This window comes from Melospiza melodia, chromosome 7, assembly GCF_035770615.1.
Source record: "Melospiza melodia melodia isolate bMelMel2 chromosome 7, bMelMel2.pri, whole genome shotgun sequence".
NCBI classification, from domain to species: Eukaryota; Metazoa; Chordata; class Aves; order Passeriformes; family Passerellidae; genus Melospiza; species Melospiza melodia.
In genome coordinates this window covers 27,642,564-27,713,884 of record NC_086200.1, presented here as the reverse complement: position 1 = coordinate 27,713,884, position 71,321 = coordinate 27,642,564, and the positions used below count along the sequence as shown (strand labels likewise).

Here is a 71,321-nt window from a genome sequence, read left to right as displayed (position 1 = left end):
CAAACTGAATCATTGCTGAGGCACAAAACGTCAGCAATGACTTCTGGAAAGAGGTGCTGCCCTCACAGTGCTTACACACACTGGGGAATCCCTGGGAGGGCAATGCTAATTCTAAAATCCATTTTTAATTTAATTTGGGTTCTATTTCTAGCATTATAAAATAATCAGAAGGAAAAATTCCAAACCATACAGCACAAGCAGCATTAACCATCTGAAAATTAACTGCACCCTGCATTGCATCCTGGTCCCTCTCAGCCAGGAGAGCAGGCACTGTTCAGATCAAACTGAATTTCCCCATTCCCATCCCATGGAATCCTTTCAATTTAAAGCTTCACCACTCCTAGAAGCATTTCTTGAAAAGTGGGCTCATCTTTTTGTGGAAGAGGAAATAATCATCATGGCCTGGGTTGGTGTTTGCACCATCAAATCGCAGGGGAGCTGGGCAGGGTCAGGGGGAGGTTTTGGGGTCCCTGCAGGTCACAGGGTTGGGGTTCTTCCCAAATCCCAGCCTGGGGGGGTTGCACAGGTTGGGCAGGCATGGGGAGGAAATTCAGCATCACCTCTCTGAGTCGTTGGTGAACCTGCTCTGACCCTGGGGTGAGTCACAGCCTCTGGCCTGGGGTTTAGGCCGGGCTTTGCTATTTCCTACACATAGATGGTGTGGTTTGGCTGAGTGCTGACCACAGGCAGCTTTTCTGCCCCTTATCTCCTGCTGGCTTTATCAGCTGCTTCCTGCCTGCTGGGCCAGCTCTGTTGGACCTGTCCCTTTCCTGCTGAGCCTTGTCCCCCCATATCTCCCTTGTCTTGAAGGAATTTAATAAACTAAGTTGTTAACTAAGCAGACAATTCATACTATTTCTCTTATACTGAACAATTTGTTAACTAATGTTCAAAGTGTAAGACTCTTTATATAATATATAACATATAACATATAACATATAATATATAATATATAATATATAATATATAATATATAATATATAATATATAATATATAATATATAATATATAATATATAATATATAATATATAATATATAATATATAATATATAATATATAATATATAACATATGATATATAATATATAATATATAATATATAATATATAATATATAATATATAATATATAATATATAATATATAATATATAATATATAATATATTATATATTACATATTACATATTACATATTACATATTACATATTACATATTATATAGTATGTCATATATTATATAATATACATTATACTATATTATAATACAATATATATTATATAATAGTATATATTACATTATATTATATTACATTACATTACATTATATTATATTACATTATATTATATTACATATAACTCTACAAAACAAAACTATTAATTTTCTTTTGTTAATACACAGACATAAATATAAACACTTTGATAAAATGCATTGTATGAATCTCTCCAACCACTCAATATCTATATATAAGAAAATACAGCAATTACAAGGAAATATAACCAAACTCAAATTCAAAAAAATATCATAGCTAAATATTCTATTTGATTAACTAAACCTTACACCAATTAAAATAAAACTTTTAAAAACAAATATATATGTACTAATTATCATCATACTTATCATCATATTTATATATTTATACTTTATCTCCTTCAGTGTATCCAGCAGAAGTTCAACAAAGCAGTCAAAACAGTATTCATAATTCAAACAAGAGAGAGAGATGTGTTATATATATATATCTTTCAATCATAATTCAAATAAGAGGGGGAAATATTATGTATATTCTTCTTCATTTTAAAATCCCTTCCCTTGTGCAAACTGGTCCCAGTTCCCTGCCTGGCTCAGTCACCCCAGGGCTGGTGAGGCACTGTCTGGGAAAACTTGGAAAAGTGTTGGGAAAAGCTGCGGTTTGGAGGGTATTTTAAAGGTGTTTGGAGGGGGTTTTAAGGGTAATGGAGGATTTTTATGTGCCCACCCACATCCCTGTTGTTGGAAGGGACAGAACTTGAGGCTCAGCACCTCAGGAGCTGCTGGGTGCAGAGGAAATTGCACAGGACAATGTTTTGGTGCCTGTTGGACTTCCAGGGCTAGAGATGTAGATGGAATTCTCAGCCTGATTTATTCAATGGGGATTTTGTGATGATAAACCTCAAAATGTCTTTGAGGTCCATCAGTCCTTCCACAGCAGGGTCAGGCTGGGACAGAGCTGGGGAAATGGTCTGGAGACACCTCCTGACCATCCCCTGGGGTGATCTCAGCCTCCTGTGTCCCCTCAACTGCAGCTCCATCCTTTGCCTTGCAAAAAGGACAAAGCAGATTTTGCATTTTGGTGCAAAAAGCTGGGGAGTTGCTGCCTAAATGCCTCATTCTCCCCCAAATCCTTGTCCATGTGCAGTCATTCACAGCAAGATGTTGGGAATGAAGGCATTATTTGAGCTATTTTGGGTGCAGGACACTCAGATTTATGGAGCTGCTTTCCACCATCGATCTTTCTCTTATCACATCTTAAAAGTTCCTGCTGCAGAAAACAAAGAGAAACAGAGAGATCTCTCCAGGAACCTTCTGAAGGCTGCAACCAAGTTGCTCATCCCAGGCCAGGTTTGTGGTCTCAGTTCTCCTGAACACCACAAGCTCTCATTTCTCACAGCTTTACTCAAACCTGGCAAGTGTTAAAACATCAGAAGGAGCAGGGGAGGTCTGGCAACTCCCTGACCTCAAAACTGTTCAGAGAGCAGCACTCCAGGCTGAATTGAGCTGCCCTGGTTCCGATTTTGTTCTTTTCTTTTTGTTCTTTTCTTTATTTTGGGATTCACTCCTGCAACCAGCCTGGGACAATTTATAGGGAGCTGGGAGAGGAGCTCAAAGGAATCCCCAGTCAGCCAAAGGAATTCTCAACCACCAGGAATTACCCTGGGAACTCCACGTGGGAGAAAATTCCCATTCCTGGCTTCTCCCGTCCCGATCCTGGCTCCATCTGGGCTCCACATCCACTCCTGAGACATTTTTTTTCCCTGATTGAAGCATCAAAGGTATTAAAATATCATCACATCTGGGAGGTGTTTGGGCTGGGTGAGGCAAAGGAACAGCTAAAAACTGCTCCCAGTTCAGCCTTGGTGCCCAGACCTCTCACAAAGCTGCCCAAATGTCTCCATCCAATTTCTCCTCAGGCCTGGTGCAGCCTCAACTCACTGGAGCAGGCACAGCCCCAGTGCCCTGCTCAGGAGTGGTTTTGTCCTGATTTTCCCCTCTCAGTTTTGCAGGAGGCTGAGGTAGAACTGTGTGAACTCCTCAGGGTTGTGTTGTCTTTATTTCTCCTTTTTTTCTGCCCAAACTCCCTCGATTATCAATGGCTTGGCCTGAAACGTGAACCAAGTCTACCTACAACCCTAAATGTCACTTTTCTGGCTAAAAATCCCCCCAGTCTCCCCAGAATTCTTGGTTTTCTGTGTTTAAACCTGGGAATTGTCTGCTCTTCCTGCAGGTTTATCCCTCCCTTTGCACAGAGCCAGAGCTCCAGGGCTGGCTCAGCCCTGGTGCATGCAGAGATCAACACCCCCCAAACATCTGGAGCACAGCTGGAAGGGTCACAGAGGTCTGGGGGACAACATTGGATGCTTGAGGGTTGGATCTGGATGAACTTTAAGGTCCCTTCCAACTTTTTTCTATGTGCAAGTGCTCAAAAAAAGCCCAGATTTGGGAAGTCCAGCTTTATTCTCTGCACCCTGGGAGAGAGGAAAGTGCTGCCCAGGCAGAGGGGAAGGTTTTTCCTTACAGATAGAACAGTGGCAAGAGGTGTGAGGAGTTTGATGTGTCTCTAAAACCCCCCTAATGTTCCCCACAGCCTCCAAACCCTGCAGGAAGGCTCTGCTGGTCAGGAATTTGAGCTCCAGGATTGTCCCTTCCCATGGTTGGGATGCCCTGAGCCTCTCTCTGCTCTGCCATCTCTGTTTGATTCCCATATCAGAAATTCTGAATATTTTCTGCTGACACAAAATAGCTGCTTCAGCTGCCAGAAGTTCCTCTTCTGGAAGAGATCAGAGGAAAAAAAAAATTAAGGCTTTTATTGATCCCCCCAGATTTCCTCCGGAATGCAGGCACAGGATGTCAGAGCAGCCATCCAGATGTGGCCTCCTGGTCACCCCCAGCTCCAGATGTGCTGCTGCCTCTGCTCTCTTTGCTCCCCAGCTGAAGGGCAGGAAAATCCTTCCCAGGAAGTTTTCCTGCTCCTCAGCAATTACAGCTGCTCAGGGAATTCCTTTTTTCCTCCCCGGCATGTGAGAGAGGCAGGATCTGATCTTGCTTTTCTTATTGTCAGCATTTCCCTCCCTCCACCCCGTCAAAGGTTTAGATTTTAAGTTGCACTTTTGGTCTTATTTCTGTGACCAAACTGAAAGGAGAGGAATGTCTGCATTGGAATTTACTTGAAAAATTGGGGTTTTTTTTCAGGATAAAATAACCTCCCCAGCTGAAGGGCAGGAAAATCCTTCCCAGGAACTTTTCCTGCCCCTCAGCAATTACAGCTGCTTAAGGAATTCCTTTTTTCCTCCCTGGCAGGTGAGGGAGGCTTGATGTGATCCTGCTTTTCTTATTGTCAGCATTTCCCTCCCTCCACCCCCCTGAATGTCACAGGTTTAGATTTTAAGTTGCACTTTTGGTCTTATTTCTGTGACCAAAATGAAAGGAGAGGAATGTCTGCATTGAAATTTACTTGAAAAAAAATTGTTGTTGTTTTTTTGGTTTTTTTTTTTTTTTTTTTTTTTTCAGGATAAAATAACCTTTCTATGAAGTGTTTGGAGCTGGCTGACATGATTTTATTAATTCCTTAATGCTCTTGGAGCAACTGGAAATATGGGAGGCACAGCTGAGGTGCACCAGGACTCATCCCCAGTCTGACCTGGTCCCACAAATTAGACAAAATTAAAAAGTTTTAATAAAACCCAAGCAATTTTCCTACTTGTTTCTGCATTTCCCTGTGGCATAAACAACCTTCCTGAATTCCTCAGTGTTTGAGAGGGTAAAAAATACTTGAAAATGAGGAGAAAAAGAAAGAGCATAACACAAAATCCAGAAGGGAATGGAAGTGCTGTTGCATTATTTATGCCATGCCTTGAAGAAACAGCAGCAAAATAATCCTTTTTGGTGAGCACCACTGTGAAATGTAAAATTTCAGAGTGGAAGAGAAGTGGGGGAGTTGTGTTTGAGCCCCAAAATTCTGCACAACTTCACAGGAACAGGAAAAGAGCCCCGGTGGCCACAGTTTTGTCACGCAATGATTCATTGTGGGAGCAGCACAACCACAGGGTTGGAGCTCCTGAGCCCCTCACTGTGGGAACAAGGACTCTCCCTGCCAAACTGGGCAGAATTTGGGAGATTTCAGTTAAAAGGTGTTGTTTTGTCAGTGCTTGGAGGATGCTGGTGGTGCTCAGAGGATGTTGAGTGCGGCCGCCCCAGGGAGGGGCTGAGGTTGGACCTGTCACAGCACCTCAGTGACCACATCCCCACAGCTTGGATGTCACCTGGGAGATGGGATTCACCTCCTGTAAACACTCTGGGGTTGGGTTTAATTTAGTAACATTTATTATTTATTATTATTTCATTTCCGAATCTCAATCCAAGCCCAGGTGCCCCTTGCAGGGCGCTGCTCTTCAGCCTTTGCTGCCAAAGTTCAGAAGCTGAGCTGGATTTAGGGGGCAAATTTTGATGCTGAGCTGGATTTAGGGGGCAAATATTGATGCTCTGCCCTGGGGCTATGAAACTAAACACTCTAAGATTGAAATTGTTTGATTTTTAATAAGCTTTTTGACTCAAATCCTGAAGAGCTGGGGATTGCTCCATTGGGTGGGGACAGGGGAGTCTTTGGGGACATTTGGTGACAAGTGCTGAGGGCTGAGCCTCTCACAGCAGCTTCCTCTCTCATTTTCTGAGACACTTGGCCCTAAAGCAGCAGTTGAGAACTCTCACTGAGTCAGTCACTTTCATCAGAAAAAAACCCTATTTTTGTTCTTAATGCCTTTGAAGCAGAGGCTGAAACTTCAGCATTAAAAGGCAATTTGATCACTAAATCCTCTTATTCCAAGTACACAGGGAGCTGGATGCCCAGAGAGTGGCAGTGGGAGGATGAGGAGCAGCACAGAGATTTCTCCCACCCCTGGTCCTCCCTGGGGAAGCAGAGTTAGGATGTGAGAAGTTGCACAATTCCCTTTGGTATCCCTGGTGTGAGAAATGATACTCACTTCCAAAAATGTAAAGAGTTTATTAAAACCTTATAAAAATACAACAGGAGACTGAATAGAGAAAATATTATGGCGCCAGGAGCAGAGGATTTTTCCCATCATGTGCTCATCCACAGAATGGATGTTTCAACTTTTAACACTTTAGCCCCTCCCAAATTCTGTATATCTACTCCTTCTTTGCTGTCCAGTGGTGGAATTTACTTCCTGACATCTTGATTGGAGCTCAGGTGCTGCCATAGTGACAATCCCACCCTCCCAAATGTCCCCAATCCTGAGAACAGCACAAGGGAGGTAAAACACAACTATAAATCTATAAATTTCTCTTAATACATATACAGGATATTTGCCTGAGAGTCAAATATTGCATTACTCAACATTGCAAATATTTGCCTGAGAGTCAAATATTGCATTACTCATCTCTCACACAGGGATCCTCCACCTGGGGTTTTCTCCACCTTCCCCAAGTGCGGTGGTGTTCACAGGGGTCCCAGGAAGAGGGAAGAGATGAGGATCTGACTCCACGTTTCAGAAGGCTGATTAATTATTTTATGACATATATATTATATTAAAACTATACTAAAAGAATAGAAGAAAGGATTTTCATCAGAAGGCTCGCAAGCAAAGGAATAAGAATGGAATGATAACAAAAGTTTGTGACTCTGAGAGTCCGAGCCAGCTGACTGTGATTGGCCATTAATTAGAAACAACCACATGAGACCAATCCCAGATGCACCTGTTGCATTCCACAGCAGCAGATAATCAATGTTTACATTTTGTTCCTGAGGCCTCACAGCTTCTCAGAAGGAAAAATCCTAAGAAAAGGATTTTTCATAAGATGTGTTTGTGACACCCAAGCACCTCTTGTCCTTTGCCAGGCTCTGCCCTTTGAGCTGCTGCCTGCAGGAGGAGGCTCAGCCTCTCCTGAATTGCTGCAGATTGGGTACAGGATGTGCGCAGGAACTTTCATTTCCCCTGAACAGGGGAGAAAATTGGGGCAGGGGCTCCCAGTAGCCACCCCAGCTGGTGCTGGAGCCTGACAGGGAGAACTCTGTACCCAGAGATATTTAACCCTGCAGGTGCCCAAAGGTGATTTTTTTGTGCGGTGTTGAGAAGGCTGAAGAAAAGAGTAACTTTTCCTGGACAGGAGAGCCTGTGGATCACAGAGCCCTTGTTCTCCAGACCTGCCTCAGCACCTGAACTGGGAACACTGGGGAGGATGGGATGCCAGGAGAGTTAAAATAATCCACAGAATCCCAGAATATCCTGAGCTGTAAGGGACCCTCAGGGATCATCAGTTCAGCCCCTGTCCCTGCACAGCCACCCCAACACCCCCACCCTGAGCAGCCCTGGGAGCTCCTGCAGCTCTGGCAGCCTTGGCACCATTCCCTGGGCAACCTGGGCAGTGCCCAGCAGCCTCGGGGGGCAGAACCTTGCCCTGAGCTCCATGCCAAGGCCTGGCACAGCTGCAGCCCTTGCTGGGCTCCTGTCCCTGCTCCTGGCCAGCTCCCTTTGGTACCAGACCTGGGGAGCTCCACCTCCAGCCACATCTCTGGGAGAATTGGCCCAGGAAGGACAAGAAAAGAGGCTATGTCCAAGTCCTCAGTGCCACAGGGAGATTTTGCTGCTGGAAAAGCCCATGGCAGCACAGGGATGGGGTGTGGGGGCTGTGGATGGAGCAGCTCCTGGCACACAACAGCCACGGGCTCTCTATGAGGAAACTCAAGGGATTTTGGCAAGTGGGGAGCAGGGGGACGAAAAAAGCTTGAAAATGAGGAGAAAAAGGAAGAGCAAAACACAAATCCAGAAGGGAATGGAAATGCTGTTTCATTATTTATGCCATGCCTTGAAGGAACAGAGGAAATATAATCCTTTTTGGTGAGCACCACTGTGAAATCTAAAATTTCAGCATGGAAAAGAAGTGGAACACTTGTGTATGAGCCCCAAAATTCTGCACAACTTCACAGGAACAGAAAAAGAGCCCCAGAGCCCGTGAGTGAAAGGGAAAGGAGTGGAAAGGCTGCATTTAAAGGTTAACACTTGTCCTGGGAGACAGGAGGTGAGTGTCTGTGCTCTGAAATAGCATCTGCTGACGCTGGTGTCTCACAACTCTCTCTTAAAAGACCAATTATGTCCCTTTTTTTCCACTGCACTCACTCACAGCCCTGTTGAGGAGGGAGCCTGATGTGCATCATTGTGAGATCTCCGGTCGTCACCACCTTCCCAGTGTGGTAACATTAATTCACACCTCCCACACACGCTGCCTTTCTCTAATACAGCAGCAACAACAACCTGGCATGGAGAGCGAGATTACAGCAGAAAAAGACTTTCCATTGAATTACCTCAATGTCTTGAGTGACCTCAAAAATCACACCATGCCTTTCTCCCCACTCTCTCCCGTCCCTGTTGCATCAGGAGGTTTTGCATCCCACTAAAAACACACCCAGTGTTTCTGTGAGAGAGGAGTGAAGGGTTCTGAGAGTGCCCTGGGCCCTGCAGGCTCTGAGCCAGGATGTGTTTGGTGTGTGTTTGCTTTTTATCATCAAAAAGGACTCAGAGTAACCTGGGAGTTGCCATCAGCTCAAAGCTGGAGCAATCTCTGTGGCACAAAGGTGCTGCTGTCCCTGTTGGGAGCCTGAGCACCAGCCCCTGGCATCCTGCTGGGCTGTGCCTTTATCCCCAAATTCCCATCTGCACATTGATGTGGAGGGACACAGAGCACTGCTGGAACCCTGGTTACTGAGAATTTCAGAATTTCTGTGCTGACAGACTCTGACCCCCAAGAGAACACTGCATTTGACCTGAGGCTGTGGAGAAGCTTCCAAAATGGAATGACAGAACTGGGATTGTGGGTGTGGAGTTTGAGTAGAAGTGTGTGATATCACAGGGTGGGAAACTTAAGAGTTTTAGGGTTTAGAATATAGTATTATATATAAAGCAAGATGGAGGTTTTAGGGCGGAGGTTGGTCCTTCTTCTCCTTCTCCTTCTTCTCCTTCTTCTTCTTCTTATTCACCTTCTCCATGGGTTTGGGTTGTTTTATGTAATTGGATAAAAAGTCCCCATTGTGGGCCACAGGTAGTTGGTTATTGGGTTAAAAGTAAAAATAACTTAGGTGTCATTTCTTAATTGGACAGTTTATCCTTAAAAGGCCTTGTAGAGAGAGAGATGGGGCTCCATATTTTAGTTTGTTGGAGTGAAGTGCTGCAGAACTCAGGGTTTGTGGGACTGTGACATAGATAAGAACAAATAAACATCTGAGTCTGAACAAGAAACACCATCTCAGGCATTTAATCCTGACCCTGGCAAAAAGAAGTTAAGACTCCACAGAGCACCAGGTGGGTGTTTCTGTGCAGGTTTTACCACAGGAGTGCTGGCACAGAGCACAGGGGCCAGGGCACAGAGGTCTGGGAGGGCTCTGGCTCTGCTTTAATTCACAGTCCCCAAAAGCCCCGTGGCAATCACTGCTGCTCTAAAACCTCTTCCCAAATACTCAAAGGAGTATTCCTCCTCTATACTCCAAAGGAGCCATCCTTCTCCCTGGGAAAGGCAAGATAAAGAGCTGGTGGAGGTGTTGGATCACCTGGAGTGCTGGCAGTGCCCAGGCACCCTCAGGGGATGTGACAGAGTGGGCAGAGCAGCTGCTCCAAGGGCACTCCCAGCTCGTGGGGATGGAGAGGAGAGAGCAGAGATGAACTCCCTGCTCCTGCCCCCATCCCCACAGATGGATCCACGGGGAAAGGAGCTGCTGCAGCAGCAGAAGAAGGAAAAAGGGGATTTGCAGGGCTGCAGCTGTGCCAGCTGTGCTGTGGCTGCAGCTGTGTCCGCTCAGGGCTGTGGTCACGGCAGAGATGACCAGGGGACAAGAAGAGCCCTGACCATGATAAACCTTTACAAGAAAAAGGAAGAGCCTGAAAAACAAAGGTGTGATGCCTCAGCTGACACCAGTGATCAGTAACATCCCTGTCCCACACCATGGCTCCCCTGCAGCTCACAGGAAATCAATTGCACCTCTTTGCTCCCATGGTTTGTGTGACACGGTGTCACAGCTTAGCACCAGGGGCTGTGTGGGGCTGTGTCACCATGATATTTTCTGGAAAAATCCCTTCACCAGGATTTCCTTCCTGGGAAGCTGAGAAGCCTCAGAGAAAAATGAAAACAATAATTACCTGATTTGCTTCTCTTGTGTTTTGCTGCTTTGGAATGTGGTTTGGACATTGTTTAGCCACAGGTGATTGGTTCATTGGTTTGATGTGAATTGTTTTGACTTAATGACCAATCACCATCCAGCTGTGTCGGGGCTCTGGAGAGAATCACGAGGTTTTCATTATTATCTTTTAGTCTTCTGTCTGTATTCTTTCTATATTATTTAGTATAGTTTAGTATAGCATTCTTTAATATAATATAGATAATAAAATAATAAATGAGCCTTCCATGAACATGGAATCAGATCCTTCCTTTCCTTCCAACAACAGGACTCTCATAAAATACCACAGGGATGGCGATGCCTCTGGGGGATCCCAGGACCTGCTCCTTCCTCCAGAGAGCTCAGACTGGGACTGGCTTTGTAAGGAGAGAGGAACTGCTTTTCTCTGGAAGTTTCAGGGGGAATTAAGCAACTGAGTGCAGCCCATTTGATAACTAAACACTCTTTGCTAGTCAGAAATCCCTGGGATAGTGGCCAACAAGATACCTCCAGCATCCCAAAACCCATCCACCCTGCATCCCTCTGGCCTCCCTCCTGCATCTCTCCCTCATTCCTGCAGCCTCCTCTCTCCCCCGTGCCCTGTCCCTGTGATACCCCTGCCCCATCCCACGGCCCTGGCACATTCCCTGCAGTGCCCAGGGCCTTTCCTGGCTCCTGGGGCAGCTCTGGCAATGCTCCCCATGCTCTGGGAGGGATGTCCTGCTGCTGTGGTGCTGCCAGGGTCATCCCCGAGCCTGTGTGCTCCTGGGGCCATTGGAACAGGGCAGGAATTGGGCAGTCCTATCCCAGTGTCCCTGCAGGGCTGGGGCAGCACAATTCCCTGGGGCAGGAGCACATCCCTGGGCTTGGGATGCTCCATGGGATCCACTGGGACTGGGTGTGTCCCCAAGGGCTCTGTGACATCACCTGGGTCACGGTGAGGTCATGGCAGCCCTGCCCTGGCAACCCCAGTGTTGGGGTCCCTGGGGCACCTCTGGCCTGCCCCAGAGGGGTCTCAGGCCCTGCAGGGAGCAGCACGTCCTGTGAGGTGCTGCTGGGCACTGAGCATCAGCTGCCACCAAGTGGCCCTGCCTGAGCCACAGGTGTCACCTGCTGGGGCATTGGCATGGCTGAGCTGGCCTGGCTGAGCACAGGTAGGTGTCCCTTGGGCTGTTTGGAATGTGGAGGTGGCATCAAACCCTGCAGGGGAAACCAAGCCATGAAGGTGTCACAGAACTCTGCATGTGACACCAGGCCATGCAGTTACACTGAACCCTGCAGTGGACAGCAAACCCTGCAGGTCCTACCAAAGCATGCCAGTAAATTCAATTGTTCTATTTGTCCTTACTTTTCTACTTTTTAAATATTTTTTCTGTTGACCTATCTCAAGCCTGCTGCTTAGCTCTAATCACAGCTCTGCTGTCTCTGAGGCCTGCCTTTTGCAGCTTTCCCAAAACCCTCTGATTTAATGCATCCCTCTGGACTCCCTCCTGCATCCTCCCTCATTCCTGCAGCCTCCTCTCCCCTGTGCCCTGTCCCTGTGATATCCCTGCCCCATCCCACGGCCCTGGCACATTCCCTGCAGTGCCCAGGGCCTTTCCTGGCTCCTGGGGCAGCTCTGGCAATGCTCCCCATGCTCTGGGATGGATGTCCTGCTGCTGTGGTGCTGCCAGGGTCATCCCAGAGCCTGTGTGCTCCTGGGGCCATTGGAACAGGGCAGGAATTGGGCAGTCCTATCCCAGTGTCCCTGCAGGGCTGGGGCAGCACAATTCCCTGGGGCAGGAGCACATCCCTGGGCTTGGGATCCTCCATGGGATCCACTGGGACTGGGTGTGTCCCCAAGGGCTCTGTGACATCACCTGGGTCACGGTGAGGTCATGGCAGCCCTGCCCTGGCAACCCCAGTGTTGGGGTCCCTGGGGCACCTCTGGCCTGCCCCAGAGGGGTCTCAGGCCCTGCAGGGAGCAGCACGTCCTGTGAGATGCTGCTGGGCACTGAGCATCAGCTGCCACCAAGTGGCCCTGCCTGAGCCACAGGTGTCACCTGCTGGGGCATTGGCATGGCTGAGCTGGCCTGGCTGAGCACAGGTAGGTGTCCCTTGGGCTCTTTGGGATGTGGAGGTGGCATCAAACCCTGCAGGGGAAACCAAGCCATGAAGGTGTCACAGAACTCTGCATGTGACACCAGGCCATGCAGGTGACACTGAACCCTGCAGTGGACAGCAAACCCTGCAGGTGCTACCAAAGCATGCCAGTAAATTCAGTTGTTCTATTTGTCCTTACTTTTCTACTTTTTAAATAATTTTTCTGTTGACCTATCTCAAGCCTGCTGCTTAGCTCTAATCACAGCTCTGCTGTCTCTGAGGCCTGCCTTTTGCAGCTTTCCCAAAACCCTCTGATTTAATGCATCCCTCTGGCCTCCCTCCTGCATCTCTCCCTCATTCCTGCAGCCTCCTCTCTCCCCCGTGCCCTGTCCCTGTGATACCCCTGCCCCATCCCACGGCCCTGGCACATTCCCTGCAGTGCCCAGGGCCTTTCCTGGCTCCTGGGGCAGCTCTGGCAATGCTCCCCATGCTCTGGGAGGGATGTCCTGCTGCTGTGGTGCTGCCAGGGTCATCCCAGAGCCTGTGTGCTCCTGGGGCCATTGGAACAGGGCAGGAATTGGGCAGTCCTATCCCAGTGTCCCTGCAGGGCTGGGGCAGCACAATTCCCTGGGGCAGGAGCACATCCCTGGGCTTGGGATCCTCCATGGCATCCACTGGGACTGGGTGTGTCCCCAAGGGCTCTGTGACATCACCTGGGTCACGGTGAGGTCATGGCAGCCCTGCCCTGGCAACCCCAGTGTTGGGGTCCCTGGGGCACCTCTGGCCTGCCCCAGAGGGGTCTCAGGCCCTGCAGGGAGCAGCACGTCCTGTGAGATGCTGCTGGGCACTGAGCATCAGCTGCCACCAAGAGGCCCTGCCTGAGCCACAGGTGTCACCTGCTGGGGCATTGGCATGGCTGAGCTGGCCTGGCTGAGCACAGGTAGGTGTCCCTTGGGCTCTTTGGTGTCATGGATGTGGCATCAAACCTTGCAGGTGACACCAAGCCATGGAGGTGACACCAGGCCATGGAGGTAGCACCAAATCATGCAGGGGACAACAAACCTTGCAGGTGGCACCAAGCCATGCTGGGGACAGCAAAGCTTGTCAGTAAATTCAGGCTGCAACAACCAGTTCCCAAATTAAATTCCTGGCTGGGCATGGTAGAGATCTCCTGGCTGCCACAGGATGAGGCTCCCAGTGGTGAAATGATGATGAGATGAATTAACTATTTAGAGGAAGGACTGAGGGGGGTGAGCAGGAAGGATGAGCTCTTGTCTATGGAGCTGTAAATCCCAGCTGGGGATGGGGGGTCTGGACCCTTCTCTGGACAAGCAGCTCAGGTTGCCCATGAGCAAACATCCAAAATTCCATCCTGTCCCACCTTTCATGGAGAAATATTCTCTACATGAAACGTGGGACAGGTTGGAATTTGGCCCTGGAAATTTATTGTATTTGTGGGGTGCCCCGTGGCAGGAAGGAACAATGAATCTGACTCCATGTTTTCAGAAGGCTAATTGAATATTTTAAGATATGTTATGTTATGTTATGTTATGTTATGTTATGTTATGTTATGTTATGTTATGTTATGTTATATTAATAATGAAAACTTGTGACTCTCTCCAGAGTCCTGAAACAGCTTGGCCCCAGTTGGTCAAAGAGTGAAAGCAACTCACAGCAGAACCCAATGGAACAATCACCTGTGGGTAAGCAATCTCCAAAAACATTCCACATGGGCAAGACACGGGAGAAACAAATGAGATAAGAATTGTTTTCCTTTTTCTCTGAGGCTTCTCAGCTTCCCAGGAGAAAAATTCTTGGTAAAGGGATTTTTCCAGAAAATATGACAGTGACACAGGAAGTGGTGCTTATCACCAGCTGGGGTCTGTGTACAAATTACAAACGGGATGGGACGGCTGGGAACGTGCCTTGAGCTGTTTGATTTTCCAGCATCAGCCTCATTACATGGTAATGACAATGGGAAGATGCCATCAGCTCACATCCCCGGCAGCAGACCAAGAACTCAAAGTTACAACTCACTTTATAAGTTTTTTGACCAATCACACAAAGCAAAAGCACATTGACAGTAGTGCCATCCAATCACTATAAGCACATGTACCTTTGGTTAAAACAGTGCTTGCTTATTTTGACGACAATGCCAGCTTGTGGGCCTTAAAACACAAAGCCCAGAGCTCCATTATTAAGCTTCAAACTTCCTAATATCTGGCTAGATAAACTTTTCTGTAGCTTAGAGAGTTCTTCTAGACAAGCGTTAATACACAGGCCATTGTCATATTTGTCCTTACTTTATTACTTGTTATATCATTTTTCTGCTGACCAATCTCATGGCTGCTGCTTAGCTCTAATCACAGCTCTGCTGTCTCTGAGGCCTGCCTTTTGCAGCTTTCCCAAAACCCTCTGATTTAATGCATCCCTCTGGCTTCCCTCCTGCATCCCTCCCTCAGTCCTGCAGCCTCCTCTCTCCCCCGTGCCCAGTCCCTGTGATATCCCTGCCCCGTCCCACGGCCCTGGCACATTCCCTGCAGTGCCCAGGGCCTTTCCTGGCTCCTGGGGCAGCTCTGGCAATGCTCCCCATGCTCTGGGAGGGATGTCCTGCTGCTGTGGTGCTGCCAGGGTCATCCCAGAGCCTGTGTGCTCCTGGGGCCATTGGAACAGGGCAGGAATTGGGCAGTCCTATCCCAGTGTCCCTGCAGGGCTGGGGCAGCACAATTCCCTGGGGCAGGAGCACATGCCTGGGCTTGGGATCCTCCATGGGATCCACTGGGACTGGGTGTGTCCCCAAGGGCCCTGTGACATCACCTGGGTCACGGTGAGGTCATGGCAGCCCTGCCCTGGCAACCCCAGTGTTGGGGTCCCTGGGGCACCTCTGCCCTGCCCCAGAGGGGTCTCAGGCCCTGCAGGGAGCAGCACGTCCTGTGAGATGCTGCTGGGCACTGAGCATCAGCTGCCACCAAGAGGCCCTGCCTCAGCCACAGGTGTCACCTGCTGGGGCATTGGCATGGCTGAGCTGGCCTGGCTGAGCACAGGTAGGTGTCCCTTGGGCTCTTTGGTATCATGGAGGTGGCATCAAACCCTGCAGGTGACACCAAGCCATGGTGGTAACACCAAACCCTGCAGGTGGCACCAAACCGTGCAGGGGACAGCAAATCCTGCAGGTGACACCAAGCCATGCAGGTGGCATTAAACTCTGCAGGTGCCAGCAAAGCTTGTCAGCAAATTCAGTGACTGCCACTGAAAAAATGATGCATTTGCTGCTGCAACAACCAGTTCCCAAATTAAATTCCTGGGTGGGCATGGTGGAGATCTCCTGGCTGCCCCAGGATGAGGCTCCCAGTGGAGAAATGATGATGAGATGCCATTAGATGAATTAACTATTTAGAGGAAAGACTGAAGGGGGTGAGCAGGAAGGATGAGCTCTTGTCTATGGAGCTGTAAATCTCAGCTGGGGATGGGGGGTCTGGACCCTTCTCTGGACAAGCAGCTCAGGTTGCCCCTGAGCAAAATTCCAAAATTCCATCGTGTCCCACCTTTAATGGAGAAAAGAAAGCTGGGACAGGATGGAATTTGGCCCTGGGAAGTTATTGCCTTTGCAGGGTGCCCCGTGGCAGGAAGGAATAATGAATCTGACTCCATGTTTTCAGAAGCCTAATTAATTATTTTTAAGATGTTATATTACATTAATAATATAATATAATATAATATAATATAATATAATATAATATAATATAATATAATATAATATAATATAATATAATATAATATAATATAATATAATATAATATAATATAATATAATATAATATAATATAATATAATATAATATAATATAACATTACATTACATTACATTATATTATTGTATTGTATTGTATTGTATTGTATTGTATTGTATTATCATATCATGCTGTGCTAAATAATACAGAAAGAATACAGGCAGAGGGCTAAAAAGATAATAATGAAAACTCATGACTCTCCAGAGTCTCAACACAGCTTGGTCCAATTTGGTCAAAGAATGAAAACAACTCACACCAGAACCCAATGAACAATCACCTGTGGGTAAGCAATCTCCAAACACATCCCACATTGGCAAAACACAGAAGAAGCAAATGAGATAAGAATTGTTTTCCTTTTTCTCGGAGGCATCCGAGCTTCCCAGGAGAAAACTGCTGGGGAAAGGGATTTTTCCAGAAAATGTGACCGTGACACAGGAAGCGCAGCTTATCACCAGCCAGGGTCTGTGTACAAATCACAAACAGGAAGGAACTGCTGGGAACGTGCCTTGAGCTGTTTAATTTTCCAGCATCAGTCTCATTACATGGTAATGACAATGAGAAGATGCCAGCAGCTCACACCCCAGGCAGCAGACTAAGAACTTAATGGTACAACTCACTTTAAAAGTTTTTTGACCAATCTCAGAAAAAAGCAAAAGCACATTGACAGTATTTCTATCTGTATAGTATATATTCTATAATGACAGCAGTTCTATCCAACCACTATAAGCACACGTACCTTTGGTTAAACAATGCTTGCTTATTTGAAATTCTACACCTGCTTGTAAGCCTTAAAACACAAAGCCCAGAGCTCCATTATTAAGCTTCAAACTTCTTAATATCTGGCTAGATAAACTTTTCTGTAGCTTAGGGAGTTATTCTAGACAAGCGTTAATACACAGGCCATTGTCATATTTGTCCTTACTTTATTACTTGTTATATCATTTTTCTGCTGACCTATCTCATGGCTGCTGCTTAGCTCTAATCACAGCTCTGCTGTCTCTGAGGCCTGCCTTTTGCAGCTTTCCCAAAACCCTCTGATTTAATGCATCTCTCTGGCCTCCCTCCTGCATCCCGCCCTCATTCCTGCAGCCTCTGTTGTGTTCCCTGCCCTGTCCCTGTGACACCCCTGCCCCATCCCACGGCCCTGGCACATTCCCTGCAGTGCCCAGGGCCTGTCCTGGCTCCTGGGGCAGCTCTGGCAATGCTCCCCATGCTCTGGGAGGGATGTCCTGCTGCTGTGGTGCTGCCAGGGTCATCCCAGAGCCTGTGTGCTCCTGGGGCCATTGGAACAGGGCAGGAATTGGGCAGTCCTATCCCAGTGTCCCTGCAGGGCTGGGGCAGCACAATTCCCTGGGGCAGGAGCACATGCCTGGGCTTGGGATCCTCCATGGGATCCACTGGGACTGGGTGTGTCCCCAAGGGCTCTGTGACATCACCTGGGTCACGGTGAGGTCATGGCAGCCCTGCCCTGGCAACCCCAGTGTTGGGGTCCCTGGGGCACCTCTGGCCTGCCCCAGAGGGGTCTCAGGCCCTGCAGGGAGCAGCACGTCCTGTGAGATGCTGCTGGGCACTGAGCATCAGCTGCCACCAAGAGGCCCTGCCTGAGCCACAGGTGTCACCTGCTGGGGCATTGGCATGGCTGAGCTGGCCTGGCTGAGCACAGGTAGGTGTCCCTTGGGCTCTTTGGTGTCATGGATGTGGCATCAAACCCTGCAGGTGACACCAAGCCATGGAGGTGACACCAGGCCATGGAGGTAGCACCAAATCATGCAGGGGACAACAAACCTTGCAGGTGACACCAAGCCATGCTGGGGACAGCAAAGCTTGTCAGTAAATTCAGGCTGCAACAACCAGTTCCCAAATTAAATTCCTGGCTGGGCATGGTAGAGATCTCCTGGCTGCCCCAGGATGAGGCTCCCAGTGGAGAAATGATGATGAGATGCCATTAGATGAATTAACTATTTAGAGGAAGGACTGAGGGGGGTGAGCAGGAAGGATGAGCTCTTGTCTATGGAGCTGTAAATCCCAGCTGGGGATGGGGGGTCTGGACCCTTCTCTGGACAAGCAGCTCAGGTTGCCCCTGAGCAAAATTCCAAAATTCCATCCTGTCCCACCTTTCATGGAGAAAAGAAAGGTGGGACAGGATGGAATTTGGCCCTGGGAAGTTATTGTATTTGCAGGGTGCCCCGTGGCAGGAAGGAATAATGAATCTGACTCCATGTTCTCAGAAGGTGAATTAATTAAGATATTATATTACATTATATATTATATTATATTATATTATATTATATTATATTATATTATATTATATTATATTATATTATATTATATTATATTATATTATATTATATTATATTATATTATATTATATTATATTATATTATATTATATTATATTATATTATATTATATTATATTATATTACATTACATTACATTACATTACATTACATTATATTATATTTATTATATTATATTATCATTCTATACTAAATAATACAAAATAGGATACAGGCAGAGAGCTAAAAAGACAAAAATGAAAACTCGCGACTCTCCAGAGTCTCAACACAGCTTGGTCCAATTTGGTCAAAGAATGAAAACAACTCACACCAGAACCCAATGAACAATCACCTGTGGGTAAACCATCTCCAAACACATCCCACATTGGCAAAACACAGGAGAAGCAAATGAGATAAGAATTGTTTTCCTTTTTCTCTGAGGCTTCTTAGCTTCCCAGGAGAAAAATCCTGGGTAAAGGGATTTTTCCAGAAAGTATGACAGTGACACAGGAAGTGGTGCTTATCAACAGCTGGGGTCTGTGTACAAATCACAAACAGGAAGGAACTGCTGGGAACGTGCCTTGAGCTGTTTTATTTTCCAGCATCAGTCTCATTACATGGTAATGACAATGGGAAGATGCCAGCAGCTCATACCCCAGGCAGCAGACCAAGAACTTAATCTTACAACTCACTTTCTAAGTTTTTTGACCAATCACACAAAGCAAAAGCACATCAACAGAAGTTCCATCAAATCACTATAAGCACATGTACCTTTCGTTAAACAATGCTTGCTTATTTCAAATTCAACACCTGCTTGTAAGCCTTAAAACACAAAGCCCAGAGCTCCATTATTAAGCTTCAAACTTCCTAATATCTGGCTAGATAAACTTTTCTGTAGCTTAGAGAGTTCTTCTAGACAAGCGTTAATACACAGGCCATTGTCATATTTGTCCTTACTTTATTACTTGTTATATCATTTTTCTGCTGATCTATCTCATGGCTGCTGCTTAGCTCTAATCACAGCTCTGCTGTCTCTGAGGCCTGCCTTTTGCAGCTTTCCCAAAACCCTCTGATTTAATGCATCCCTCTGGCTTCCCTCCTGCATCCCTCCCTCATTCCTGCAGCCTCCTCTCTCCCCCGTGCCCTGTCCCTGTGATACCCCTGCCCCATCCCGTGGCCCTGGCACATTCCCTGCAGTGCCCAGGGCCTTTCCTGGCTCCTGGGGCAGCTCTGGCAATGCTCCCCATGCTCTGGGAGGGATGTCCTGCTGCTGTGGTGCTGCCAGGGTCATCCCAGAGCCTGTGTGCTCCTGGGGCCATTGGAACAGGGCAGGAATTGGGCAGTCCTATCCCAGTGTCCCTGCAGGGCTGGGGCAGCACAATTCCCTGGGGCAGGAGCACATGCCTGGGCTTGGGATCTTCCATGGGATCCACTGGGACTGGGTGTGTCCCCAAGGGCCCTGTGACATCACCTGGGTCACGGTGAGGTCATGGCAGCCCTGCCCTGGCAACCCCAGTGTTGGGGTCCCTGGAGCACCTCTGGCCTGCCCCAGAGGGGTCTCAGGCCCTGCAGGGAGCAGCACGTCCTGTGAGATGCTGCTGGGCACTGAGCATCAGCTGCCACCAAGAGGCCCTGCCTCAGCCACAGGTGTCACCTGCAGGGGCATTGGCATGGCTGAGCTGGCCTGGCTGAGCACAGGTAGGCGTCCCTTGGGCTCTTTGGTATCATGGAGGTGGCATCAAACCCTGCAGGTGACACCAAGCCATGGAGGTAACACCAGGCCATGCAGGTAGCACCAAAACATGCAGGGGACAGTAAACCTTGCAGGTGTCACCAAGCCATGCTGGGGACAGCAAACCTTGCAGGTGACACCAAGCCATGGTGGTAACACCAAACCCTACAGGTTGCACCAAACCATGCAGGTGACAGCAAAGCTTGTCAGTAAATTCAGGCTGCAACAACCAGTTCCCAAATTAAATTCCTGGCTGGGCATGGTGGAGATCTCCTGGCTGCCACAGGATGAGGCTCCCAGTGGTGAAATGATGATGAGATGAATTAACTATTTAGAGGAAGGACTGAGGGGGGTGAGCAGGAAGGATGAGCTCTTGCTTATGAAGCTGTAAATCCCAGCTGGGGCTGGGTGGTCTGGACCCTGCTCTGGACAAGCAGCTCAGGTTGCCCATGAGCAAACATCCATAATTCCATCCTGTCCCACCTTTCATGGAGAAATATTCTCTACATGAAACGTGGGACAGGTTGGAATTTGGCCCTGGAAATTTATTGTGTTTGTGGGGTGCCCCGTGGCAGGAAGGAACAATGAATCTGACTCCATGTTTTCAGAAGGCTAATTGAATATTTTAAGATATGTTATGTTATGTTATGTTATGTTATGTTATGTTATGTTATGTTATGTTATGTTATGTTATGTTATGTTATGTTATATTAATAATGAAAACTTGTGACTCTCTCCAGAGTCCTGAAACAGCTTGGCCCCAGTTGGTCAAAGAGTGAAAGCAACTCACAGCAGAACCCAATGGAACAATCACCTGTGGGTAAGCAATCTCCAAAAACATTCCACATGGGCAAGACACGGGAGAAACAAATGAGATAAGAATTGTTTTCCTTTTTCTCTGAGGCTTCTCAGCTTCCCAGGAGAAAAATTCTTGGTAAAGGGATTTTTCCAGAAAATATGACAGTGACACAGGAAGTGGTGCTTATCACCAGCTGGGGTCTGTGTACAAATTACAAACGGGATGGGACTACTGGGAACGTGCCTTGAGCTGTTTGATTTTCCAGCATCAGTCTCATTACATGGTAATGACAATGGGAAGATGCCATCAGCTCACATCCCTGGCAGCAGACCAAGAACTCAAAGTTACAACTCACTTTATAAGTTTTTTGACCAATCACACAAAGCAAAAGCACATTGACAGTAGTGCCATCCAATCACTATAAGCACATGTACCTTTGGTTAAAACAGTGCTTGCTTATTTTGACGACAATACCAGCTTGTGGGCCTTAAAACACAAAGCCCAGAGCTCCATTATTAAGCTTCAAACTTCCTAATATCTGGCTAGATAAACTTTTCTGTAGCTTAGAGAGTTCTTCTAGACAAGCGTTAATACACAGGCCATTGTCATATTTGTCCTTACTTTATTACTTGTTATATCATTTTTCTGCTGACCAATCTCATGGCTGATGCTTAGCTCTAATCACAGCTCTGCTGTCTCTGAGGCCTGCCTTTTGCAGCTTTCCCAAAACCCTCTGATTTAATGCATCCCTCTGGCCTCCCTCCTGCATCCCTCCCTCAGTCCTGCAGCCTCCTCTCTCCCCCGTGCCCTGTCCCTGTGATATCCCTGCCCCATCCCACGGCCCTGGCACATTCCCTGCAGTGCCCAGGGCCTTTCCTGGCTCCTGGGGCAGCTCTGGCAATGCTCCCCATGCTCTGGGAGGGATGTCCTGCTGCTGTGGTGCTGCCAGGGTCATCCCAGAGCCTGTGTGCTCCTGGGGCCATTGGAACAGGGCAGGAATTGGGCAGTCCTATCCCCGTGTCCCTGCAGGGCTGGGGCAGCACAATTCCCTGGGGCAGGAGCACATGCCTGGGCTTGGGATCCTCCATGGGATCCACTGGGACTGGGTGTGTCCCCAAGGGCTCTGTGACATCACCTGGGTCACGGTGAGGTCATGGCAGCCCTGCCCTGGCAACCCCAGTGTTGGGGTCCCTGGGGCACCTCTGCCCTGCCCCAGAGGGGTCTCAGGCCCTGCAGGGAGCAGCACGTCCTGTGAGATGCTGCTGGGCACTGAGCATCAGCTGCCACCAAGAGGCCCTGCCTCAGCCACAGGTGTCACCTGCTGGGGCATTGGCATGGCTGAGCTGGCCTGGCTGAGCACAGGTAGGTGTCCCTTGGGCTGTTTGGAATGTGGAGGTGGCATCAAACCCTGCAGGGGAAACCAAGTCATGAAGGTGTCACAGAACTCTGCATGTGACACCAGGCCATGCAGGTGACACTGAACCCTGCAGTGGACAGCAAACCCTGCAGGGGACACCAAAGCATGCCAGTAAATTCAGTTGTTCTATTTGTCCTTACTTTTCTACTTTTTAAATATTTTTTCTGCTGACCTATCTCAAGCCTGCTGCTTAGCTCTAATCACAGCTCTGCTGTCTCTGAGGCCTGCCTTTTGCAGCTTTCCCAAAACCCTCTGATTTAATGCATCCCTCTGGCCTCCCTCCTGCATCCTCCCTCATTCCTGCAGCCTCCTCTCCCCCGTGCCCTGTCCCTGTGATATCCCTGCCCCATCCCACGGCCCTGGCACATTCCCTGCAGTGCCCAGGGCCTGTCCTGGCTCCTGGGGCAGCTCTGGCAATGCTCCCCATGCTCTGGGAGGGATGGCCTGCTGCTGTGATGCTGCCAGGGTCATCCCAGAGCCTGTGTGCTCCTGGGGCCATTGGAACAGGGCAGGAGTTGGGCAGTCCTATCCCAGTGTCCCTGCAGGGCTGGGGCAGCACAATTCCCTGGGGCAGGAGCACATGCCTGGGCTTGGGATCCTCCATGGGATCCACTGGGACTGGGTGTGTCCCCAAGGGCCCTGTGACATCACCTGGGTCACGGTGAGGTCATGGCAGCCCTGCCCTGGCAACCCCAGTGTTGGGGTCCCTGGGGCACCTCTGGCCTGCCCCAGAGGGGTCTCAGGCCCTGCAGGGAGCAGCACGTCCTGTGAGGTGCTGCTGGGCACTGAGCATCAGCTGCCACCAAGAGGCCCTGCCTGAGCCACAGGTGTCACCTGCTGGGGCATTGGCATGGCTGAGCTGGCCTGGCTGAGCACAGGTAGGTGTCCCTTGGGCTCTTTGGTATCATGGAGGTGGCATCAGACCTTGCAGGTGACACCAAGCCATGGAGGTGACACCAGGCCATGGAGGTAGCACCAAATCATGCAGGGGACAACAAACCTTGCAGGTGACACCAAGCCATGCTGGGGACAGCAAAGCTTGTCAGTAAATTCAGGCTGCAACAACCAGTTCCCAAATTAAATTCCTGGCTGGGCATGGTAGAGATCTCCTGGCTGCCACAGGATGAGGCTCCCAGTGGTGAAATGATGATGAGATGAATTAACTATTTAGAGGAAGGACTGAGGGGGGTGAGCAGGAAGGATGAGCTCTTGTCTATGGAGCTGTAAATCCCAGCTGGGGATGGGGGTCTGGACCCTTCTCTGGACAAGCAGCTCAGGTTGCCCCTGAGCAAAATTCCAAAATTCCATCCTGTCCCACCTTTCATGGAGAAAAGAAAGCTGGGACAGGATGGAATTTGGCCCTGGGAAGTTATTGTATTTGCAGTGTGCCCCGTGGCAGGAAGGAATAATGAATCTGACTCCATGTTCTCAGAAGCCGAATTAATTAAGATATTATATTACATTATATATCATATTATATTATATTATATTTTATTATATTACATTACATTACATTACATTACATTACATTATATTTATTATATTATATTATCATTCTATACTAAATAATACAAAATAGGATACAGGCAGAGAGCTAAAAAGACAAAAATGAAAACTCGCGACTCTCCAGAGTCTCAACACAGCTTGGTCCAATTTGGTCAAAGAATGAAAACAACTCACACCAGAACCCAATGAACAATCACCTGTGGGTAAACCATCTCCAAACACATCCCTCGTTAGCAAAACACAGGAGAAGCAAATGAGATAAGAATTGTTTTCCTTTTTCTCTGAGGCTTCTCAGCTTCCCAGGAGAAAAATCCTGGGTAAAGGGATTTTTCCAGAAAGTATGACAGTGACACAGGAAGTGGTGCTTATCAACAGCTGGGGTCTGTGTACAAATCACAAACAGGAAGGAACTGCTGGGAACGTGCCTTGAGCTGTTTTATTTTCCAGCATCAGTCTCATTACATGGTAATGACAATGGGAAGATGCCAGCAGCTCATACCCCAGGCAGCAGACCAAGAACTTAATCTTACAACTCACTTTCTAAGTTTTTTGACCAATCACACAAAGCAAAAGCACATCGACAGAAGTTCCATCAAATCACTATAAGCACATGTACCTTTGGTTAAACAATGCTTGCTTATTTCAAATTCAACACCTGCTTGTAAGCCTTAAAACACAAAGCCCAGAGCTCCATTATTAAGCTTCAAACTTCCTAATATCTGGCTAGATAAACTTTTCTGTAGCTTAGAGAGTTCTTCTAGACAAGCGTTAATACACAGGCCATTGTCATATTTGTCCTTACTTTATTACTTGTTATATCATTTTTCTGCTGACCAATCTCATGGCTGATGCTTAGCTCTAATCACAGCTCTGCTGTCTCTGAGGCCTGCCTTTTGCAGCTTTCCCAAAACCCTCTGATTTAATGCATCCCTCTGGCTTCCCTCCTGCATCCCTCCCTCAGTCCTGCAGCCTCCTCTCTCCCCCGTGCCCTGTCCCTGTGATACCCCTGCCCCATCCCACGGCCCTGGCACATTCCCTGCAGTGCCCAGGGCCTGTCCTGGCTCCTGGGGCAGCTCTGGCAATGCTCCCCATGCTCTGGGAGGGATGTCCTGCTGCTGTGGTGCTGCCAGGGTCATCCCAGAGCCTGTGTGCTCCTGGGGCCATTGGAACAGGGCAGGAATTGGGCAGTCCTATCCCAGTGTCCCTGCAGGGCTGGGGCAGCACAATTCCCTGGGGCAGGAGCACATCCCTGGGCTTGGGATCCTCCATGGGATCCACTGGGACTGGGTGTGTCCCCAAGGGCCCTGTGACATCACCTGGGTCACGGTGAGGTCATGGCAGCCCTGCCCTGGCAACCCCAGTGTTGGGGTCCCTGGGGCACCTCTGCCCTGCCCCAGAGGGGTCTCAGGCCCTGCAGGGAGCAGCACGTCCTGTGAGATGCTGCTGGGCACTGAGCATCAGCTGCCACCAAGAGGCCCTGCCTGAGCCACAGGTGTCACCTGCTGGGGCATTGGCATGGCTGAGCTGGCCTGGCTGAGCACAGGTAGGTGTCCCTTGGGCTGTTTGGAATGTGGAGGTGGCATCAAACCCTGCAGGGGAACCCAAGCCATGAAGGTGTCACAGAACTCTGCGTGTGACACCAGGCCATGCAGGTGACACTGAACCCTGCAGTGGACAGCAAACCCTGCAGGGGACACCAAAGCATGCCAGTAAATTCAGTTGTTCTATTTGTCCTTACTTTTCTACTTTTTAAATAATTTTTCTGTTGAGTTATCTCATGGGTGCTGCTTAGCTCTAATCACAGCTCTGCTGTCTCTGAGGCCTGCCTTTTGCAGCTTTCCCAAAACCCTCTGATTTTGTGGATTTCCACAGTGCTGGCTTGGTGCTGAGAGCAGGAGGTGGCAGAGGGCTCTGAGTGTGTGACTGCCTGAAGGGCACAGGGCACTGCTCTCCCAGTTCAAGGCAGCTTCTCATCCTATGTTGGCTTCACTCGTGGCTTTTTGGGAGTGAGAGACTCCCCAGGGGAAAGGGAAACCGGGGGAAGGAAACTGAGGCACAGCAGGGACAGTCAGCTGAAGATCCAGGGCTGCCAAGGCAGGAGCTGCTGCTCTGATGGCACAAAGCTGTGCCAGGGCTTGGCATGGAGCTCAGGGAAAGGAATATGAGGAGGAGACTTTTGTAATTTGCGGTTGTTTTTCATTTTTTTCATTTCATTTATTGATTGATTTAATTAATTATGGAAGGTTCTGGGCACTGCCCAGGTTGCCCAGGGAATGGTGCTGAGGCTGCCAGAGCTCCAGGAGCTCCAAGGGGTGCTCAGGGTGGGCGTGTTGGGGTGGCTGGGCAGGGACAGGGGCTGCACTGATCATCCCTGAGGGTCCCTTCCAGGATTTTATGATTCTCGTGATTTTCTCATGAAACCTTCCAGGATTTTGTGATTCTCATTATTTTCTCATGAAAGCTTCCAGGATTCTATGATTCTCATGTTTTTCTCATAAAACCTTTCAGGATTTTGTGATTCTCATGATTTTCTCATGAAATCTTCCAGGATTTTGTGATTCTCATAGAACCTTCCAGGATTTTATGATTCTCATGATTTTCTCATAAAACCTTCCTGGATTTTGTGATTCTCATGATTTTCTCATGAAACTTTCCAGTTTTTTTTTTTTTATGATTCTCAGCCCTTCTTGGTCACTCAGCTTTTCTTGGGAGCTGGGAATTCCTTCCCCCTCCCAACGTCCCTGTCTCAGGGTGGCAGCCACGCTCAGGACACTCAGGGTGACAGGGAGACACTGCAGAGGTGTTTTGCAAGAGCTCTGAGAGCTTTGAATCGATGTTTGCTGACATAATTGGCGCTCCAAGCCCTTTGTTGGAGCGAGCAAACAGATCCTAATCCTCTGCAGGGAGCCCTGAGCTGGGGCTGAACTGGTTGGACCTGCCCTGGAGGAGCTTTGGTTTGAAAGCAAAACCCGCTTTGGTTGCGTGGAAACATTGCCTGCAGTGGGAGGATTTAATGACTAATCGTGGGTTTTGTTAATTGTAATTGAATGCTTTCACTTTCAGGGAGTTCATTTAACGATAGGATCAAATAATTGCAGGGAAACAGCCCTGAGTCTTGTGCTCCATGGAAATTGGGGCATGAATTGGGGGTTTTGGGGCAATTCTGTGTTGAACTCTAAAAACAGATCCTGTGCTGTGAAATGGGAGGTGAGGAGCAAAAACGTCTGGGATTTCTGCAGAGTTACTGATTTGGGATGATAAAAATGCTGCTACAGAGGAAACACGACTTCATGGCAGTAAAACGTGGCATTTATTGAACTGAAATCAGCAGCAATCTCAAAAAACACAGCCTGGGCTGTGTCACACTCAGATTTAACAAGGTCTCTTTACATCACAATGTCATAATTATAAATAGATGAAATATTTCAATTAATTTAAAGTATTTACATTTTTCAAGCTCAGTAGTGAAAAAGCTAAAATCTAGGTGGGATTTCTAAGTCTACAACAGTCAGTCCCCAAAAATCTCTAAATTATTATAATTTCTTTCAGAAAACTGACATTAACACTGAAGGGCTTTGCAAACTGCAGCTCCTGGTAGTTATATTTTCATTTGGTTGTGTAATATTTATATAAAATTTATATTTCTATAAAACACTGCAGTGCTTAAAGAAAAATATTTTCCTCAGCACCTGCACTGTTGGCAGTTTCCTGGAGTATGAAAAGAATCATGGCAATAGTGCAAAGAGTTGTCTCAAGGCGAGAGAAAACGCTGAAATAATTTATAAAAGAAACATTTTTTAGGTTTTATAGCTATTTTTCCTTCATCAGTGGACGAAAAGGTCTGGGAAGACCAAGCTGAGGTGTCAGTGAACCTTCCCTGTGCTGGGGTGGGGGAAGTACAACCCATAGAGGCCCTGCTGCACCTGGTACAGGTGGGACTTTCTCCTCAGGCAGGAGAGGACCTGGTGGAAAAAGAACAAAAATTAATAGGGAAAAAAGAATAAAAATTAATGGGGAAAAGAATAAAAATTAATGGGAAAAGGAACAAAAATTAATGGGAAAAAGAACAAAAATTAGTGGGGAAGAGAACAAAATTAATGGGGGAAAGAAAAAATTAATGGGAAAAAGGAAAAACAATTAATGGGGAAAAGACCGAAAATTATTGGGATAAAAAACAAAAATTAATGGGGAAAAGGAACAAAAATTAATGGGGAACAGAAAAAAATATTAGGGGAAACAGAACAAAAATTAATGGGATAAGGACCAAAATTAATGGGAAAAACGACAAAAATTAATGGGGAAAAGGAACAAAAATTAATGGGGAAAAGCTCAAAAAATTAATGGGGAAAAATGTTGGGTTTGGAACCTGCCCATCCTGCAGGTGTTTGGACAGGGAAGAGGTTTAGGAAATGCTGCAGAGGATTCCCTATTTCCACCTGTGGATTCCCCACTTCCTGCTCCTCCTCTTGGTGTTGGCCTCACCTTTGGGTTTTTGTTTTTTTCCCTCTGCAAAAACCCAGTGCCAGCCACAATCCTGCTGCTTTTCTAGAAGGAAAATTCTGCTTCATTTGCTAAAAATCTGCTCAGCTGAGCCTAAATTCCCTTCCCCATCCCCCGTGCTTGGAAGAGCTGAAAGGGAGTGAAGGATTTGGGGTGGTTTTTGCTGTTTCCAGGCAGTGGGATCCTTGGGAATGGGTCTGATGTCCCTCCTGTGGCTCTGCAGGTGTCAAGGGACAGGTGGGACAGCAAAGGGGACACTCACCAGGAAGCACAACAAGAGGAGGAGGATGAAGCCCAGCAGGGTGAAAAGGCAGATGAGGATGATGGCCCAGAACTGAAGCTCTGAAAAGGGGGAAAAAAAAGGAGCATGTCAGGTTTAGAGACTCTTCCATGTGGGATTGTGAGAGGGAGATCTCACCCTGGCAAAATTCACTCTGTCGGTCAGGGAAAATTACAGAAATTTGGGGAAATGGAGTGAGGGTTCAGGGATCCACGACCTTAAATCCACTGCAGGGAGCAGAACGCCCCAGCTGATCCAGGGATGTTCAGATTGACAAAGTTCTGCTTTAACTGCTTCTGGACTCTTTTGGGGACAGGGACAGGGCTCAGGGTGTCAGCAACAGCTGTGGTTGTTTTATCAGAGTGTTTGTGGTGCATGGGAAAGGAGCAGTTCAGAGTATTTTTCTTCTCTCTCCTGTTTGCTGTTAGTTCTGGGGTTGTAGCTACGCTAAATCCTATCTGGTCTGGTCATTTCTAGAAATACTGCAGTTTTCAAAATTTATTGGTGGCAGAGTTTTCAAACAGTTCCCAAACTGCTGCTTTTGCCTGTCCTGCAATTCCATTCCCATCAGGCTGGTGGCACCTGCTGTTTGCTACCAAAAGCCTTGGATTTTTGGTCTTTTCCATGGGTTTAGTCCCATTCCAAGATATCTGATGCTAATTTATTACAGCTTAAGTATTTATCAGGGTTTAATTATTTATTAGAGCTCAAGTATTTAGTGGCTGTCAGGTCAATCCTTGCCAAAAAAAACAAAACACCTACCAGATCTTTTGGACTCTGCTTCATCTGTCTTGAGTGGAGAGTAACCTGGAAATGAGGAGTGGGACAGATGAGGAATGCAACTCTGATTTAAGCTGATTTAAACAAAATTAGGAAGAATTCCCCAAAATGTCCCTCCAGGAGCTCTCACCTTCCACCACCAGACTCTGCTCCTCCAGCTCATAGCTGGAGCCCAGCCTGGTGAAGCCCTGGGTCAGGAGTTTCAGCTCCTCAAACACCTCCTGCTCCTGCAAAGTCCCTGAGAAGGGATCCAGGGTGAACGTGCAGGTTGAGGCAACCTCTGTGTGTCCTTTGCCATGGACAGGCCTGGAGGGTGACAGCAGAGAGGAGAGAAAATGGAACAGAGCTGAGCAGAGCAGGGAGAGGGATTGGGAGCCTCAGGTCTGCAGATGTTTTATTGGGATGGGATCACTTTTAGCAGCTTGCTCTGGGTGAAATCCATCCACTGATTTAATCCCCAGCAAGGCATTTTTAAGAGGTAAATCAGCTCTATTTCTAAGAGGAAAATCAACTCTATTTCTAATAGTTAAATCAGCTCTATTTCCAAAAGTTAAGTTTAATTTTGAACAACAAAAAGTTAAATCTGCTTTGTTCCTCCAGAGAGGAGGACCCTCACCCTAGCTGGTGGACCCTCACATAGTCAGGTTTTGTCCTCAGGCTGGTCAGTTGTGTGGTCAGTGCTGTGTGTCAGTGGAATTTGAGCTTATTTGAACACGTTAAATGAGAGAATGAACATGTTTGCTCTACCCTGGGGTTGTTCATGCATGAAAACAGCTCTGCAAGCACCGAAACAAAACCAGCTCTGTTTGGACAGAAACCTTTTGTGGTAAAGGCAAAAAGTGACTGAGAATGAAGTGACTTCCACGTGTCACCGGGGGCACAGGGGTTGGCAGGGAGGGGTGGACACCCTAAATGTCTTCCTGAGCTGCTCTTTTGGGGTTTCAAAAAGCACTGGACATACCCAAAGCTCTCCACAGTGCAGCCAACAAATTGGTCCTTCAGGCGGCTGCTCCTGAACACCTCGAGCTGATGGGGAGAAACAAAACAGTTGAGGAAAGCTGAGTTAATTTATCACATCCTTTGGACAGTGAGCTTAAGCTATTGCTGCTCATTTCACCTCTTTCTCAATCTTCTCTTTGTTCTCCTGGTACATCTGGGAGCTGGAGTCCTGCAGCTCAGGCGAGTAGGGAAGGTTGGTGATTCGGAAATTTAATCCGAATTTTTCTCTGCCAGACTCCAGGGGTGTCTTGTGAGTTGCTGCCTCAACTGAGAGTTCCAAGGCTGGGAATGGAGAGGAAAATTAAATTCTAGCAGAGTGAAACTGAGGCTTTCCTACCAAGCAGCACTGAGCTGCAGCTTTTTAGCTCTAAGTCTTAGATTGGCATAACTTGAGTTTCACTGGGGTCTGACAGGAAACTCCAAATGTTCCAGGCCATTCATTTCTTTGGGATGCTGCACATTGGGAAAAAAAGCTGAAGGTCTGTTTAGCCCTAGATGGTTGAAGTTGTGGTGAGCAGTTCACACTGAATTTTCTGATTTTTTAATTTTTACTTTTTTTTTCTGATTTTTACTTAAAACACCTTAATTTTGAGTGACAATTTAATTTTGAACACCTTAATATTGAAGGATATCTTAATACTGAATAACCTCTTAAGCCATCGACGGCGAGAGGACTGAATGTCTGAATGGCCTGACTCAAAGCCCAGTGATCCAACTTAATAACAGATTTATTTTTGCTCTGACGGAGAAGAATTTGGGAGGTTCTGAGTGTGCTATGGCAAAGTGAGCTGTCCATGGGAAGGGATTTGATCCACATACTGTCCACTGAGAATTCCTGCAGTCGGTAGCTGCTGCCCAGCCACAGCCCTGTGGTGTTGGAGGTCCTGTCCTGGAAAGTCCTTTCAACCACAGCCCTGCTGATCTTGGGGTCAGGCTGGAAGAAGCACTGGCAGTCCACCACTATGGATCCAGGCCTGTGGGCAGAGGGACAGAGATAAATAGGATGGGCAGGAAGCTCCTTGTGGCAAGGATTTTCCTGAAGGGTTCTTGCTGTTCTCAAGGTTGAGTGGTTTAAAGTAATGTGGTGTGTTGATGGTGGTCTCAGGGGTCTTTGGATGAGGGAAGAGATGAGGATTTGATTCCATATTTCAGAAGGCTTATTATTTTATGATATATATTACATTAAAACTATACTAAATGAATAGAAGAAAAGGTTCTCAGAAGGCTAGCTAAGAATAGAAAGGAAAGAATGATACCAAAGGTTTGTGGCTCGGACATTGTGTCCAAGCCATCTGGGCTGTGATTGGCCATTAATTCCAAACAACCACATGAGACCAATCACACATCCACCTGTTGCATTCCACAGCAGCAGATAACCATTGTTTACATTTTGTTCCTGAGGCCTCACAGCTTCTCAGGAGGAAAAAATCCTAAGGAAAGGATTTTCATAAAATGATATCTGCGACAGTGGTGGAATGGGCTGGTTGGGGCTTTTCCTTTGGATGGCAACAAGAATTAAATTTTTACCTCTTCTCCGGACAAATTTAGGTTGTTTTGTATGAATGCAATGAAAGAGCAGCACTTTTAGGTTTTTTAAAGCTTTCATTGTGTAGGAGAGTCCCTTGTCCAAGCCTCATTCCATCCTGAGCAGGGCACCCCAGCTCACTTTTAAAATCTAGTGGAGTTCAGGTTGAAAGGAGTGCAGAGGTTGCAGTAAAGGGATGGGGTCTGCAATTCCTGAGATACTCAGAGACCTGAGAGTGCCTTACAGAAACCCTGATTGAGAAACTCTAGTTCAAAAAAATTCAAACTGACAAATTCTGGGAAGCCTGGAAATGCCTCCGTAGAGTATCAGTTTCCAATAGGAGAATGAAAGGGAGGAATTCCAGTGGGGCCACTGGCACTCAGCCATGGGGGAGCAGTGCCAGGGTGAAGCAATCTTTAAACAAAAATCAGATTTTATGCCAGACCTCAGCCCGGTGATCCTGCAGGTCAGGAACTGCTCCCTCAGGTCGCTCTGACGGTACAAGTGATTCATCTGAAATTAAAATATCACATTAAATATAAATGAGTTTGGGCACTCTGCTGGAGGCTTAGGGCCAGCAAGAGAGATTTGAGCTCCGGGTTATTTTTTGCTGGTTGAATTCCATGGGGGTTGGATTTTACTTTGGAATAGGCACCTTCTGGTGGTGGGGTCTGAATTCCAGCCTGGCAAACATTCCTGCCTTAGGAATGTTTCCTTCCTGAAATTCCTAAAATTCCTTCCAGGATGCCAGTGTGGGAGAGCAGTGTCCTGAGTGACACCCCAGCCTCACAGACCCACAGCTCAAAGAGAGCAACACCCACCCAATCAGGGCCTGATCAGGTTGATAAATTGGATTGGTGCTGAAGAGAATATGTTGGATTCTAGGAATGAATCATGGATGTGGTGAGCAGGGATTTGCCAGCAGGGATTGGCCTTGGATGCACTTTCTGGAGCTGGGAGTGAAATGCTGGGAGTGTGTTCATTTAACAGATCAGCTCTGGCATTTTGCAGTCCATGTCTTTGGCTGGAGAGAATTTCATAAGACCACATGGAATCATTGAATGGTTTGGGTTGGAAAGGACCTCAAAGATCCCCCGGTCCCAATCCCCTGCCATGGGCAGGGATCACACCCACCAGCTACAACTTAAAACCAAAGCTGAAAAAGGCCAATATTATCTTTCAGATTCCAGAAATTTTGCTTCCAAAATGATGATTTTTTAATTTTTTTTTTTTTAATTCAGATGTAAATCTTTGGTAGTTGCTTCAAAAACTAACCAGCCAGACATATTCTCAAATATTTTCTTACCTTGTTAGTGATGCTTTCTACTGCTGCTCTGTATTCTGGAGACTGGGAGTCAGGGTTGGTGAGGTTTTCATTGACTATTCTAAAGCTCAGCCTATAGCCAAGTTTGGCTGGAGCCATGAGAGGCTTTTTGGTGGCAGCTGTGTCTGTGAGGGTGAAATCTAAATAAAAAGGGTACAGTTAATTTATTTTTACATCTGTTCCTATCATAAAAGCAATAAGATATGTAACAGTGAAATTCACCAGGAATTTGTCTGATTTAATGCATGGAAATGCTGCCAGCATGCCAATATCCTGTAGGATTGGTTTTGTCAAACTTAAATAAAACCAACAAACCAAAGGGTTTATCAGTGCTCAGGCCCCAGGGATGAGGAATGATCTCCAGGAGATCCCAAAATCCTGTAATTCCCACGGGTGCTTACCATCAACATACAGGCTGCTCCTGTCCAGGCTGTAGTGGCCCAGTTTGGTGACATTGTTTGTCATGGTGCTCAGCTCCTGGTAAAGCTTTTCTCTGTCAAACCTGGCCAGGCTGGCATTGTCCTTGTAGCTGCACACAGCATCCACTTTTGTGTCATCCCCGTGCCTTCCAGACCTGGGGACAAATGTCACACACGTTCTTTGGGACACTGCTCTGCTGGCAGAACCGCCTGAGGGGGTTTTTAGGGCAGACACCAAACCCTCAGAGCCAACGAGCTCCTGCATCCTTCACCAGGCTCTCCAGAATTGGGGTGATGTTTAAATGCCAAAATGATTTTAAAATAAAATCTAAAATAAAATCCAGGTTGGACAGGGAGGTGTCAGTCAGTGGCTGCTGTTTCCTCAGAACAGCCACGAATTGAAGGTGTGTGAGAGTGGGTAAAGAAATGGTTCATTGCAATTTCAGGAGTATTTTAGGTGGTTTATATTTAGGTGTTTTAGTATTTCAGACATTTTAGTATTCTTTCAGATATTTTTAGTGTCTGCAGGGGGGATTCAGAGCAGGGACCATGGTCTGCTGAGGAGCAACGCAGAACAAGGCAGGAATTGATGCCCAGGAAGTTGATGAGCATGAGGAAGAACTTCTTCCTTGTGCAGTGACCAGGCACTGGGACAGATTGTCCAGAAAAGTTGTGGAATCTCCTCACTGGAGATATTCCTGAGCCAATCCATGTGCTCTGTGTGATGACCCTGCTGGAGCAGGGAGGTGGGACCAGGTGACCCATCAAACCTGACCCATCCTGTGAATCTGGAATTCCAGATCTTACCTGAATCTCATGGCTTTACATCCTGTGTAGGCAGAGCTTATGCTGCTCCTCTTGAAAAGAGGGTCAAGCTGTCAAAAAAAAAAAATTACAATTGAAAGCTGGGACTCACATCCTGAGTTTAAAGCAGGTGTATTTATGTCACCACCAAGACCCAAAAAGGGCACAAGCAGAGCCAGACTCACATAGTGGTTCATCACTTTCACTGTGGAAAGGAATCTGCGGGAATTTGGGGCTTCCAGATCTGCAGAGTAGCGGAGGTTGGTCAAGGTGAAGTTCAGAGTGAAATTCCTGGATATTGGTTTTGGTGCAGCTGTGGTGCTCCGGGCTGTAATCAAAGGGGAGAAGGATTAGGAATTTCCTACCAAAAAAAAAAGAGCTGTTTTCACTTTCAAACATTCCTAATCCTAGCACACCTCAAGGCTACTATTTATCATTTTTATAATTTAGATAATGTAATGTAATGTAATGTAATGTAATGTAATGTAATGTAATATAATATAATATAATATAATATAATATAATATAATATAATATAATATAATATAATATAAGTGTAACTTTTATTATTTAGATAATCTCTTCCCCTCTGATTTTCTCAGGGCATTTCTCCTGTGAGAGCTTCCCTTGAAATGAATTTGGCAAAATGAACATGGCAAAATGAATTTGGCAAAATACTCACGGGATCTCTCATGGGGTTCGTTGTAACCTGGAAAGGAAATGCAAGAGAAAGAGTCATGTAAGAGAGCATCTACTTTGGGGAATGGAAGTGGAGAGGAGGTGATTAAAAGGATGACTTGGGAATGAATCATCAGAACCAGGCCCCAAGGGTGTGAATGTATTAAATAAACAAAGCTTAGGCAGAACAAGGGGCGTTGGAAGAGCAGGGCTATAATGAGAAAATGTGTGTGTCAATGTTTAATTAAACACTGTAGGACAGGAATAAGGTGAAATGTTCACAGGCAGGTGAACATTTGAGGTCAAGACTAAAATTAAGTTCACTCTTCAATGTAATAGAAAAATTAAAATCTTCAAAAATGTCAACGTGGAAAGATTTTAAATCTTACACAGAGAAATTATGCAGAAAACTCTCAACCTTCTCCTTAAGGTGACTTTTTTAACATGGAGGTGATCCCTGAGAGCTAAGGTGGTCCCAAACTGCTCCAGTGTCTGGAGGAGTGGGAAAATCAAACACTCACCATTGACATAGAGGCTCTTGTTGTCCAGGCTGTAGATTCCCAGCTTGGTGATGCCATTTGTCATTCCTTTCAGCTCTTGGTAAACCTCAGCTGGGTTAAATTTGGGCACCTGGGAGCCCTTTCCATAGCTGCAGATGGTGTCCACTCCTGTGCTATCCCTGTTCTTCCCAGGCCTGAAGAATTTAATATCATTCTGTTAGCTATTAAAATATTTGGGGTGTGTTTGTTTATTTGTTTGTTTTGATGTGATTAAAAAACCCTCCAGATAAATCTGCCCACAGTTCTCAGAGAAGCTGCAGAAGTCACCAAGATATGGCCTTACAAAGAAAAAGGCTTTGTAAGATAAAGACCATACAAAGTGGCTTCGAAGCTTTATTATAATGAAAGCAACTACTTGAAAAAGGAGAACAGTTATTAAAGTGTCAGTTAAATGTAAGGAAATTAATTTGCTGCAGTTCCAAGTGAATCTCTGTGGTTATTGCTCACCTGAATCCAGTCACTTTGCAGCCAGTGAAATGGGGGCCAATGCTGCTCTTCTGAAGCAGGGAGTCAGTCTGGCAAGGAAAAGTCTTTGTGAATGTGGGAACCCCGAAATTCTGGGTGATTTCAGTGAAAAACAACAGAATTTTGGCTTACGTAGCGTTTCATGATTTTCTCAGCGGACCGGAACTTGCGGGAATTTGGTGTCTGCAGGTCTGTGGTGAACATGAGGTTCGTTATGGTGAAGTTCAGGGTGAAGTGCTCTGTGATTGCTCCTGGGCTTTGTGTGGTGGTTGATTTTAATGCTGCAAGAGAGAACAGAAATGACAATGATAAAATAAGAACAGGATCTTAATAAGACATTGCTGTTATTGGGTTTCTTAGAGAAAAAGCCCATGCGAACATGATCCCACCCTTCAGACATTTTGCAATGTTACAAACATTGCCAAATCAGCAGGAAAGAAAATCAATTTATGCCTTTAAGCAGCCTTAACCTGTATTTGGTTTTAAATATACTTACAGGATGGACTGTAAGGAGGTTCATTGTAACCTGAAAAACAAATGGAAAATTATTAGGAAAATATTACAAGAAAGTCTCAGCAGGACTAAATACATGGGATTTTAGTACAAGATTGTGGTTCCTGAATTCAAGACTTTTAACTTGTGACTGACAGGGTTTCGCCCTTTAATTTTTATTCTCTGTTTTGAGAAGTAAATTAAATCTTCATTTCTTCTGATTTCAAATTAGTCTGGGTCAACATTGAATGTTGGACTTGATCTCAGAGGTCTTCTCCAACCATAATGGTTTCATAATTCCAACACAGAACCCCAGAATGGTTTGAGACAGAAAGGATCTGAAACACCATCCAGTTCCCCCTCTCTGCTCTGGACAGGAACAACTTTAACTAGACCAGGATGCTCAGAGCTCCATCCCACAGGGCCTTAAGCACCTCCAGGAACGAGGAATTCGAATTTCATTAGGAAAAATGCCTTGAAAAGGTCTCATTACCATTCACATAGAGGCTCTGGCTGTTGAGGCTGTAGGGTCCCAGCTTGGTGATGCCATTGGTCATTTTGCTCAGCTCATGGTAAACAGTTGTGCTGTTGAATTTGGGATCTGAAGGCTCATCCCTACAGCTGCACATGGCATCTACTCCTGTGTCATCCCTGTTCTTTGTGGACCTAGAAAATGAGCCATTGGTTTAGTTATTTTTGAGAAATCTATCTTAAATTCTAGTATACAAAGAGAGGGATGAGAAAAACCCCTCAGACATTGCTACCACGTAAGAAAATACCGGGAGATGAGATAGATGCTGTGAAATGGAAATTTTAAGAAGCAGGGAATAGAGACTTTTCCCAAACATGCTCTTACCTGAATGCCATTACTTTGCAGCCGATGTAAGCTGGGCCAATGCTGCTCCTTTGGAGTAAAGAATCAACCTGGAAATGGAATAGCAACATGGAAGTAAGAAAAAATGTCCCGGTGAAGGTAAGAGATGAGAGATACTGACAGAACTGTGCCCCATCAGGGCATTGTTTGCAAGACTCACATAGTGGTACATGACTTTTTCTGTGGACTTGAATCTCCTGGAACTGGGTTTCTGCATGTCTGCAGTGAACTGGAGGTTGGTTATTGTGAAGTTCAGGGTGAAGTTCTTTACTGCTGGTGCCAGAGATTGGGTGCTTTGATCAGCAGCTGTAATGAGAAGGGAAAGTTATTGCTTGAAAATACAATTTATGTTCAACATCCCAAGAGGAAACACTCTAGATAGAATTCCCAGATATTCTAGGTGGCTTCAAGGCTATATAAGCTGAGGCTCACAAATTCTCTTAGCACTGTTTTATAAACCAGCAGTGCTCTTGCTTGATTAATCCAACTTGCTGTTCTGGCTGTTGCTAATTAGCAGAACCTTCCTGCCCCTCAATTTCTCTTTAACAGTACTTACATAGTTCAGGCTGCACTTCATGATGACCTGTGGGGGGAAGAAAAGGGACAGGAATTGAGTAAGTGCCTTTCAGTTAGGAAGGTTTGGCACACGCTAGAATACAGAACATGTCTGAGAGCTCATGTGTAAACATTTCCTAGGAAAGATTGATCTGGTGACTGTCCAGGCATAAATGCAAATTACCCTGTTGGCAAGGTGCTGCTTCTCTTAGCAGTACACAGAATTCTCCCTTTATGAGGGATATTTAGAGGGAATTTACCGATTCCATAAATCCAGTTTAGAATCACAGAATCATTTGGGGTGGAAGGGAACTTAAAGGTCATCATGTTCCAACTGCACTGTCATGGCCAAGGAATCATTTAACTTCTACATAGAAAATTTATGCATAATTTTGTGAAGTAGTGATAAGTTGTAGTGCTGTTCCTTGACCTTGAGAGGTAAATCATAATTTTTTCCAAGAAGTTCATAAATAGAATATTTAAAATTAGTGTAACAGAGAAAGTATACTTGAAAAAGGTTAATTTTACTATATTAAAAAATACATAGAAGGAGGTAAAATTATAAATGTATTTAGAGTGTATGAAAAACTATAAATGTATGTAGAGCATATAAGAAACCCAGCAAAAAGAATGAGAGATACAACTGGCTGAAAGAACAAAAAATACTCTAAAAAAAATTTACTTAGTGAATGAATATGGAAAGATAGGAAATAATTTAGGTATAGAAAATGAAGTATTTGAAAATTAAAGAAATCCAAAAGAATTGTCACCGTTGACGTAGAGGCTGTCCTTGTCCAGGCTGTAGGGGCCCAGCTGGGTGATGCCTCTGGTCTTGTTGCTCACTTGGTGGTACAGCCCCACCCTGTCCAAAGGCGCAGCCCAGGGCTCCTTGCTGTAGGTGCACACGGCGTCCACCCGCGTCTGGTCCCTGTCACTGCCTGGCCTGCAAAACACAGGGACCTCCCTGAGCATCCTCCTCTGCACATTCATCATTCAGGGCTTAACCTGTGGATTGCCATGGCCACCACTGCATGGGAATGGGACATCCACCTTCCCAAAAATCTGTGTGTGTCTGGTGGGTTGAGACTGCTCTACAACCTCGCTAGTGGCTTGAGTCTTTTCTGGGGGAATAGGGCCTAAAAGGAGTTTACACTAATCTCAGGGTTGGGCCTTCACCATCGGAAGGTGAGAGTCCATGTAATCAGGAGATTGTGTAAGAGAGAGGGTATCACAGAGAAGTTCCTGGGGCTGAAGTGCATTAGAGAGAAGATCTGGCTTCCATAAAAGGGGAGAACAAACACAAGTGTGACTGGTCCCTTTATGAGAGAGGTTCTTGCAAAGGGACACTGAGGTGGAACCCATACCTGAAGTCTGTTGTGTCACAACCATGGAAAGCAGGGCCAATGCTGCTTTCCTTCAGCAGGCGGTCAAGCTGCAAAGGGAAAAGGTTTCACAGTTAAGCCATGACATTCTATGTGTACTCCCTCCAAGCTGATCAGTACAGTAGAGACATAAGTAGGTCCTGCTGATGGTTGACTTACCAGGGTGTTCATCACCCTTTTTGTAGCTCTGAACCTGGCTGAGTCAGGATTCTCCAGGTCAGAAGTGTAGGGCAGGTTGGTGATGGTGAAGTTGACGATGAAGCGCTCAAGGGTGGCAGCTGTTGTTGTTGGTGGGTGGGTGGAAGCTGGAAGAAGTAGAAATAAGGAATGACAAGGGGCAAGAGGATCAGTATCAGGGATCTGGAGGGAAAACCACTGAGGTCTCCTCCCAGCCCTGTTGTCCATGGAAAATGTTACCATGACCCTCATGTTTCCCCAAGGATTTCAAGGCCACAGCCCCACAGACTGAGAGCAGACCTCAGCTGAGAACTTGTGACATTCTGATACCATGCCATTCCTGTAGGTACTCACTGGTCAGCACTGGCTGCTCGTTGTAGCCTGGGGAAAGAGAGAGACAGAGGGTCAGCAGCTGGGGCTGGGCAAGGGGCAGCACTGGGGCAGGGCTGCCATGGCAGAGCAGAGGAGGCCGAGGGAGGAGCGCCGCTCACCGTTGACGTAGAGGCTGTCCTTGTCCAGGCTGTAGGGGCCCAGCTGGGTGATGCCTCTGGTCTTGTTGCTCACTTGGTGGTACAGCCCCACCCTGTCCAAAGGCGCAGCCCAGGGCTCCTTGCTGTAGGTGCACACGGCGTCCACCCGTGTCTGGTCCCTGTCACTGCCTGGCCTGCAAAACACAGGGCCCTCCATGAGCATCCTCCTCTGCACTTTCGGCCTTCAAGGCTGGATTCTGGAGCTTTTATGTCTTTTCAGGGAGGACTTGAGAGTCAACTAACACAACAATATGTGCAAGTGGAAGCAAGAGCAGGGAAGACACGGTATACTCTGAGGAAGGAGGGTATCAAGGTGGAGGTCCCATCCCATAGGCTGAGCACCAACACTTAATAAATTTTAGACAGCCGATGGATCTGACGAGGAGTCTTGCAGGGACAGTTGATCCTGACCCATACCTGCAGTCTGTTGTTTCACATCCTTGGAAAACAGGGCCAATGCTGCTGTCTTTCAGCAGGCGATCCAGCTGCCAAAACAAGAGGTTTCCCAGTTAAATCATGACCATATCTCTGCACTCCCTCCAAGCTGATGAGGTGAGAGAGGGTACAGCAATGTCCCAGTGGTGGTTCACCTACCATCATGTTCATAACCCTCCGTGTAGATTTGAACCTGGCTGAGTCAGGTTTCTCCAGGTCAGAAGTGTAGGGCAGGTTGGTGATGGTGAAGTTGACGGTGAAACGCTCAAGGGTGGCAGCTGTTGTTGTTGGTGGGTGGGTGGGAGCTGGAAGAAGCACAGAGGGGGAAAGAGAAGATTCAAGAGTTGGGATGTCCAGGCTATGGCTGGACAAACACAGAGGGCCTCTGCCCACTGTAATACCCATGGAGATGGCAGGGCTGGGAAGCTCCCCATTCCCCCAGGATCTCATGCCCCATCCCCCCAGCCTCTAGCACAACAGAGAAGACCAGTTTGAGGCACTGGCTGCCTTCAGATCCAAACCTGCTCCTGCAGGGTACTCACTGGTCAGCACTGGCTGCTCGTTGTAGCCTGGGGAAAGAGAGAGACAGAGGGTCAGCAGCTGGGGCTGGGCAAGGGGCAACACTGGGGCAGGGCCGCCATGGCAGAGCAGAGGAGGCCGAGGGAGGAGCGCCGCTCACCGTTGACGTAGAGGCTGTCCTTGTCCAGGCTGTAGGGGCCCAGCTGGGTGATGCCTCTGGTCTTGTTGCTCACTTGGTGGTACAGCCCCACCCTGTCCAAAGGCACAGCCCAGGGCTCCTTGCTGTAGGTGCACACGGCGTCCACCCGCGTCTGGTCCCTGTCACTGCCCGGCCTGCAAAACACAGGGACCTCCATGAGCATCTTCCTCTGTACATTGTCTCCTCAGGCCCTGGTCCGGCTGTGCCGATTTCTAAGTGGGAAATAAACCCCTGTCTTCCCCAAATGTGGGTATCTAGGGCCTGAACACTACTCTCCTCACTCACAGTGCCAAGAAAGCCCAGGGACTCTTCACAAAGGAGGGAGCCTGGAAGGAATTTGAAATAATTCTAGGAGTTACCAAGTAATCTTAACCTTCACTACCCCAAGGGGAGAGTAAAGCCTGTGAGAGGGTGTTCTAAGAGAGAAGGGCATCGGGGAGAAACTCAGGAGTAAGGGAGGCCTAAGGGAGAAAGTCCCGCATCCATCAAGGAGAACAGGATTGTTACCAGCGCCATGATCTGAGGGAGAGCCTTGCAATGGGCCGCTGGCATGCAACACATACCTGAAGTCTGATGTCCCACATCCTTGGAAAACAGGGCCAATGGTGCTGTCCTTCAGCAGGCGATCAAGCTGCCAAGGGAAAAGGTTTCCCAGTTAAGTCATGACCATCTCTCTGCACTCAACCCAAGCTGTTGAGGCCACTGAGGGCAAGGATATGCCTCAGTGCTGGTTGACTTACCAGGGTGTTCATAACTCTTCGTGTAGCTCTGAACCTGGCTGATTCAGGTTTCTCCAAGTCAGTAGTGTAGGGCAGGTTGGTGATGGTGAAGTTGACGGTGAAATGCTCAAGGGTGGCAGCTGTGGTTGGATGGGCAGGAGCTGGAAGAAGCAAAAATGGGGAGGGAAAAGAGGCAAAACCCAGGATGTCAAGTCTATTGTTGGAACAACATAGAGGTCAAACTGCCTGAATTCCATGGGAAAGACTCGCCAGATTCCTGCCTCCATCCAAGATCCCAAGCCCAAGCCCTCAGCTTCCTCTGCTTAGGGGAAGCTTCACTAAGGCATTGCCTGCCTTCAGATCCCAACCTGCTCCTGCAGGGTACTCACTGGTCAGCACTGGCTGCTCGTTGTAGCCTGGGGAAAGAGAGAGACAGAGGGTCAGCAGCTGGGGCTGGGCAAGGGGCAGCACTGGGGCACGGCTGCCATGGGAGAGCAGAGGAGGCCGAAGGAGGAGCGCCGCTCACCGTTGACGTAGAGGCTGTCCTTGTCCAGGCTGTAGGGGCCCAGCTGGGTGATGCCTCTGGTCTTGTTGCTCACTTGGTGGTACAGCCCCACCCTGTCCAAAGGCGCAGCCCAGGGCTCCTTGCTGTAGGTGCACACGGCGTCCACCCGCGTCTGGTCCCTGTCACTGCCTGGCCTGCAAAACACAGGGCCCTCCCTGAGAATCCTCCTCTGTACATTCTGCCTTCAAGGCTGGATTCTGGAGATTTTATAGTCTTTTCAGGAAGGACTTGAATGTCTACAAGACTGCAATATGAGCATGTAGAAGGAAAAGCATCGGAAAACAGGCAATACTCTGAGGAAGGAGGGTATCAAGGTGAAGGTCCCAGCACGTAGACTGAGCACCAGCACTCAACAGATTTTAGACAGCCTATGGATCTGCAGAGGCTGTTGATCATGACCCATACCTGAAATCTGTTGTTTCACATCCTTGAAAAACAGGGCCAATGCTGCTGTCTTTCAGCAGGCGATCCAGCTGCCAAGGGAAAACATTTCCCAGTTAAGTCATGACCTTATCTTTGCACTCCATAGAAGCTAATGAGGTGAGAGAGGGTAAAGCAATGTCCCAGTGGTGGTTCACCTACCATCATGTTCATAACCCTCCGTGTAGATTTGAACCTGGCTGAGTCAGGTTTCTCCAGGTCAGAAGTGTAGGGCAGGTTGGTGATGGTGAAGTTGACAGTGAAATGCTCAAGGGTGGCAGCTGTGGTTGTTGGTGAATAAGTGGGAGCTGGAAGAAGCACAGAGGGGGAAAGAGAAGATTCAAGAGTTGGGATGTCCAGGCTATGGCTGGACAAACACAGAGGGCCTCTGCCAACTGTAATACCCATGGGGATGGCAGGGCTGGGAAGCTCCCCATTCCCCCAGGATCTCATGCCCCATCCCCCCAGCCTCTAGCACAACAGAGAAGACCAGTTTGAGGCACTTTTAGTCATGTTATCCCATCTCAGTCCTGCAGGATACTCACTGGTCAGCACTGGCTGCTCGTTGTAGCCTGGGGAAAGAGAGAGACAGAGGGTCAGCAGCTGGGGCTGGGCAAGGGGCAGCACTGGAGCAGGGCCGCCATGGCAGAGCAGAGGAGGCCGAGGGAGGAGCGCCGCTCACCGTTGACGTAGAGGCTGTCCTTGTCCAGGCTGTAGGGGCCCAGCTGGGTGATGCCTCTGGTCTTGTTGCTCACTTGGTGGTACAGCCCCACCCTGTCCAAAGGCGCAGCCCAGGGCTCCTTGCTGTAGGTGCACACGGCGTCCACCCGCGTCTGGTCCCTGTCACTGCCTGGCCTGCAAAACACAGGGACCTCCATGAGCACCCTCCTCTGCCTGTTTTCATTCTAAGATGGGTTTGAAACTGCCATGGGATCATTCCTGAGTTTGAATGCAAGGTTTGCCGTCCTGTACTTCTAGTGTGTATTCTTGGTGTGGGTAAACTCTTCTCCAGCTTCAATATCAGTCTGTACATGTTAATGAAAGAGAGAGCCTGGAAGGGCTTTTGAATCAGCTTGGGATTGGGCCTTCACCACCCCAAAATGGAGAGTGCAGCATGCAAATGTGAGATATAAGAGAAAGGTACAACAGGAAGAAGAATCTGGCAACGACACAGAATGTCTTTGCTCCATAAAGAGGAAAACCTGACCATGATAAGTACTTTTATGTAAGCGATGGTACACTAAAGGCACCCTGGAAGGCCACTCATACCTGAAGTCTGTTGTCTCACATCCTTGGAAAACGGGGCCGATGCTGCTTTTATTTATGAGCCGGTCAAGCTGTCAAGAGAAGAGATTTACAAGTTTTAGGGCATGGCATTCCCACTGCACACTCTCCAAGTTTATGGATTCCTGGGAGGGCATGACAATTTCCCAGTGATGGTTGACTTACCAGGGTGTTCATAACTCTCCTAGAAGCTCTGAACTTGGCTGAGTCAGGATTCTCCAGGTCAGAAGAGTAGAGGAGGTTGGTGATGGTGAAGTTGACAGTGAAATGCTCGAGAGCAGCAGCTGTTGTTGTTGGTGGGTGGGGGGGAGCTGGAAGCACAATTGGGAAATTACAAATTGGTAAATCATGATTGTTGCAGCTATGGCTGAATGAGTACAGGGGTCTCCAGGCAGACCTCCACTCCATGGCAGAGGCTGGGAAGCTCCCCATGTCCCCAGGATATCATGCCCCAGCCCCCAACCTCCAATGTCCTCAAGAAAATATGCCAGTGTGGCACTTCCTTCCCTCAGACCTCCTCCCGCTCCTGCAAGGTACTCACTGGTCAGCACTGGCTGCTCGTTGTAGCCTGGGGATAGAGAGAGACAGAGGGTCAGCAGCTGGGGCTGGGCAAGGGGCAGCACTGGGGCAGGGCTGCCATGGCAGAGCAGAGGAGGCCGAGGGAGGAGCGCCGCTCACCGTTGACGTAGAGGCTGTCCTTGTCCAGGCTGTAGGGGCCCAGCTGGGTGATGCCTCTGGTCTTGTTGCTCACTTGGTGGTACAGCCCCACCCTGTCCAAAGGCGCAGCCCAGGGCTCCTTGCTGTAGGTGCACACGGCGTCCACCCGCGTCTGGTCCCTGTCACTGCCTGGCCTGCAAAACACAGGGACCTCCATGAGCATCCTCCTCTGCACTTTCGGCCTTCAAGGCTGGATTCTGGAGCTTTTATGTCTTTTCAGGGAGGATTGAGAGTCAGCTAAGACTACAATATGCGCATGTGGAAGGAAAAGCATCGGAAAACAGGTGATACTCTGAGGAAGGAGGGTATCAAGGTGGAGGTCCCAGCCCGTAGAATGAGAACCAACACTCAATAGATTTTAGAAGGCCTATGGGTAAAACCAGTGGTCTTTCAGGGACAGTTGAACAGGACCCTTACCTGAAATCTGTTGTATCACATCCATGGAAAGCAGGGCCAATGCTGCTGTCTTTCAGCAGGCGGTCAAGCTGCCAGAGAAAGAGGTTTCCCAGTTAAGCAATGACCATATCTCTGCACTGCTTCCAAGTTGTTGAGGCCAGAGGGGGTACAGCAATGTCCCAGTGGTGGTTCACCTACCATCATGTTCATCACCCTTCGTGTAGCTCTGAACCTGGCTGAGTCAGGATTCTCCAGGTCAGAAGTGTAGGGCAGGTTGGTGATGGTGAAGTTGACGGTGAAACGCTCAAGGGTGGCAGCTGTTGTTGTTGGCGTTTGGGTGGGAGCTGCAAGAAGCACAGTTGGGCAATGACATGGGGCTAATACTTGGTGGTTACAGCTCTGGCTGGATGACACCAAACGTCTCCAGTCAGCCCTGCTCTCCATGTGGAAGACTTGAAAGCCCCCATCAACACTCCCATCAATGCCCCAGCCCCAGACTACTCTGTCCATAAAGGAACACAGTGTGGCACTTGCTGTGTTGGGATCCCTTCCCGCTCCTGCAAGGTACTCACTGGTCAGCACTGGTTGCTCGTTGTAGCCTGGGGAAAGAGAGAGACAGAGGGTCAGCAGCTGGGGCTGGGCAAGGGGCAGCACTGGGGCAGGGCTGCCATGGCAGAGCAGAGGAGGCCGAGGGAGGAGCGCCGCTCACCGTTGACGTAGAGGCTGTCCTTGTCCAGGCTGTAGGGGCCCAGCTGGGTGACGCCTCTGGTCTTGTTGCTCACTTGGTGGTACAGCCCCACCCTGTCCAAAGGCGCAGCCCAGGGCTCCTTGCTGTAGGTGCACACGGCGTCCACCCGCGTCTGGTCCCTGTCACTGCCCGGCCTGCAAAACACAGGGACCTCCATGAGCATCCACCTCTGCACGTTCTCCCTTCAAGGAGAATGGGTCCTGGTTGAGTCTTGGTGCTTTCATAGCCACTTGTGACATGAAATGCCAGGCCTGCCTTCGCACAATGTGTATGTATTTCGTGGCACATGGTGTTCTTCATCTTCACTAATGCTCTGGGAATTTGGAAAGTGCCTGGAAACACTTTAAAAATATTCTTGAGTTTACCAAATTGTCTACAGCACAAAATGTCAAGATGAGAGGAAGGGCTTACAGGGGAACCTCTAAGAGGAACTGGCTTCATGGACAATATCGTGGAACAGGACAGCATTAGCAAGAAGGTTCGGCCTTCATAAAAGAGGAGAATATCAGTGTTCTTGGTCCTGGTCCGGACTAGTTATTGGTCCAGGTCCTGGACCCTTCAAAGGGACACTGAGGTGGAACCCATACCTGAAGTCTGTTGTTTCACATCCATGGAAAGCAGGGCCAATGCTGCTGTCCTTCAGCAGGCGGTCAAGCTGCCAAAAGAAGCGGGTTTACATTTATTCAGTAGCCAGCTCAGCACTGCTTCCAACCTCATGAGGTCATTGAGGTCAAGGATATGGCTCACTGCTGATCCACCTACCATCATGTTCATCACCCTCCGTGTAGATTTGAATCTGGCCGAGTCAGGATTCTCCAGGTCAGAAGTGTAGGGCAGGTTGGTGATGGTGAAGTTGATGGTGAAACGCTCAAGGGTGGCAGCTGTGGTTGTTGGATGCGATGGAGCTGGAAGCACAATTGGGAAATTACAAATTGGTAAATCATGATTGTTGCAGCTATGGCTGGATGAGTACAGAGGTCTCCAGGCAGACCTCCACTCCATGGCACAGGCTGGGAAGCTCTCCATGTGCCCAGGATATCATGCCCAGCCCCCAACCTCCAATGTCCTCAAGGAAATATGCCAGTGTGGCACTTCCTTCCCTCAGACCTCCTCCCACTCCTGCAAGGTACTCACTGGTCAGCACTGGCTGCTCGTTGTAGCCTGGGGAAAGAGAGAGACAGAGGGTCAGCAGCTGGGGCTGGGCAAGGGGCAGCACTGGGGCAGGGCTGCCATGGCAGAGCAGAGGAGGCTGAGGGAGGAGTGCTGCTCACCGTTGACGTAGAGGCTGTCCTTGTCCAGGCTGTAGGGGCCCAGCTGGGTGATGCCTCTGGTCTTGTTGCTCACTTGGTGGTACAGCCCCACCCTGTCCAAAGGCGCAGCCCAGGGCTCCTTGCTGTAGGTGCACACGGCGTCCACCCGCGTCTGGTCCCTGTCACTGCCCAGCCTGCAAAACACAGGGAGCTCCCTGAGCATCCTCCTCTGCACGTTCTCCCTTCAAGGAGAATGGGTCCTGGTTGAGTCTTGGTGCTTTCATAGCCATTTGTGACTTGAAATGCCAGGCCTGCCTTCGCACAATGTGTATGTATTTCGTGGCACATGGTGTTCTTCATCTTCACTAATGCTCTGGGAATTTTGGAAGTGCCTTGAAACACTTTAAAAATATTCTTGAGTTTACCAAATTGTCTACAGCACAAAATGTCAAGATGAGAGGAAGGGCTTAGAGGGGAACCTCTAAGAGGAACTGGCTTCATGGACAATATCGTGGAACAGGACAGCATTAGCAAGAAGGTTTGGCCTTCATAAAAGAGGAGAATATCAGTGTTCTTGGTCCCGGTCCGGACCAGTTATTGGTCCAGGTCCTGGACCCTTCAAAGGGACACTGAGGTGGAACCCGTACCTGAAGTCTGTTATTTCACATCCATGGAAAGCAGGGCCAATGCTGCTGTCCTTCAGCAGGCGGTCAAGCTGCCAAAAGAAGCGGGTTTACATTTATTCAGTAGCCAGCTCAGCACTGCTTCCAACCTCATGAGGTCATTGAGGTCAAGGATATGGCTCACTGCTGATCCACCTACCATCATGTTCATCACCCTCCGTGTAGATTTGAATCTGGCCGAGTCAGGATTCTCCAGGTCAGAAGTGTAGGGCAGGTTGGTGATGGTGAAGTTGACGGTGAAACGCTCAAGGGTGGCAGCTGTGGTTGTTGGATGCGATGGAGCTGGAAGCACAATTGGGAAATTACAAATTGGTAAATCATTATTGTTGCAGCTATGGCTGGATGAGTACAGAGGTCTCCAGGCAGACCTCCACTCCATGGTACAGGCTGGGAAGCTCCCCATGTCCCCAGGATATCATGCCCAGCCCCCAACCTCCAATGTCCTCAAGGAAATATGCCAGTGTGGCACTTCCTTCCCTCAGACCTCCTCCCACTCCTGCAAGGTACTCACTGGTCAGCACTGGCTGCTCGTTGTAGCCTGGGGAAAGAGAGAGACAGAGGGTCAGCAGCTGGGGCTGGGCAAGAGGCAGCAATGGGGCAGGGCTGCCATGGCAGAGCAGAGGAGGCCGAAGGAGGAGCGCCGCTCACCGTTGACGTAGAGGCTGTCCTTGTCCAGGCTGTAGGGGCCCAGCTGGGTGATGCCTCTGGTCTTGTTGCTCACTTGGTGGTACAGCCCCACCCTGTCCAAAGGCGCAGCCCAGGGCTCCTTGCTGTAGGTGCACACGGCGTCCACCCGCGTCTGGTCCCTGTCAGTACCTGGCCTGCAAAACACAGGGAGCTCCCTGAGCATCCTCCTCTGCACTTTCGGCCTTCAAGGCTGGATTCTGGAGCTTTTATGTCTTTTCAGGGAGGATTGAGAGTCAGCCAAGACTACAATATGCGCATGTGGAAGGAAAAGCATCGGAAAACAGGTGATACTCTGAGGAAGGAGGGTATCAAAGTGGAGGTCCCAGCCCGTAGAATGAGAACCAACACTCAATAGATTTTAGAAGGCCTATGGGTAAAACCAGTGGTCTTTCAGGGACAGTTGATCATGACCCTTACCTGAAATCTGTTGTATCACATCCATGGAAAGCAGGGCCAATGCTGCTGTCTTTCAGCAGGCGGTCAAGCTGCCAGAGAAAGAGGTTTCCCAGTTAAGCAATGACCATATCTCTGCACTGCTTCCAAGTTGTTCAGGCCAGAGGGGGTACAGCAATGTTCCAGTGGTGGTTCACCTACCATCATGTTCATCTCCCTTCTTGTAGCTCTGAACCTGGCTGAGTCAGGATTCTCCAGGTCAGAAGTGTAGGGCAGGTTGGTGATGGTGAAGTTGACGGTGAAACGCTCAAGGGTGGCAGCTGTTGTTGTTGGCGTTTGGGTGGGAGCTGCAAGAAGCACAGTTGGGCAATGACATGGGGCTAATACTTGGTGGTTACAGCTCTGGCTGGATGACACCAAACGTCTCCAGTCAGCCCTGCTCTCCATGTGGAAGACTTGGAAGCCCCCATCAACACCCCCATCAACGCCCCAGCCTCAGACTACTCTGTCCATAAAGGAACCCAGTGTGGCACTTGCTGTGTTGGGATCCCTTCCCGCTCCTGCAAGGTACTCACTGGTCAGCACTGGCTGTTCGTTGTAGCCTGGGGAAAGAGAGAGACAGAGGGTCAGCAGCTGGGGCTGGGCAAGGGGCAGCACTGGGGCAGGGCTGCCATGGCAGAGCAGAGGAGGCCGAGGGAGGAGCGCCGCTCACCGTTGACGTAGAGGCTGTCCTTGTCCAGGCTGTAGGGGCCTAGCTGGGTGATGCCTCTGGTCTTGTTGCTCACTTGGTGGTACAGCCCCACCCTGTCCAAAGGCGCAGCCCAGGGCTCCTTGCTGTAGGTGCACACGGCGTCCACCCGCGTCTGGTCCCTGTCACTGCCCGGCCTGCAAAACCAGGGTCCTCCATAAGCACCCTCCTCTACCTCTGTTCACTTAGAGACAGGTTTGAAAATGCCATGGGAACACTCCTGAGTGCGAATGCAAGCTTTTCCTTCCTCTAATTACATTGTGTTCTTGCTGTTGGTAAACTCTTCTCCAGGTTCAATATCAGTCAGGACACATTCATAAAAGAGAGAGCCTGGAAGGACTTTTGAGTCAGCATTGAATTAGGCCTTCGCTCCCCAAATAGGAGAGTGTAGCAAGTGAGAAGGAAATATAAGAGAGATGTACAACAGGAGAAAGATCCTGGGAAGGACAGAGAATGCCCTTGCTCCATAACAGGGAAGAACATGACAATGACTGGGTCTCTTATGTCTTATGTGAGGGCAATGCAAAGGCACATTGGAGGGACACTCGTACCTGAAGTCTGTTGTTTCACATCCTTTGAAAACAGGGCCAATGCTGCTGTCCTTCAGCAGGCGGTCAAGCTGCCAAGGGAAGAGGTTTCCCAGTAAGGGCAGAGCAATCTCACAGCACATCCCAAGTATTAGAGGGTCAGGGTGGGCAGGGCATATTCCATTATGATGGTCCACTTACCAGAGTGTTCATAACTCTCCGAGTAGCTCTGAACCTGGCCGAGTCAGGATTCTTGAGGTCAGAAGAGTAAGGTAGGTTGGTGATGGTGAAGTTGACAGTGAAATGCTCAAGGGTGGCCGTTGTTGTTGGTGGTGGGTGGGTGGGAGCTGGAGGAAGCACAGATGGGGAGTGACAAGGAGCAAAGTATTGCTCATTACATCCCTGGCTGGACAAGTGCAAAGGTTTCCTGCCAACCATGCTCCACAAGGGGAAGGATGAGAGGATCCCCATGTGCCCAGGATCTCATGCCCAAGACCCATCCACTACTGTCTTCAAGAAAACCCCAGCACGGCACTTTCTTCCCTCAGACCTCCTCCCACTTCTGCAAGGTACTCACTGGTCAGCACTGGCTGCTCGTTGTAGCCTGGGGAAAGAGAGAGACAGAGGGTCAGCAGCTGGGGCTGGGCAAGGGGCAGCACTGGGGCAGGGCCGCCATGGCAGAGCAGAGGAGGCTGAGGGAGGAGCGCCGCTCACCGTTGACGTAGAGGCTGTCCTTGTCCAGGCTGTAGGGGCCCAGCTGGGTGATGCCTCTGGTCTTGTTGCTCACTTGGTGGTACAGCCCCACCCTGTCCAAAGGCGCAGCCCAGGGCTCCTTGCTGTAGGTGCACACGGCGTCCACCCGCGTCTGGTCCCTGTCACTGCCTGGCCTGCAAAACACAGGGACCTCCATGAGCACCCTCCTCTGCATGTTGTTCCTTCTGGGGTGGTTGTTGGACCTGCCAATGCCAACTCTGAGTGTGAATGCAACCTCTGTCGTCACAAAATATATGACTTTTTGTTTTTCAGTTTCTGCTCTCCATCTTTACTAATGGCCCAGCGTGTTTTCAAGAACAAGTGAGCAAAGCCACACCAGAACTCTTCTCAGGGTTAGACTAAAAGCACTTTGAGATGAGTGAATAGGCAGTGAAGAGAATGCCTGGACAGTTGGAAATCAGGCAGGTGTTTAGGCATGAGAGCAATAGTGAAAATATCTTGTTTCTGGAAAGAGAACAACATGAATATGGCCGATCCATTTATGGTGCAGGGACTTAGAAAGGGACACAATTATGCATACCTGAAACCTGTTGTTTCACATCCATGGAAAGCAGGGCCAATGCTGCTTTCCTTCAGCAGGCGGTCAAGCTGCCAATGGAAGAGATTTCCCAGTCAAGGCATGAACCGCTTTCTGCAGTCAACTGAACTTGAGGAGTACAGTGAGGACATGAGTATGTCCCACTGGTGGTTGACTTACCAGGGTGTTCATCACCCTTCGTGTAGCTCTGAACCTGGCCGAGTCAGGATTCTCCAGGTCAGAAGTGTAGGGCAGGTTAGTGATGGTGAAGTTGATGGTGAAATGCTCCAGGGTGGCTGCAGTGGTTGTTTGTGGTTGGGTGGGAGCTGGAAGAAACACAAATGTGGAGTGAAAAGGGACAAAGACTGGTTGTTACAGCCCTTTCTGGACAAGTGAAGACCTTTCCTGCCAGCCCAATTCCCCATTGGGAACAGCAGGAAGATCCCCATGTCCCCAGGAGCTCATTATCCAGTCCCAAGATTCCTCTACCCTACAGAAGACCCCAGTGTGGCACTTGCTGTGCTGTAAAACCACCCCGCTCCTGCAGGGTACTTACTGCTCAGCACTGGCTGCTCGTTGTAGCCTGGGGAAAGAGAGAGACAGAGGGTCAGCAGCTGGGGCTGGGCAAGGGGCAGCACTGGGGCAGGGCTGCCATGGCAGAGCAGAGGAGGCCGAGGGAGGAGCGCCGCTCACCGTTGACGTAGAGGCTGTCCTTGTCCAGGCTGTAGGGGCCCAGCTGGGTGATGCCTCTGGTCTTGTTGCTCACTTGGTGGTACAGCCCCACCCTGTCCAAAGGCGCAGCCCAGGGCTCCTTGCTGTAGGTGCACACGGCGTCCACCCGCGTCTGGTCCCTGTCACTGCCTGGCCTGCAAAACACAGGGACCTCCCTGAGCACCCTCCTCTGCACATAATCTCATAATCTCATCTCTGCTGGTCTCTGGTCTTGTCTTGGCCATTCCCATATTGGAATGAAACTCTGCCTTCCTGAAGATTCTTTGTGGTGGGTGGCCTCTGCTCAACCCCTACACTAATGCCGTAGGACTGTTCAGGATGGAGAGGGTCCAGACAAACTTTTGAGTTAGCTTTGGGCTATTCTGCTCCCTCCATAAGAGGATAGGCACTGAAGGTCATCTCCAAATCATGGGACATTAAAAATAAAGTGCTGGTGCAGCAGTACCTAAAGAAGATCCTCCTAAATCCACAAGAGTGGCTGAAACACTCTTCTGGAGGGGACCAACAGTGCCACTTCTTAAAGCAAGGGTTCTGCAAAATGCCACTTGAGGATGACCCATACCTGAAGCCTGTTGTTTCACATCCTTGGAAATCAGGGCCAATGCTGCTTTCCTTCAGCAGGCGATCCATCTGCCAAGGGAAAAGGTTTCATGATTAAGCCATGGCCTGCTCCCTGCAATCTCTGCAACTTGAGGTGGCACAGAAATGTCCCGCTGGTAATCGACTTACCAGGGTGTTCATAACTCTCCGAGTAGATTTGAACCTGGCTGAGTCAGGATTCTCCAGGTCAGAAGTGTAGGGCAGGTTGGTGATGGTGAAGTTGACGGTGAAGCTCTCAAGGGTGGCAGCTGTTGTTGTTGGTGGGTGGGTGGGAGCTGCAAGAAGCGCAGATGGGGAAAGACAAAGGGCATATAGTTTATATTTGCAGCCCTGGCTGTGCAAGTGCAAAGGTTTCCTGCCAGCCCGGCTCCCCAAGGTGAAGGAGAAGAAGATTCCCATGTCCCCAGGATCTCATGTCCCCAACCAACCCAAGATTCCTCTGCCCTACAGAAAACCCAAGTGTGACACTTGCTGTCTTGTAAAACCATCCCAATCCTGCAAGGTACTCACTGGTCAGCACTGGCTGCTCGTTATAGCCTGGGGAAAGAGAGAGACAGAGGGTCAGCAGCTGGGGCTGGGCAAGGGGCAGCACTGGGGCAGGGCTGCCATGGCAGAGCAGAGGAGGCCGAGGGAGGAGCACCGCTCACCGTTGACGTAGAGGCTGTCCTTGTCCAGGCTGTAGGGGCCCAGCTGGGTGATGCCTCTGGTCTTGTTGCTCACTTGGTGGTACAGCCCCACCCTGTCCAAAGGCGCAGCCCAGGGCTCCTTGCTGTAGGTGCACACGGCGTCCACCCGCGTCTGGTCCCTGTCACTGCCCGGCCTGCAAAACAAAGGGCCATCCCTGAGCATCCTCCTCTGCATATTCTGTCTTCAGGGACAGATGTTGGATCTGCCAATGCCACGTCTGGGTTGGAATGCAAGCTCTGAACTCCCAAAATATGGCTTTTTGGATTTTTCAGGTTCTGCTCTCCATCTTTACTAATGCTCCAGCCATTTTCAGGAACAAGTGAGCAAAGCTACACCAGAAGCCTTCTCAAGGTTTGACCATAAGCACCTTGAGATGAGCGAATAGGCAGTGAAAAGAATGTGAGGGAACGTTGGAAATCAGACAGGTCTTTTGGCATGAAAGCAGCAGTGAGAAGGTCCTGCCTCCAGAAAGGGGACAACATGAACATGACTGAACTATTTCTGATGGAGGGACTTAGATAGGGATACTGGTTTACAATCCATACCTGAAGCCTGTTGTTTCACATCCATGGAAAGCAGGGCCAATGCTGCTTTCCTTCAGAAGGCGGTCAAGCTGCCAAGGGAAGAGGTTTCACAGTTAAGCCATGAATAGCTGTCTGCACTCCATTTTACTTGATGAGTACAGTAAGGACATGAGTAGGTGCTGCTGATGGTTGACTTACCAAGGTGTTCATCACCCTTTTTGTAGCTCTGAACCTGGCCGAGTCAGGATTCTCCAGGTCAGAAGTGTAGGGCAGGTTGGTGATGGTGAAGTTGACGGTGAAACGCTCAAGGGTGGCAGCTGTTGTTGTTGGTGGGTGGGCAGAAGCTGGAAGAAACACAGATAGGGAGTGACAAGGAGCAAAGACTTGGTTTTAACAGACTGGGCTGGGCAAGTGCAAAGGTTTCCTGCCAGCCTTGCTCCACAAGGGGAAGGATGAGAGGATCCCCAGGTGCCCAGGATCTCATGCCCAAGACCCAACCGCTCCTCTCTTCAAGAAAACCCCATTGTGGCAGATTCTGACCCCTTCCCACTCCTGCAGGGTACTCACTGGTCAGCACTGGCTGCTCGTTGTAGCCTGGGGAAAGAGAGAGACAGAGGGTCAGCAGCTGGGGCTGGGCAAGGGGCAGCACTGGAGCAGGGCTGGCATGGGAGAGCAGAGGAGGCCAAGGGAGGAGCGCTGCTCACCGTTGACGTAGAGGCTGTCCTTGTCCAGGCTGTAGGGGCCCAGCTGGGTGATGCCTCTGGTCTTGTTGCTCACTTGGTGGTACAGCCCCACCCTGTCCAAAGGCGCAGCCCAGGGCTCCTTGCTGTAGGTGCACACGGCGTCCACCCGCGTCTGGTCCCTGTCACTGCCTGGCCTGCAAAACACAGGGCCTCCATGAGCACCCTCCTCTGCCTATGTTCACTCAGAGATGGGCTTGAAGCTGCTCTGGGATCATTCCTGGTTAATGCAAGCTTTTCCTTCCCCTAATTACAGTGTGGTCTTGGTGCTGGTAAACTCTTCTCCAGCTTCAATATCAGTCTCGACATGTTCATATACGAGATGGCTTGGAAGGACTTTTGAGTCAGCTTGGGATTAGGCCTTCACTACCCAAATAGGAGAGTGTAGCAAGTGAGAAGGAACTACAGGAGAAAGATCCTGGGAAGGACAGAGAATATCCTTGCTCCATAAAAGAGAAGAACATGACCATGACTTGTTCTCTTATGTGTCATCTGAGGGCAATGCAAAGGCATACTGGAGGGCCGATCATACCTGAAGTCTGTTGTTTCACATCCTTTGAAAACAGGGCCAATGCTGCTGTCCTTCAGCAGGCGGTCAAGCTGCAAAGGGAAGAGGTTTTCCAATAAGTGCAAAGCAATCTCACTGCACATTCCAAGTACTGGGGGCTCAGGGAGGGCAAAAAATTTCCATATGATGGCCTGCTTACCAGACTGTTCATAACTCTCTGAGTAGCTCTGAACCTGGCCGAGTCAGGATTCTCCAGGTCAGAATTGTAGGGCAGGTTGGTGATGGTGAAGTTGACAGTGAAATGCTCAAGGGCAGCAGCTGTTGTTTTTGGTGGTTGGGTGGGAGCTGGAAGAAGCACAGATGGGGAGTGACAAGGAGCACAGGATTGCTTATTACATCCCTGGCTGGACAAGTGCAGAGGTTTCCTGCCAACCATGCTCCACAAGGGGAAGTCTAAGAGGATCCCCATATCCCCAGGATATCATGCCCAAGACCCATCCACTCAAGAAAACCCCAGCATAGCACTTGCTTCCCTCAGACCTCCTCCCACTCCTGCAAGGTACTCACTGGTCAGCACTGGCTGCTCGTTGTAGCCTGGGGAAAGAGACAGACAGAGGGTCAGCAGCTGGGGCTGGCCAAGAGGCAGCACTGGGGCAGGGCTGCCATGGCAGAGCAGAGGAGGCCGAGGGAGGAGCGTCGCTCACCGTTGACGTAGAGGCTGTCCTTGTCCAGGCTGTAGGGGCCCAGCTGGGTGATGCCTCTGGTCTTGTTGCTCACTTGGTGGTACAGCCCCACCCTGTCCAAAGGCGCAGCCCAGGGCTCCTTGCTGTAGGTGCACACGGCGTCCACCCGCGTCTGGTCCCTGTCACTGCCCAGCCTGCAAAACACAGGGACCTCCATGAGCAACCTCTTCTGCAAATAATCTCATCACATCTGTTCTCTGGTCCTGTCATGGCCATTCCCATATTGGAATGAAACTCTGCCTTCCTGAAGATTCTTTGTGGTGGGTGGCCTCTGCTCACCCCCTTCATTTATGCCGTAGGACTTTTCAGGATGGAGAGGATCCAGACAAACTTTTGAGTTAGCTTTGGGCTATTCTGCTCCCTCCATAAGAGGATAGGCACTTAAGGTCAGCTCCAAGTCACGGGACATTAAAAATAAAGTGCTGCTGCAGCAGTACCTAAAGAAGATCACCCTAAATCCACAAGAGTGGCTAAAACGCTCTTCTGGAGGGGACCAACAGTGCCACTTCTTAAAGCAAGGGTTCTGCAAAATGCCACTTGAGGATGACCCATACCTGAAGCCTGTTGTTTCACATCCTTGGAAATCAGGGCCAATGCTGCTTTCCTTCAGCAGGCGATCCATCTGCCAAGGGACAAGGTTTCATGATTAAGCCATGGCCTGCTCCCTGCAATCTCTGCAACTTGAGGTGGCACAGAAATCTCCCACTGTTGATCAGCTTACCAGAGTGTTCATAACTCTCCGAGTAGATTTGAACCTGGCCGAGTCAGGATTCTCCAGGTCAGAAGAGTAGGGCAGGTTGGTGATGGTGAAGTTGACAGTGAAATGCTCAAGGGCAGCAGCTGTGGTTGTTTGTGGCTGGGTGGGAGCTGGAAGAAACATAGATAGGGGAGTGAAAAGGGGCATAGAGTTTATATTTGCAGCCCTGGCTGTGCAAGTGCAAAGGTTTCTGGCCAGCCCGGCTTCCCAAGGTGAAGGAGAAGAATATTCCCAAGTCCCCAGGATCTTATGTCCCCAGCCACCCCAAAATTCCACTGCCCTAGAGAAAACGCCAGTGTGGCACTTGCTGTCTTGTAAAACCATCCTACTGCTGCAAGGTACTCACTGGTCAGCACTGGCTGCTCGTTGTAGCCTGGGGAAAGAGAGAGACAGAGGGTCAGCAGCTGGGGCTGGGCAAGGGGCAGCACTGGGGCAGGGCTGCCATGGCAGAGCAGAGGAGGCCGAGGGAGGAGCGCCGCTCACCGTTGACGTAGAGGCTGTCCTTGTCCAGGCTGTAGGGGCCCAGCTGGGTGATGCCTCTGGTCTTGTTGCTCACTTGGTGGTACAGCCCCACCCTGTCCAAAGGCGCAGCCCAGGGCTCCTTGCTGTAGGTGCACACGGCGTCCACCCGCGTCTGGTCCCTGTCACTGCCTGGCCTGCAAAACAAAGGGCCATCCCTGAGCATCCTCCTCTGCATATTCTGTCTTCAGGGGCAGATGTTGGACCTGCCAATGCCACGTCTGGGTTGGAATGCAAGCTGTGAACTCCCAAAATATGGCTTTTTGGATTTTTCAGGTTCTGCTCTCCATCTTTACTAATGCTCCAGCCATTTTCAGGAACAAGTGAGCAAAGCTACACCAGAAGCCTTCTCAAGGTTTGACCATAAGCACCTTGAGATGAGCGAATAGGCAGTGAAAAGAATGTGTGGGAACGTTGGAAATCAGACAGGTCTTTTGGCATGAAAGCAGCAGTGAGAAGGTCCTGCCTCCAGAAAGGGGACAACATGAACATGACTGAACTATTTCTGATGGAGGGACTTAGATAGGGATACTGGTTTACAATCCATACCTGAAGCCTGTTGTTTCACATCCATGGAAAGCAGGGCCAATGCTGCTTTCCTTCAGAAGGCGGTCAAGCTGCCAAGGGAAGAGGTTTCACAGTTAAGCCATGAATAGCTGTCTGCACTCCATTTTACTTGATGAGTACAGTAAGGACATGAGTAGGTGCTGCTGATGGTTGACTTACCAAGGTGTTCATCACCCTTTTTGTAGCTCTGAACCTGGCCGAGTCAGGATTCTCCAGGTCAGAAGTGTAGGGCAGGTTGGTGATGGTGAAGTTGACGGTGAAACGCTCAAGGGTGGCAGCTGTTGTTGTTGGTGGGTGGGCAGAAGCTGGAAGAAACACAGATAGGGAGTGACAAGGAGCAAAGACTTGGTTTTAACAGACTGGGCTGGGCAAGTGCAAAGGTTTCCTGCCAGCCTTGCTCCACAAGGGGAAGGATGAGAGGATCCCCAGGTGCCCAGGATCTCATGCCCAAGACCCAACCGCTCCTCTCTTCAAGAAAACCCCATTGTGGCAGATTCTGACCCCTTCCCACTCCTGCAGGGTACTCACTGGTCAGCACTGGCTGCTCGTTGTAGCCTGGGGAAAGAGAGAGACAGAGGGTCAGCAGCTGGGGCTGGGCAAGGGGCAGCACTGGGGCAGGGCTGCCATGGCAGAGCAGAGGAGGCCGAGGGAGGAGCACCGCTCACCGTTGACGTAGAGGCTGTCCTTGTCCAGGCTGTAGGGGCCCAGCTGGGTGATGCCTCTGGTCTTGTTGCTCACTTGGTGGTACAGCCCCACCCTGTCCAAAGGCGCAGCCCAGGGCTCCTTGCTGTAGGTGCACACGGCGTCCACCCGCGTCTGGTCCCTGTCACTGCCTGGCCTGCAAAACACAGGGACCTCCATGAGCATCCTCCTCTGCCTATGTTCACTCAGAGATGGGCTTGAAGCTGCTCTGGGATCATTCCTGGTTAATGCAAGCTTTTCCTTCCCCTAATTACAGTGTGGTCTTGGTGCTGGTAAACTCTTCTCCAGCTTCAATATCAGTCTCGCCATGTTCATATACGAGATGACTTGGAAGGACTTTTTAGTCAGCTTGGGATTAGGCCTTCACTACCCAAATAGGAGAGTGTAGCAAGTGAGAAGGAACTACAGGAGAAAGATCCTGGGAAGGACAGAGAATATCCTTGCTCCATAAAAGAGAAGAACATGACCATGACTTGTTCTCTTATGTGTCATCTGAGGGCAATGCAAAGGCATACTGGAGGGCCGATCATACCTGAAGTCTGTTGTTTCACATCCTTTGAAAACAGGGCCAATGCTGCTGTCCTTCAGCAGGCGGTCAAGCTGCAAAGGGAAGAGGTTTTCCAATAAGTGCAAAGCAATCTCACTGCACATTCCAAGTACTGGGGGCTCAGGGAGGGCAAAAAATTTCCATATGATGGCCTGCTTACCAGACTGTTCATAACTCTCTGAGTAGCTCTGAACCTGGCCGAGTCAGGATTCTCCAGGTCAGAATTGTAGGGCAGGTTGGTGATGGTGAAGTTGACAGTGAAATGCTCAAGGGCAGCAGCTGTTGTTTTTGGTGGTTGGGTGGGAGCTGGAAGAAGCACAGATGGGGAGTGACAAGGAGCACAGGATTGCTTATTACATCCCTGGCTGGACAAGTGCAGAGGTTTCCTGCCAACCATGCTCCACAAGGGGAAGTCTAAGAGGATCCCCATATCCCCAGGATATCATGCCCAAGACCCATCCACTCAAGAAAACCCCAGCATAGCACTTGCTTCCCTCAGACCTCCTCCCACTCCTGCAAGGTACTCACTGCTCAGCACTGGCTGCTCGTTGTAGCCTGGGGAAAGAGAGAGACAGAGGGTCAGCAGCTGGGGCTGGCCAAGAGGCAGCACTGGGGCAGGGCTGCCATGGCAGAGCAGAGGAGGCCGAAGGAGGAGCGTCGCTCACCGTTGACGTAGAGGCTGTCCTTGTCCAGGCTGTAGGGGCCCAGCTGGGTGATGCCTCTGGTCTTGTTGCTCACTTGGTGGTACAGCCCCACCCTGTCCAAAGGCGCAGCCCAGGGCTCCTTGCTGTAGGTGCACACGGCGTCCACCCGCGTCTGGTCCCTGTCACTGCCCAGCCTGCAAAACACAGGGACCTCCATGAGCAACCTCTTCTGCAAATAATCTCATCACATCTGTTCTCTGGTCCTGTCATGGCCATTCCCATATTGGAATGAAACTCTGCCTTCCTGAAGATTCTTTGTGGTGGGTGGCCTCTGCTCACCCCCTTCATTTATGCCGTAGGACTTTTCAGGATGGAGAGGATCCAGACAAACTTTTGAGTTAGCTTTGGGCTATTCTGCTCCCTCCATAAGAGGATAGGCACTTAAGGTCAGCTCCAAGTCACGGGACATTAAAAATAAAGTGCTGCTGCAGCAGTACCTAAAGAAGATCATCCTAAATCCACAAGAGTGGCTAAAACGCTCTTCTGGAGGGGACCAACAGTGCCACTTCTTAAAGCAAGGGTTCTGCAAAATGCCACTTGAGGATGACCCATACCTGAAGCCTGTTGTTTCACATCCTTGGAAATCAGGGCCAATGCTGCTTTCCTTCAGCAGGCGATCCATCTGCCAAGGGAAAAGGTTTCATGATTAAGCCATGGCCTGCTCCCTGCAATCTCTGCAACTTGAGGTGGCACAGAAATCTCCCACTGTTGATCAGCTTACCAGAGTGTTCATAACTCTCCGAGTAGATTTGAACCTGGCCGAGTCAGGATTCTCCAGGTCAGAAGAGTAGGGCAGGTTGGTGATGGTGAAGTTGACAGTGAAATGCTCAAGGGCAGCAGCTGTGGTTGTTTGTGGCTGGGTGGGAGCTGGAAGAAACATAGATAGGGGAGTGAAAAGGGGCATAGAGTTTATATTTGCAGCCCTGGCTGTGCAAGTGCAAAGGTTTCTGGCCAGCCCGGCTTCCCAAGGTGAAGGAGAAGAATATTCCCAAGTCCCCAGGATCTTATGTCCCCAGCCACCCCAAAATTCCACTGCCCTAGAGAAAACGCCAGTGTGGCACTTGCTGTCTTGTAAAACCATCCTACTGCTGCAAGGTACTCACTGGTCAGCACTGGCTGCTCGTTGTAGCCTGGGGAAAGAGAGAGACAGAGGGTCAGCAGCTGGGGCTGGGCAAGGGGCAGCACTGGGGCAGGGCTGCCATGGCAGAGCAGAGGAGGCCGAGGGAGGAGCGCCGCTCACCGTTGACGTAGAGGCTGTCCTTGTCCAGGCTGTAGGGGCCCAGCTGGGTGATGCCTCTGGTCTTGTTGCTCACTTGGTGGTACAGCCCCACCCTGTCCAAAGGCGCAGCCCAGGGCTCCTTGCTGTAGGTGCACACGGCGTCCACCCGCGTCTGGTCCCTGTCACTGCCTGGCCTGCAAAACACAGGGACCTCCCTGAGCACCCTCATCTGCGCATTGTCTCTTCAGGAGTTGCCACCTCTGAGCTGGATTTCAAGCTCTGCCTTCCCAAAATATGGCTGTTTTTCAGTTTCAGCTCTCCACCTTCACGAATGCCCCATGGCATTTTTAGGAAGAAGTAAGCAAGGCCAGACCAGATGCCTTCTCAAGGTCAGATCATAAGCACTTTGAGATGAGATTATAGGCTTTGAGGAGACTGTCTAAGAATGATGGAAGTCAATGAGAAGGTCTATGTGCATGAGAGCATTACTTAGAAAGTCCTGCCTCAGGAAAGGGGTGAACATGAGCATGCCAGATGCATTTATGATGGAGGGCCTTGCAAAGGGACATTGGGGTGCAATGCATACCTGAAGCCTTTTGTTTCACATCCATGGAAAGCAGGGCCAATGCTGCTTTCCTTCAGCAGGCGGTCAAGCTGCAAAGGGAAGGGGTTTCACAGTTAAGCCATGAACTGCTTTCTGCACTCAATTGAACTGGATGAATACAGTGAGGACATGACTATGTCGCACTGATGGTCAACTTACCAGGGTGTTCATAACTCTCTGAGTAGCTTTGAACCTGGCCGAGTCAGGATTCTCCAGGTCAGAAGTGTAGGGCAGGTTGGTGATCGTGAAGTTGACAGTGAAATGCTCGAGGGTGGCAGTTGTTGTTGTTGGTGGGTGGGTGGGAGCTGGAAGAAGCACAGATGGGCAATGTCAAGGGGCAAGGGTTTCAGGGCTCTGGATGGACAATCACAGAGTTCACAAGTCACTCCTGCCAGCCATGGGGTTGCCAATCCATGTCTGTTTCTCCTTATTCTGTATTCACTCATATGGCGGTTTTATTCCAATTCTAAATTGTGAATGTGTACTTTTTCCTTTAAAATTCAGAGGTAAAGGTTTCTTTCATTTTGTTATTAGGAGATGTTAGACATTATAATATGGATATATAGGTAATTATATAAATGTTACACAATTATCCCAATATTATGCTAATATATTATATCACCAAAATACTTAATAATCTAGGTATGGAAAATATTGACTTTTCAACTGAGAAAAACCATCCCCCTGGGGATTTTATGCATTTTAACTGAGGTAGTTAGTGCAGTAAGACTACACATCTTTTAAAAAAAAACAGAATGCTTAGTAATTCAAAAAAATTAAATAATAAAACTCATATGGCATATACTATAGAAATTATTATTGGAAAAACTGCCAAAATTAGGGAGAAAATAAAAAAAGTATTTCGACAAGCACACTTTAATCATCATGGGCCTTTACTAAACAAATGTATATATTAATAAACTATTTCAGAGTAAAAAAAAAAATTACTCAGTTTTCATAACAGTGATGGAACTTACTTGATTTGACACCAAGACTAATATGAGTTATTGATGTCGTTCCCAAAGGCATTGTGCTGCTGAGCCCAAGAAAAGGCGATCGAGAGGTCTGCGTAGTAAATGGACCAATGGTGGAAAAATGTGGATGGGAAGATGTTGCTGCAGGAGATGTGCTCAAACTTTCTCCTCTAGAAGGAAAGAGCTTAGAGTTTGTCACAAGTGGAGAGGTCACTGGCTGAGCTGAAGAAACAGAAGTGGCAAAAGCAGAAACAGCGGTGGTCTGTACAGCAGAAGTGGAAATGTCCAGACTTGTGGTGGTGGAAGCGGTCGTAGATTCAACAACTGATGTGGCAAGATCAGGAGCTGTGGAGGTTGTCTCAAGAACAGTGATGCTCTTGGGTGTAGTTGTGGTGAAAGCTGGGGAAGTGATCTCCAGAGTCGAGCTCAGTGGAACAGAAGAAGTGGTGGCAGAAGTTGGTATTGATCCAGGGGCAGAGGACATCGTTTGTGCAAAGCCAGTGGTGGTCGCAGCGCTTGTCTTTGTAACTGGGATGGATACAAAGCCACCAGGGGACGTTGCCACGTTGCTGGAATGAACTGAAGTGGCGGCTGAAGTCTTGAGGCTGGAGCTTTCTCCAGTGGTCGAGGCTGCAGATGTAGAATCAGGAGGTGATGTGGCCTGTGCACCTGAGGTGGACAATTCTGGTTTCAAGGAAGTGGGCAAAGTGCTGGGCTCAGAGGTTAAAGTTGAAAGAGCAGCAGTTGAGGTTGTCTTCAGTTTCGTGGTGGTGCTTGTAGTTGTAATGAGAGCTGGTGAACTGGTCGCCGGAGCAGAGCTCGTTGGAAGAGAAGAGGCGGTGGCAGAAGTTGGGCTACTATAAGGAGCAGTGGAGGATGTTGGTGTATGCACCACAGAAGTTGTCATTGCTTCTGTCCCTTCAGTGGCGACCTGCTCAGGAGTGGATGTCACATTAGGGCTCAGTTGTACTGGAGTTGTGGCTGAAGTCTTGAGGCTCGATCTTTCTGTGGTCATCGACAGGATTGTGGAGGTTGTCACAAGGGGAGATGTTTCAGGCTTAGATGAAGAGACTGAATCCGTAGACTCAGATTTGGACTGCACAGCAGAGGTCGTGCCTTTTGGCCATGAGGTGCTGGATGCTGTGGTGGAGGCTGTGGTGGACTGAACAAGTGATGTGGCCAGACCAGCACCTGTGGAGGTTGTCTCAAGAACTGTGCTGCTGATGGGTGTAATCGTGGTGACAGCAGGGGAAGTGATCTCCAGAGTCGAGATCAGAGGAAGAGCAGAAGAGGTGGCAGAAGTTGGTCTTGTCCCAGGAGCAGAGGTCATCGTTTGAGCAAATCCAGTGGTGGTCGCACCTCCTATCTTTGTCACTGGAATGGCTACATAGCCACCAGGGGATGTTCCAGCAGGGATGGATAGGATTGGAGTAGTGGCTGAAGTCTTGATGCTGGAGCTTTCTCCTGTGGTTGACAGGATTGTGGGGGTTGTCATATGTGCCGACGTCGCTGTCACAGCTGAAGAGACAGCAGCACTAAACTGAGGTGTGGACTGCACAGAGGAGGTGGTGACTTCTGGACTTGTGGTGCTGGTCACAGTTGTGGATTCCATGATTGAGGTGGTCAGACCAGCAGCTGTGGAGGTTGTCTCAAGACCAGTGCTGCTCTTGGGTGTAGTTGTGGTGAAAGATGGGGAAGTGATCTCCAGAGTCGAGCTCAGTGGAACAGCAGAAGTGGTGGCCGAAGTTGGTCTTGGCCCAGGGGAAGAGGTCGATGACTGGGCGGGGACAGTGGTGCTCACACTTGTTTCCTCTGTTGCTGCAGTGGTGACCTGCTGACTCAGGGAACTCTCAGAGGGGCTGGATTGCATGGTTGTGGTGGCTGAAGTCTCTGCTTTGGAGGTTTGTTCTGCTGTCGAGAGGACTGTGGAGGTTGTCTCCAATGGAGACGTTTCGGCTCTAGTGGAAGAAGCTGCAGCCGTAGACCCGGGAGGCGATGTGGTCTCTGCACTGGAGGTGGAGAATTCTGTTGTTAAGGAGGTGAGCACAGTGCTGGTTAAAGTTGATGTAGCAGCAGCAGTTGTGGTTGTCTCCAATGGTGTGGTGGTGCTTGTAGTTGTGGTGAGAGCTGGTGAAGTGGTCGCTGGAGGAGAGCTCGTTGGAAGAGAAGATGCAGTGGCAGAAGTTGGGCTTCCTCCAGGAGCAGCGGAGGATGTTGGTGTACGCGCCAGAGAAGTTGTCATTGCTTCTGTCCCTTCGGTGGCGACCTGCTCAGGAGTGGATGTCACGGTAGGGCTCAGTTGTACTGGAGTTGTGGCTGAAGTCTTCAGGCTCGATCTTTCTGTTGTCATCGACAGGATTGTGGAGGTTGTCACAAGGGGAGGTGTTTCTGGCCAAGATGAAGCAACTGAAGCCGTAGCCTCAGACGTGGACTGCACAGCGGAGGTGGTGCCTTCCAGCCTTGTGGTGCTGGATGCTGTGGTGGACTGAACAAGTGATGTGGACAGACTAGCAGCTGTGGATGTTGTCTCAAGAACACTACTGCGGGTCTGGGGTGTAGTTGTGGTGAAAGCTGGGGAAGTGATCTCCAGAGTCGAGCTCAGAGGAACAGAAGAAGTGGTGGCAGAAGTTGGTTTTGTCCCAGGAGAGGAGGACATCGTTTGTGCAAAGCCAGTGGTGGTGGCACCTCCTATCTTTGTCACTGGAATGGCTACATAGCCACCAGGGGATGTTCCAGCAGGGATGGATTGGATTGGAGTAGTGGCTGAAGTCTTGATGCTGGAGCTTTCTCCTGTGGTTGACAGGATAGTGGAGGTTGTCACATATGAGGACGTCTCGGGCCGAGCTGAAGAAACTGAAGATGTAGACTCAGATCTGGACTGCACAAAGGGAGTGGTGACTTCTGGACTTGTGGTGCTGGTCACAGTTGTGGATTCCATGATTGAGGTGGTCAGACCAGCAGCTGTGGAGGTTGTCTCAAAAGCAGTGCTGCTCTTGGGCGTAGTCGTGGTGAAAGCTGGGGAAGTGATCTCCAGAGTCGAGCTCAGACGAACAGAAGATGTGGTGGCCGAAGTTGGTCTTGGCCCAGGGGAAGAGGTCGATGACTGGGCGGGGACAGTGGTGCTCACACTTGTTTCCTCTGTTGCTGCAGTGGTAACCTGCTGACTCAGGGAACTCTCAGAGGGGCTGGATTGCATGGTTGCGGTGGCTGAACTCTCTGCTTTGGAGGTTTGTTCTGATGTTGAGAGGACTGTGGCCGTTGTCTCCAATGGAGACGTTTCGGCTCTAGTGGAAGAAGCTGCAGCTGTAGACCCAGGAGGCGATGTGGTCTCTGCACTGGAGGTGGAGAATTCTGTTGTTAAGGAGGTGAGCACAGTGCTGGTTAAAGTTGATGTAGCAGCAGCAGTTATGGCTGTCTCCAATGGTGTGGTGGTGCTTGTAGTTGTGGTGAGAGCTGGTGAAGTGGTCTCCAGAGCAGAGGTCGTTGGAAGAGAAGATGCAGTGGCAGAAGTTGGGCTTCCTCCAGGAGCAGCGGAGGATGTTGGTGTATGCTCCAGAGAAGTTGTCATTGCTTCTGTCCCTTCAGTGGTGACCTGCTCAGGAGTGGATGTCACAGTAGGGCTCAGTTGTACTGGAGTTGTGGCTGAAGTCTTCAGGCTCAATCTTTCTGTTGTCATCGACAGGATTGTGGAGGTTGTCACAAGGGGAGATGTTTCAGGCTTAGATGAAGAGACTGAATCCGTAGACTCAGATTTGGACTGCACAGCAGAGGTCGTGCCTTTTGGCCATGAGGTGCTGGATGCTGTGGTGGAGGCTGTGGTGGACTGAACAAGTGATGTGGCCAGACCAGCACCTGTGGAGGTTGTCTCAAGAACTGTGCTGCTGATGGGTGTAATCGTGGTGACAGCAGGGGAAGTGATCTCCAAAGTAGAGCTCAGAGGAAGAGCAGAAGTGGTGGCAGAAGTTGGTCTTGTCCCAGGAGCAGAGGTCATCGTTTGTGCAAATCCAGTGGTGGTGGCACCTCCTATCTTTGTCACTGGAATGGCTACATAGCCACCAGGGGATGTTCCAGCAGGGATGGATAGGATTGGAGTAGTGGCTGAAGTCTTGAGGCTGGAGCTTTCTCCTGTGGTTGACAGGATTGTGGAGGTTGTCATATGTGCCGACGTCGCCGTCACAGCTGAAGAGACTGCAGCACTAGACTGAGGTGTGGACTGCACAGCTGAGGTGATGCCTCCTGGACTTGTGGTGGTGGATTCACTGCTGGACCCAACCGTGGATGTGCCCAGACCTGCAGCTGAGGAGCTTGACTCAGGAAGTGTACTGCTGCTGGTGGCTGTAGCTGTGGTGACAGATGGGGCAGTTGTCTCCAGAGTAGAGCTCAGAGGCGGAGAAGAAGGGGTGACAGAAGTTGCTGTTGACAAAGAAGCAGAAGTTGACATTTGGTCAAGGACCATGGTGGGCACAGATGTGAACTCTGTCGCTGCAGTGGTGACCTGGGAAAGAGAATCTGGTCTGGCCTGACTGGATTGGAATGGAGTGGTGGCTGTAGCCATGAGACTGGGTATTTCTGCTGTGCTCGACAGGATTCTGGAGGCTGTCGCCAATGATGAGATCTCTGGATGATCTGAGGACGCTGAAGCCGTAGACTCAGGCTCAGCTGTGGTGTCTACAGCCGACGTGCTGCCTTGCAGGCGTGTAGCGCTGGACACACCGGTTGAGGCAACGGTGGATGTGCCCAGATCAGCAGCTGAGGCGGCAGTCTCAACTACGGTGCTGGTGGCTGGGGGAGCAGTGTTGACAGACAGTGTACTTGTCTTAAGAGTCGCGCTCAGTGGAACAGCAGAAGTGGTGGCCGAAGTTGGACTTGTACCAGGAGCAGCAGTCGAAGTTTGGGTGAGGACCATGGTGCTCGGCGTTGTTGCCTCTGTTGCTGAAGTGGTGACCTGCTGACTCAGGGAACTCTCAGAGGGGCTGGATTGCATGGTTGTGGTGGCTGAAGTCTCTGCTTTGGAGGTTTGTTCTGCTTTCGAGAGAACTGTGGAGGTTGTCTCCAATGGAGACGTTTCGGCTCTAGTGGAAGAAGCTGCAGCTGTAGACCCGGGAGGTGATGTGGTCTCTGCACTGGAGGGGGAGAATTCTGTTGTTAAGGAGGTGAGCACAGTGCTGATTAAAGTTGATGTAGCAGCAGCCGTTGTGGTTGTCTCCAATGGTGTGGTGGTGCTTGTAGTTGTGGTGAGAGCTGGTGAAGTGGTCGCTGGAGGAGAGCTCGTTGGAAGAGAAGATGCAGTGGCAGAAGTTGGGCTTCCTCCAGGAGCAGCGGAGGATGTTGGTGTACGCGCCAGAGAAGTTGTCATTGCTTCTGTCCCTTCGGTGGCGACCTGCTCAGGAGTGGATGTCACAGTAGGGCTCAGTTGTACTGGAGTTGTGGCTGAAGTCTTCAGGCTCGATCTTTCTGTTGTCATCGACAGGATTGTGGAGGTTGTCACAAGGGGAGGTGTTTCTGGCCAAGATGAAGCAACTGAAGCCGTAGCCTCAGATGTGGACTGCACAGCGGAGGTGGTGCCTTCCAGCCTTGTGGTGCTGGATGCTGAGGTGGACTGAACAAGTGATGTGGACAGACTAGCAGCTGTGGATGTTGTCTCAAGAACACTACTGCGGGTGGGTGTAGTTGTGGTGAAAGCTGGGGAAGTGATCTCCAGAGTAGAGCTCAGAGGAACAGAAGAAGTGGTGGCAGAAGTTGGTTTTGTCCCAGGAGAGGAGGACATCGTTTGTGCAAAGCCAGTGGTGGTCGCACCTCCTATCTTTGTCACTGGAATTGCTACATAGCCACCAGGGGATGTTCCAGCAGGGATGGATTGGATTGGAGTAGTGGCTGAAGTCTTGATGCTGGAGCTTTCTCCTGTGGTTGACAGGATAGTGGAGGTTGTCATATGTGCCGACGTCGCCGTCACAGCTGAAGAGACTGCAGCACTAGACTGAGATGTGGACTGCACAAAGGAGGTGGTGACTTCTGGACTTGTGGTGCTGGTCACAGTTGTGGATTCCATGATTGAGGTGGTCAGACCAGCAGCTGTGGAGGTTGTCTCAAGAGCAGTGCTGCTCTTGGGTGTAGTTGTGGTGAAAGCTGGGGAAGTGATCTCCAGAGTCGAGCTCAGAATAACAGAAGAAGTGGTGGCCGAAGTTGGTCTTGGCCCAGGGGAAGAGGTCGATGACTGGGCGGGGACAGTGGTGCTCACACTTGTTTCCTCTGTTGCTGCAGTGGTGACCTGCTGACTCAGGGAACTCTCAGAGGGGCTGGATTGCATGGTTGTGGTGGCTGAAGTCTCTGCTTTGGTTTGTTCTGATGTTGAGAGGACTGTGGCCGTTGTCTCCAATGGAGACGTTTCGGCTCTAGTGGAAGAAGCTGCAGCTGTAGACCCAGGAGGCAATGTGGTCTCTGCACTGGAGGTGGAGAATTCTGTTGTTAAGGAGGTGAGCACAGTGCTGGTTAAAGTTGATGTAGCAGCAGCCGTTGTGGCTGTCTCCAATGGTGTGGTGGTGCTTGTAGTTGTGGTGAGAGCTGGTGAAGTGGTCTCCAGAGCAGAGGTCGTTGGAAGAGAAGATGCAGTGGCAGAAGTTGGGCTTCCTCCAGGAGCAGCGGAGGATGTTGGTGTATGCTCCAGAGAAGTTGTCATTGCTTCTGTCCCTTCAGTGGTGACCTGCTCAGGAGTGGATGTCACAGTAGGGCTCAGTTGTACTGGAGTTGTGGCTGAAGTCTTGAGGCTCAATCTTTCTGTTGTCATCGACAGGATTGTGGAGGTTGTCACAAGGGGAGATGTTTCAGGCTTAGATGAAGAGACTGAATCCGTAGACTCAGATTTGGACTGCACAGCAGAGGTCGTGCCTTTTGGCCATGAGGTGCTGGATGCTGTGGTGGAGGCTGTGGTGGACTGAACAAGTGATGTGGCCAGACCAGCACCTGTGGAGGTTGTCTCAAGAACTGTGCTGCTGATGGGTGTAATCGTGGTGACAGCAGGGGAAGTGATCTCCAAAGTAGAGCTCAGAGGAAGAGCAGAAGTGGTGGCAGAAGTTGGTCTTGTCCCAGGAGCAGAGGTCATCGTTTGTGCAAATCCAGTGGTGGTGGCACCTCCTATCTTTGTCACTGGAATGGCTACATAGCCACCAGGGGATGTTCCAGCAGGGATGGATTGGATTGGAGTAGTGGCTGAAGTCTTGAGGCTGGAGCTTTCTCCTGTGGTTGACAGGATTGTGGAGGTTGTCATATGTGCCGACGTCGCCGTCACAGCTGAAGAGACTGCAGCACTAGACTGAGGTGTGGACTGCACAGCTGAGGTGATGCCTCCTGGACTTGTGGTGGTGGATTCACTGCTGGACCCAACCGTGGATGTGCCCAGACCTGCAGCTGAGGAGCTTGACTCAGGAAGTGTACTGCTGCTGGTGGCTGTAGCTGTGGTGAGAGATGGGGCAGTTGTCTCCAGAGTAGAGCCCAGAGGCGGAGAAGAAGGGGTGGCAGAAGTTGCTGTTGACCAAGAAGCAGAAGTTGACATTTGGCCAAGGACCATGGTGGGCACAGATGTGAACTCTGTCGCTGCAGTGGTGACCTGGGAAAGAGAATCTGTTCTGGCCTGACTGGATTGGAATGGAGTGGTGGCTGTAGCCATGAGACTGGGTATTTCTGCTGTGCTCGACAGGATTCTGGAGGCTGTCGCCAATGATGAGATCTCTGGATGATCTGAGGACGCTGAAGCCGTAGACTCAGGCTCAGCTGTGGTGTCTACAGCCGACGTGCTGCCTTGCAGGCGTGTAGCGCTGGACACACCGGTTGAGGCAACGGTGGATGTGCCCAGATCAGCAGCTGAGGCGGCAGTCTCAACTACGGTGCTGGTGGTGGGAGGAGCAGTGCTGACAGACAGTGTACTTGTCTTAAGAGTCGAGCTCAGTGGAACAGCAGAAGTGGTGGCCGAAGTTGGACTTGTACCAGGAGCAGCAGTCGAAGTTTGGGTGAGGACCATGGTGCTCGGCGTTGTTGCCTCTGTTGCTGAAGTGGTGACCTGCTGACTCAGGGAACTCTCAGAGGGTCTGGATTGCATGGTTGTGGTGGCTGAAGTCTCTGCTTTGGAGGTTTGTTCTGCTTTCGAGAGAACTGTGGAGGTTGTCTCCAATGGAGACGTTTCGGCTCTAGTGGAAGAAGCTGCAGCTGTAGACCCGGGAGGTGATGTGGTCTCTGCACTGGAGGTGGAGAATTCTGTTGTTAA

The 71,321-nt window shown here is 49.4% G+C and overlaps 1 long non-coding RNA gene across 1 annotated transcript; it reads right to left on the bottom strand.

Moving 5' to 3' along the window:
• Positions 1 to 33,961: 33,961 nt before the first annotated feature.
• LOC134420550 (uncharacterized) lies at positions 33,962 to 34,883 on the bottom strand. The gene is made up of 3 exons (XR_010028386.1): positions 34,829 to 34,883; positions 34,647 to 34,714; positions 33,962 to 33,994 (listed from the first exon to the last, which is right to left on the bottom strand). It is a non-coding gene; the product is annotated as an uncharacterized LOC134420550 (long non-coding RNA).
• Positions 34,884 to 71,321: the final 36,438 nt, after the last annotated feature.